Source organism: Typopeltis vanoorti, chromosome 9 (genome assembly GCF_054136105.1).
Source record: "Typopeltis vanoorti isolate ZY-2024b chromosome 9, IOZ_Tvanoo_1.0, whole genome shotgun sequence".
Taxonomy (NCBI): domain Eukaryota; kingdom Metazoa; phylum Arthropoda; class Arachnida; order Uropygi; family Thelyphonidae; genus Typopeltis; species Typopeltis vanoorti.
The window spans coordinates 115,215,900-115,287,988 of NC_143557.1; positions in this window are offsets into that span (position 1 = coordinate 115,215,900).

Here is a 72,089-nt window from a genome sequence, read left to right on the forward strand (position 1 = left end):
CTAAGGAACGTATCAGCCAGGTAACCTCGTCGAAAAACGACCAGATGAAGAAAACACGAGCCGTATAATTCCAATTGATGATCGCAAGTATTAACCAGTGAGATCCCGACACCTTGGTAAAGTAAGAACTTTTCAATTATTGTATACAAAGAAAGTTAGATTGTGACGGTAAAAGGGACTAATTAGAATTGTGATTATTTATGAAGTGTTGTAGGACTTTAGGAGTTGAACCATGAATAGTGAATGATTGATCTGTGTCAGAAAACTTGGAAAAGTGCAGTGTGGAAATATTTTAGTTTGTCATTGTCGGGTAGTCCTTGAACCATTAATTGATTGTGTGAAAATAATCTAGGAGTGTTGAGTAATTAGAAGGGCATTCCATTTTATTAGTATTAGATAATTTTTCATGTTGTAAAGGAACAAGAATGTCCATGTTACGTAGAGTTATCTTATTTACCTTTCACACCAACATTAGTTAAGTTAGTGTTTATAAAAATAATTGTAACTTGATTTATTTGTAATGAATAAATGTTTCTTGTCAACCAAATAACTATCCTGATCACTAATCTCAACAATTTCAATGCATCACTCGTAAAGAGAACCTATGCATAAAACTATTGGGGATAGTCACCACTGGGGCGCGGAATAAGAATATATAAGATTATTGTGTTTAGAAAGAGAGAAGGAAAAGATAGAGGATCTTGTGCCATACTAGGTGTTTGCTCTTAGATAAAGAAATTTCTCTTATCTATAGAATTTTGGAGGTGCAGCGTGAACAAATAAATTTTCAAAAATTTGAAACGGGATTGACACTAGTATTCTAACAAGGAAATTGACTCTGGTCAGAGGCATTTCCTTTGCCAACAGAGTTTTGCGTACGTGGGCAATACACTAATAGCTGCCAAGGATTAGAAGTAATAATAAGGGTAGAGTCTGTAAGAATTGTATAGGACAAAATTTTAGAATTGAAGAAATAACAAGTAAAAAATAAAAATAATACAACATAAGCCAAGATTTTAAGGAAAGGATATTAGATCATAGAGGACTAAACACAATCAACAAATAATTTATATATACTCATTATACATCATAAAATTTAAAACTATCATAAATTTTACATCATATGGTTTATTTCTAGATGTTTAAGAGGGATAATTATTTAGATGGTTATCTAAATAATTATCCCTCTTATTGTGTCCTTCAGTGTACTCTTTCCAGCAGAGCGATTAAAGAAAGGGAAAAAAATGAAAAGAAAAGTCTCATTTTCTGATAATGCAGTATCGTGTCAGTAGAATGAAAGATAATAAAATAAAATATGCTATGCATTGAATTTCAGTGAGAAAGCGAAAGACGCATCGGTGGCCAATACATTTCGCACTACAGAATTACCAAGTAGAAGCCGAGCTCTTTGATTACGTGTAATAAATAGCTCCTTCGAGATGCATAACTCACTAATTCCGATAAATCCCTTTTGCATAGTTAGGAATGAATTTTTGCTGCAATAGAAATTGAAGTTGACTTACAAAAATGTACCTTGCTACACTCGCTACAAAAAAGTAAGTAGGTATGCGAATTCAAGTGGATTCCTCAGGTGCTTGTATGATAAACCGATATGCTAAAATGACTTGAATAATAAAATCAAAAAAGTTCAACATTTTTCAGCATAAGGAATTTGAAAATATTTATTTCCCGACAACTCTTTTGCCATATACTGTGGATTTTTTTATTGACCTTGGTTGTTTAAATGTCACATAGAACTTCAGCTTAATTTCAAATAGCTTTAAAAATTCAACTAACAGAGAGGAAATACGCCATTACTGTGCGATTACCTCTAAAAATAATTCATGGAGTTATTTTAAACGAACATCTGAGTGTCATTATGAAGTTTTGAAAGAAAACATCATGCATGCAAGTGTCATTCTGAAGAGAAAGTAGTGAATTTAGATACTTACATCGATGATACTTCTATTCTTATAAGTTATGGGTGAGAGGGAATGATGGGGATGATGGGAAGTAGAGGACGTTGACAGACAAGTTTAAATTTTCGTCTGAGTAATAGAAACAGATAAGAAAATCACTTTAATTCTTAAAATTGCAGAACATAATATCCAAAATATAGATATTTTCCACAAATCATGCCATTTCATGAATGCCAAAATACGTTTGGCTACTGGATAACGTGATCCTGTAAGAGAGTTCAAGGATTCGAATGCTCTTTCTGATGTACTTTCTATCCGGGTGTCACTTTTCTCGATTCGTATGTAGCATCCAAAAATTAGGCGTGTGAAAACAAAGAGTCTTAAGACGTTTAAGACCAGAAATAAGCGATAATTTCGGAAACTTCATTCCATTCCATTGAGGAATCAACCTATATTGGGTAACTTATTCTTCAACTCTCACTGATCTAATTTTAAATATCTGCCCCTATCCGATTTTTGAAGAGGGAAATGTAAGAAAAACCTATTACATCAGGTACAGCTACCTGACAGACTAATCCTAGAGTCTTGGGTAGAATCTGAAATATCTTGTTTCATGGGGAGTTTGTTATAAACATATCTTTGATTTTATTGTGTTTCTACTGGGAGAATAATAATAATAATAATAATAATAATAATAATATCCCAGTGAAAATTAAAATTAATTTTAATACATGACTTTTACGTTAATTTCCTTGTTTTTGGAATAATTAAATTAAAGTTCATTTCTTTTAATTACAAAATGTCAGCGCTAAAAGGAATGTGATTACGATGTATATGTATATTTCGATGTGTTATTTGTTGACATGCAATAGTTTCTCCTTAAAATACTGCATTATAGAGGGCGCTGATCAAAAAATTGTGATTTAAATGGTTTAAACAGAAATATATATTGATTATTAATTAACCATTGATTTATAAACATGCAACGCCAACAAGTATGTTTATTTGTATGTTTATGACTCACTGGTCAATTAAAAATCAATATATATTTCAGTTTAAGTGTTTAATTGAGTGACCAAATATAGCTTGAAAATGAACTTAAATAGTTTCTTTATTTTTGAAAGCGCCCTCTATACAATACTTTAGTTGAGGTTTCCGGGATGTGGGATTTTTAAGCATTTGTATGACGTGAAATGTATTTAACGGTTATCGAGGTTGTTTTGCTATGTACTTTAGGACGAAGAAAGTAAAAGTTCCTTTCAAAGAAGAAAAACAGTCTGCTACCGAGAGGAGGTAAGTGACAGCTTTTTGTCTCATTAATTTCCTAATGAAATTTTACTCGCTGTATCAAAGCCGATTACGATAAGTACGTAATCAGCTTTAGCAAGCACATGTATACTTAATAATGTAAATATTGTGTCTTGATTAAAAATATTCTCATGGAAATAATATATAAGAAGCTTAAATCACAAAAAATAAAATGATGCATTTCAATAGTGTTTGCATATTTCACAAAATTTGAGTTTCGTGATACAGTGTGCCACTTTTGGATTTTGAAAGAAGCCATGTTTATCATTATTAAGTTCGGCCAAGTTTTGTTACACTTCGTGGGAAAGTTAGACACGTATGTCCTTCGTATGTTCATAACAGCACTAAATTTGAACATCGGGAATTCTCAACTTAATGAATGTAAACGATGCTTACGTAACCTAAAGTATATTTTTGAAGATAAATTATTATATGCGTTTTTTCATTTAACCCTTCAGGTATTTTGTGACATACAAGTTTTAATATATAGTGAGAGTAGCTCTGTACGATTTACATCCTGTTTCCATCTTTCTGAATCAGATATTCATATTTTAACATAAATCGAATATATTCCCTGCCTTCATTTAATAATAAATATTTAACTGTTTCTATTTTAGGTTTTAAATTTCATATTTTGTGGACAGTGTAACAAAAGTAATGAATTTTAATTGAATGCTGCATTTTTGCATAGCATGCGAGCAAGACATAGCTAGAAGTTTAATTATTTTCGATTCGTGATACTTTCTTATAAATTTTAATGGTTAATAAAGTCCTACAAATTTGACAGCATCAAATTACGCTGTGTTAATGATGTTCACATAAATTTTCATTTGTTGTATAATTATCACTTGAATTATTTTTGAAAATTTTATATTTTCATAATTGTTTTTCATTTGAATTGAGTCAGATAGCGACAGTCACAGTGTAGGTGGTCAATAGCCTGTGGAAAATATGAACAACATGGCCACATAACAGCGATTGTAGAATGTGGAATCTATGTAGCTAGTGATTAATATCATCCTCTCTGCTTTAGCCCTCGCTGTAAATTGCTGCAGTCATTTGATGACAGTTGTTGAATTTCTAATTCCATGGAATATTTAAATTACTAAACTACAGCTAGTTGTTCCGGTTGGCTCCTTGAACAGAGATCGCAAATTTTAATATGGAGTCGAAAGTAACTGTGCAGAATTTACTTCCTGTTTCCGTCATTCTAAACAGATATTTATATTTTAACATAAAGCGAATATATTTTCCGCCTGAACTTAATAATAAATATTTATCTGTTTTTATTTTGGGTTTTAAATTTCATATTTTAGAGATAGTGTACCAAAAATAATGAATGCTAATTTAACGTTCTATGGTTGCATAGCGTGACAGTGCATCTGGCTACAAAGGTGTTTTGGTAATGGGAAAATTAAGCGATCTGCACTATGAATTTTTGGAACATCCACCCTATTTCCTAGATTTAGCCCCTTCTGACTTCTATCTCTTCCCAAAACTAAAACTCTTTCTCGTTAAAGTTTTTCTTCGAATCAAGAGATGATTGCAGCTGTAGAGGGATATTTTGCAGATCTCACTGAGAACCACTACAGGGATGGCATAACGACACTGGTACATCGCTGGAATAAATGTATTAGGCTTAAGGGAGATTATCTTGAAAAATAAAAATAATTTTGCAATTATAAATTCGTTTTTTATAGGCGAGGCCTTTTCAGACCACCTTCGTATTTTTAGTACTAAATTGCAATATGTGTTTCATTTGTTTTTTGCGGTGTAACTGACATCCTGGAAGCTCTTATGAAAGCTTACCTGAGTGTCGTTTTGGAAAGCGATGGTTTCACGACTTTGCTTTAGTATTCACATCTATGGCATATATATCTCTTGAACTGCATTGATGTGTGTGTGTGTGTGTGTGTGTGTGTGTGTGTGTGTGTGTGTGTGTGTGTGTGTGTGTGTGTGTGTGAGAGAGAGAGAGAGAGAGAGATTCAAGCTTGTAGAAGTTTCGGGTTGCTTTGCCGTAGTGACTATTATATTTATATGTTACTCTGCACGTTGAACTGAAGTTATGTTTTAACATCATGACTGTGTAGTGTAGTTGTATAAGTGTTTCACCTTAAATATTTTGTGTTCTGTCCTTATGCCCGTATAAGTGTGGGTTGTTCTCTTGTACTCTGTTGAGTTTGTAGTCTGTGCAGAGAGCATATCATGCAATTGCGTATCTTAAAATGTTTCACATAATGCATTATAAATTAGTATTTTTGTGTGTGTGTGTGTGTCGGAGCAATGTCTTTAAATCGATATAGTTTACTTCTTTTTTTTTTTTAATGTTGGGCCCATATACAAGAGGTTGGCTGGTCAACCTATAGTACGTTAGTACCGTATATGGGTGGTGGCTTGTGGAAGGAGAAACTTGTTTACATTTGATTTGAAACCCTGTATTGTATTCCTTGGGAAATACGTCAGGGGGAAGACTGTTCTACAGTACTGCAGTAGCAGGGATGAATGAGAAGGAGAAGAAACTTGTTCTGTGGGTTTCGAGGTGTACTATAAAAGGATGTTGGGCGGCAGCTGTACGTGTTCTAATGGGCTTGGTACAGGGTGGGAGAATTATTGATGCTGTTTCAGATGAACCTTTTCTGTGAAAGTATTTATAGAATATACAGATTGCAGAGACCAAGCGTCTATGTGAAAGTGGGGGGAGCGAGTTGGTGAGGGATGGGTCATTTATTAGTGTAATTGCTCTCCTCTGTATTGAGTCAAGCAATTTGAGGGAGCTTTTTGAAGCCCCACTCCAGATGTGAGAGCAGTATTCGAGAGCTGGGCGGATTTGTGAAATGTATAGTGTTAACAGCTGTTTAGAGATGAAGTAGCGTCTTGAGCGAAAGAGAAAACCTAGTTTTTTTGGAAGCTGAGGATGCAATGGTTGTGATGTGTTCATGCCAGGAGAAGCTTGATGTCAAGGTAATTCCGAGAAGAGAAATTTCGTCTTGTCTGTGAATTTGAGTGCTATCGAAAACAATGCTGGGGGAAAATGGTTTTTTTTTTGTGAGAAATAAGACAGAACTGGGTTTTACTAGCGTTGAAGTTGACAAGGTTGTCTGAGCCCCATCGCAGGATGGCTTGGAGGCCGGAATTAAGGGCAGTGGTGGTTGATGTTCTGTGGGTTGAAGTGAGTTGTGTAGGGTAGTGTTTGTCAAATGAAAGGAGGGAATGTAGTGTGCTGTCATCTGCAAAACTGTGTATTGGGTTAGAGGTCAACTGAAGTAGGTCATTAATACATAGAAGGAAGAGGGTCGGTGAGAGAACTGAGCTTTGAGGGACCCCGGCATTAGTTGGATGGTGAGATGATAGGGAGCCATCTACCATCACATATAGTGTGCGTCCAGACAGGAAGCTTGCAATCCATTTGCAGAAGTCCTGAGGCAGTCCAAATGATGGGAGTTTTCTTAGTAAGCCTTTGTGCCAGACTCGGTCGAAGGTTTTGGAGATATCAAGTGCAACTACTTAGGATTCACCGAATTTCTCCATAGCGCTTGTCCAGTGATGGGTGATGTATGAGAGTAGATCTCCTGTTGAACGGCTTTGGCGGAATCCGTACTGGTGGTCGCTTAATAGCCGGGTACCTTCAAGGTAGATTAGGATTTGTGAGTTGATGATTTTCTCCATTACTTTAGATAGGACTGAAGTGAGCAAGATAGGACGGTAGTTAGATGGCAGTGATTTGTCACCCTTTTTAGGGATGGGTTAAATATAGACCAGTTTCCAGGTTTTGGAATATATACCAGTGGAGTAAGAGAGTGTGTACAGGTGACATAGGATAGGAGTTAGTTCAGATGCAGAGACCTTCAGAATAATTGGAGGAATTCCGTCTTGGCCAGGAGACGTTTTTGTGTCTAATTTTTTCAGCAGGTTTGTGATGTCTTTTTGGCAAAATGGTATAGGGGTATTGTATGTTGGGCAGTTGGAATGACTGGAGAGCATTTGCCATTGTCAGTTATGTGTGCATTGGAGGCAAAGTGTGATACCAGGAGGTTAGCTTTTTCTATTGGTGATGTTGCAAATGAACCATCTGGGTATGATAGAGGTGGGAATAGTGTAGGGCAAAAGTTACGCCCAATTGCCTTGGCAAGGGACCAAAAGGCACGGCTTCCGTTTCGACAGGCTGCAAGCTTCCTGCTTTTTGCCCGTTCAAAATCTGTTTTGGAAGTATTGATAGTTTTTTTGCATTTGTTTTTCGGCTTCAGTGTAGGCATTTAAATGAGGATGGGGTTCTTGATTTGAGCCAGTTGTGGTATGCCTGATTTTTCATTTGTACTGCCTTGGCACATTTTTTGGAGAACCAGGGTTTAGTTAGGGGACAGCAGGTCTGAGTAGTGTGGGGAATATATGCTTTCATGCCAGCGAGAATCACTTTGGTGATGCGTTCGGTGCATATGTCTGGACTGGAAGACCGGAAACAATAGTCTAACCATGGGAATGAAGCATAGTAGTCTCGGAGACTGTCCCATTTGGCACTATTATAATGCCAAACTACTCTTGTGTGGGAGTAACTGTGTAGGCGTTGTTGTATGGGGGAGGAGATAAGCACTACGTTGTGGTCAGAATTACACAGCGGACTTACTACATTCACTGCATATTTGGAGGGGTCATTAGTAAGGAAGAGATCTAGGGTATTTGTGGAGTGGTTTGGGTTTTCTGGTATTCTGGTCGGTTTTTGAACAATTTGTGTGAGGTCATTAGTGGCTGCAAATGTTTCAGCATCTCTCCCTGCAGGATCTGTGACTAGAAGACGAAAGTTAATTCAATTGGTGTTATGGACGTTGAAATCACCCAGGAGGATGATTTCGCTGTTTGGGGAGTGGGACTGGAGAAATTCAACTTTTAAGGAGAGGAAATGAAAGAGCTCTGAGTGATTTGTGGTGTTACGAGAGCGATAGAGATAGCAGATGAATTTGACTGAGTGGGGAGGGATATCTTCAGCCAAAGAAGGTCGAAGTCGAGCGATTCCAAGCTAGTTATTCTCTGGCAGGGTATGTCAGAGCGTATATATGCACAGACGCCACCCTTGGGTCGAAAGGAGTTAAATAGTGTATAGTTAGGAAGGTTGAGATGAATAGTGCTGGGGGGGGGGGGTGAGATTTGAGTTTCGGTTAAAAAGAGTAGGTGGGGTTTGGTGGACTGCAGGTGATAGCGGATGTTGTTGAAGTTAGAGTTGAGATCACGGATATTGGTGAAGTGGATATGCAAGGTTCTGTAAGGCATGAATTTGATCCCAAGGGTCCTGCGCGTTTGCTATGCAGTGCCAGCATGGTGGTGTTCTCGGTGGCTACTGACGGCACTTGGTTTTTGTAAAAGTTTGGATTGTTTGTAGTCTATTATCCAACTGTTGTCTCCATTTTGGCGTTTTTCTTCTAGTTGTTTTCGGAGTTGGCGTCTTTGTTCTCTCTGGGCAGGCTAAGTCAGGTCGAGCACGTATGAGCGACTGGGGTTGTTGTTTATCGCTGTTATAAATTTGGTTGTGTTTATTGGTGAGTCGCAGGTCACTTTCACGGAACGTGGATAGTTCGTTCCGTCCTTTCTTTGGTTTATGGGTCCGATACGATGGCATTTGACGATGTTTCTGGGATAGAAATTGCATTCTCCTGCAAGTTTTCCGATGTCTTTTTTTTTAGGGATTTACCGTTTTCTGTCGGAAAGTTCAGGATAACAGCGTTGAGTTTCCTATTTTCGGCCTCGAGCGACTCATGTACCGATGATGTGATTAGTTCACGAAGTTCGTTAGCAGGCACGGGCGCACTTGCGGTCGGGTGCTGATCGTTGAACGTCTCGAGCTTAGGTTCTAACTTTCCGATTTTGGAGGAAAAGGTATCGATCACAATATTAAGCTGTTGCTCGAGGTTTGTGACTCTTTTGCCTAGGTTTAGTATCTGTTTTACGGAAGGGGGGGCACATAGTACAGAAGTGGGGCTGGTTTAGGTCGGGGAAACGCTTGTGAGCCGATTCATTTAATTTCGCGCAAGAAATATGTATCTAGTTGCAGCAGAAATCGCACAATATAAATTTTTCCCTTCTTTGACTTCTGTTTCATAGCTGCGGCGCTTCTTAATGCCATGATCGGCGACGCTACGCTGACGGGACTCGAGGTTAGTCTTCTGTTGTTGGCTTTTGTTGCCGCCATCTTTATTTCGGACGGTAGGAATAGCGGTTTCACGTGGCTTGCTTGCTATTATCCGGAGTTTGTTGTGTAGGTACGTTATATGGCTATTCCAACTTTGATCAGTATCGAAGTGAAGTCCGAGATAGCGTGTTGTTTTCACCTGTGCGATGGTTGTGGTTTCAGGATCACCGCTTCGTGTAGAAGAATGGATGTCGGATTGTGAGATATTCAGTTTCCATGGGTAGGGTTTTGGGGGTTTTGAATATCATTACCGCTGCTGCGTAGTTGTTTGGAGGGGCCCGTATATTTATGTGGTCAATACAGAATGAGCTGATTGTATTTTCGGCTGTCTCTTCTCGTGTATACGACTGTATGGATGGGTTTATGTTATAAGCTGATAAGAGGTCTAGGTATTGTGCTGTGTTGTTATTTATATTCCTAATGTTTACATTCATATCACCTATTATTACCAAGTATTGAGAGGCGCCTTCATCCGTGGCTGAAAGCCATCTGTTTAGTTCATCTAGAAATTTTGTAGTGCTTAAATTGGGTGGTCTGTATATCGCGTGCGTTTATTATCAAGGAGTTCTGTTGTTTGATGTTTTTAACTTCCATGTATGTTTTCTGCAAATTCTAATTTATAGTTTATTTCTATTACTTCTAATTTATGTTCGGTACTTATACCAAATATTAGTATACATTATTTATATAAAATATATTATTATACCCGCCTAGTTTAGTTTGTCTGCAGTGTTTGTGTTGTTGAAAGTTTGGCATTTAGTAGATGGTTGCCTCTTCGTTGGTTGTAGGTACTTGTGGCAGTACTAAATTGTCTATATTGTCTATATCATCCTTCATATAAGCTTGCAGGTTCAGCCAGTATTTTTGAATGCTTCGATGTTGATGTGGATAATAGATAGTCCTTTTTTTTTGGAGGGGGGGGTAGTCACTTGTTTCCGTTCTGCTATCGATTTCAGAATGTGGCAGTTGTCATTCCGGGGTGAATACAACTGCTTGGTGGTCTGTATTAATGTAGGTTTGTATATTGTTCTGTTCTTTACGTCTGGCCAATGTTCCTTTTAATGTGGCAACTTGTTGAGGTGTTCTACGGATTTTATTTGGATTGGCCTTCCGTCTTGTGTCTTTTTAAGGAATATTTTTCTGTCTTTTATCCATATAAACTGGTAATATTTTTCCCGTTTTTACTTTCCTTGTATGGTAGAATAGTTTCTGAAAATATGACGTTAAATATTCAGACAAGTATATTGGAGTATTATCGTGTATTTCATTCAGATCCTTGACTGCTGATTTTTTAATCCTGCTAGCTTTTATGAGGTTAACTTTTTTTGGGGGTGTTAGTGAGTCGCACCACGATGGGGGGGGGGGGAACCTTCTCTTTTCCTATTTTTATTTTGGTAATCGATGTACCGACTGAATATCTTTTGATTCTGTGGGAACGCCAATTTTCTGGCTTAATTGAATTACTAAATTGCTACGTGTCTTTTAAATGTTCAGTAGCAATTTTCGTAGACAAGATCATTTTTTTATACTGTTGTTGGTTTAAGAGTTCGTAATGTTGTTTTAATGAATTTAGTTCTTGTCGTAGTTCCGTTGTCTCTTTAATTAAATTATGCTGTCTTTCCGTTAGCTCTTTAACGCAGTTTTTAATTTCTCTAACGGTCTGTAATATGTCTTCTACCGAATTGTTATTAAATTTAATAAATTCCTCATTTTGGTTGAATCTTTCGGAAATCTTTGCGGTATGTTTCCAAATAGTGATCCAACAAAATTGATTAAACAGTCTTTTAAGTTTTGTAATCAATTTTCTAGTAATTCATTCAAAGTTGGCTCACCTGAGATTCTGTTGTTGTACTCTTTCTTTTTCATTTCCTCTGCTGTTGATTGCCGCGTTAGCTGTTTACCGCCTGCAATTGTTTTCTGTGCTGGATGTTTCCCGCCTGTCATTGAAGGCAACATTGCTTTGTTTTCACTACTTCCACTCATCATGCTTCGCGTTCGATATTCGCTGCCAAGTGGCCTCGGACAATCCCTAACATAGAAAATGCATATTTCTCTGGCAGTTCCTGCATGTCATGTGATTTTCTTCCCCGTTAAGTCTTCGTGGCATTTGTAGCATTTCATATTTCTGGTTTCGATGATCTTGCTGTGACTGCTAAAATGGCGACTCCCTTTGTTCTCCTCTCGCATAGTTGGCCAAAGTATACGTCGAACTTTGAATACTTATAATTTACTTATTACTTGTTAGATACTTACAGATTTTACATCAATATGCTCAGCTTTAAGAAAGGAATTCAATGGTACTGATAATAATAATAATAAATGGTTGTCAGTTTGATTCTTTTAATGGTTTAATTAAATAGATATTAAATAAATCGTCTCTTACGGATAAAGGTGATCAACAAGTTAGTGAAACGACAGTTTTATAGTTACTAATATTATTATTATATGGGCATCTCCATGGCGTCCGAAGACTCATCGCATGAGACCCAATCTATCATATCATATCTCTCCTTAAATCCATTAACAGACAAAGCAGTCACAACCAACTGACTTCTTATGCTAGCCCAACATTCCTACTAACCACACCTTTATTCCACTTCCAGAGAAAACCCCTTGTTCTGATCCCCAAGAAACCCAAAGGGAGCAGACTTATAGGTAGTGTTTATAACCAAGGTGATCAGAATTAATGTTTAAGGCTCTATGGAGCACAATCCACTGATCCAAATGCAGCTAAACGTTGCAGGTTATGTTGTGTCATGCAGAAGAGATATCTGAGAAAAACAAAGTTGAAACTTTTGATACCAGGAAGCTCTTTAAGATGTACCACATGTACATGTGGTAATTGTTTTCTGTGTGTAAGAAGAAAAGCGACACAAGCATAAATAACAAATTTTTATTCAATTCCGTTATGCATTCACGGGCCGTACTGTTCAAAGGTGCTGCCCTTCCCGGTATGCCACAAACTGCATCCTTTGCACAGTGACTTCAATGTCCTTAAGTCATCAGGACTGCTGTTGTGCACGTGGGATGTTATGATTATATCAGATGAACAAGGCGTATTTCTGTGGGAAACTCACAGCTGTTGAATCTGGCTTCGGGGAAATGTTCTTGAAGAACCTCCTGTATGGATCGGCCAATGTGTGGAGGCGTCCAATCCTGCATGAAAATGTCTGAATCCATACACAGGCAATGGTGTAAGTGTGGCAGAACAAACGTTTTTTATCATATCGCGATACCTCTTGGCAGTAACTGAGCAAGTCAGAGGACCCGACTGGCGAATGTCCTCAAAGAAGAATGGTCCGATGATAAACAAACCTTAAACCCGTACCAGACAGCAAGTTTGGGTGAATGGAAAAGAATTTGTTGGATTACATGCGAGTTTTTGCGTAGCCCATATGCGACAATTTGGGTGTTCATAACTGCATCAAGTGAAAGTGAACCTCGTCTCCTCACAAAGTCATTCAAGGCCAGGCAGCGTCCAATCTATTCCGGCAAGGAACGTTAAAGCGAATGTTAGTCGCATTTTGAATTAAATCCTACGGGCGAAACTCCTGACTCAGCATAATCTTGAATGGGGAGAAATGCAGAACCTTACGTAGAATTTTCCGAACGATATTGTGAGGCTCATCGATGTGTCTTGATACAGCACGTGAACTGCGGGCCCCAGGCCTGGCCTTCTCCACAACGACAGCAGCAAATTCATTCAATTGTTTGTGCCCTGCTTGGATTGCGAACTCTGCCAGGTCTAAATACAAACTATCCCATTTCTTTGAGACGATTAATCATTCGTCGCAGAACACGTGAGATAGTGGACTTCGCGACATCGGTTCAGGTGACAAAATTCGCTGAGTGCAGCAACAGCATTGCATTTGTTTATGTAGTACAGTACATGAGCAAAGCACTTTGGGACAAGGTTATCGCCATCACAGAGGACGACTAACAACCCGAATGAAGGGGAACAACCCGTGTCCATCTTTTCAAACCGTCTTCACACCTGCTGAGTTGCGTGATATGCATTCGCATCTGATGAATTTTGGAACTACTTTTTGTTCTGAGATATCGTTCCTGCAAAGTTTTGCAGCATTTGGATCACTACATGGCGCTCCACTAGCACTTAAACAGGGCTACATTAATTTTGATCACCCTGTATTACTTACACTCCGAATAACTTTTGAATGTTTCATTATCATCACCGATGACGGATTTATTTTTCTGACGGAGAGAAGTACCTTTCTAAATTTACCATAGAACATAAGATCACAGTAAATTCTTCTTAAACCGTTTGGTCTAAAAGACTACTACCTACTCTATTTTGTGAAGGAATTGCATCAGAAATTATTATACTGTTGTGACGCCTTACTTCTTCATTGTGTGTTCTATTTTCGTCTGAATGCAGTCGGTCACAAGACAGTCTAGGCCTAATCTCTATATGGGTAATATTGTACAAGAGTTAAGACAAAAGGGGGGGGGAGGTTCGAAAGTCGGAAATTCCCTACTCCTTTCTTTGATTGATTCCTTTTTAGAACACAAAGAAAATTTATATTTAACTGCGTCAGTCTGTGTCCATGACTGTAAGAATAATGTCAAGGAATCAATCATCAGCAAGTACAATGTTACAGTAATCTAAATAAGACAGAACCTTCCTTAGACAAATTACTTTTGATCTATAGAGCAGTCGTGGTTCTCTAATCTTTTGTTCCTTTCACATTAAATAGAGTTCCCGCTTAGGTCGGAACTATTAAATGAGCGGTACAATGAATGAATTCAGGCAAGCACTAAATTCAAATCAAATAAAAACATTTAATATACTATCACATGAATTTACATTAATCCAAGAAGATCAGAACTAAAATGATCATGAAATAAAGAAGTTATTATTAAGACAATAGTAACTTCACAATAGAGTATAATCAGCACGGTTAAATTCTTAATATATAGGTTTCTACCCTTCTTAGAGTTGTAAGCTTCTAAGTACAGCTTTTAGACAAAGGGTATCTATTCAATATACTTCAAAGGTCGACTCTACTTAGCCGTTCAGGATATACAAAGCACATACCGCTAAATACACCCCCAAGGAATTCTAAAGGCCTATCAATCTATTACAGTAATCCTTTATAAGTCAGTTTCTAACTTATACCACGTTCCCTTGGAACAAGCTTCAAGATATCACGCGTTCAAACTTGAACTGTCATTTAGGCACTTATATTAATACACTTCCTCTTTATTGTAATTACATTCACAAAAGACAAAACACTGTCCTTACTGGGACAGTTGATATACTTTGCCTATTATCGCGTGTTCTGGAAAACACTTCCTGGCTTCTCAAAGCTTTCTCTCTTGGGTCACTTAAGTTCGATAGGATCCAGATTCCCCATAACGATTTTGTTGTCTCGGGAATGCATGCCTGCTTCGCTCTAAATTGTCTATCCTTCAGGTTTCCTTGGCAATCCCTGTCATACCTCTCGTCTTTCACAATTTCTGGACGAGGGAATAAGAATTAGGATACGAACAAGAGCCCGCGAAAGAGTAAGAGAAAAGCAGAAAGCTTTTCTCTTACCCCCTTTTTCTTTTCCCCTTGTCTCTTCAACCCGGTTATCCCGTTTTCGCTTTGTTCTCTTTCTCTCTATCAACCGCGCATGTCTCTCCTCTCTGCTTCGCGCCAAATCTGCCTCGTGGTTTCTCCGTTAACATAGCACAGTAACTAGCTCCAAAATGTGCGCTGGCGGATGACTTCGTAATTTCATACAGCACTTAATTTCTGTTATACTGGCTAAGTCCTTGGCAATGATTTACACAAACGGATTAAGTTCCGAGTTTCCGTGCACAGTTCACATAGGATATATATACTTTACAAAGAATTAATACAGGGTAAATAACTAACAACTATTAGAACATAATTAGTTTATAATTATGGAATATACATCGGTAAGTATATACTTTGATATTGTCTGATGAGCAAATTTGTCTCGGAGAATGGCAGACCATGTTAATCCTGAATGAAACACTATTATATTATAATTCCTTTCATTCAGAATTTCACAATACTGTATCGTATTTGCTTCATTTATACCACCACTCTCTCTCTCTCTCTCTCTCTCTCTCTCACACACACACACACACACACACACATGCGCGCGCGCACACACGCAATTGCTTTTGGTTCAGAAAGGAAAATAATACCGGTTTCATATAAAAACTACATTTGTGCCTGTTTTATTGCATGTAAAACTTTCTCCTTGATTATTATATTCCTAAGATCTGAGATTTTTTCCTAATGTGGAGGCATGTTTTGTCATATTCGATAAAAAAGAGAAATCCTCGCGTAAAAAGAGAAATCTTCAAATATTTTTTTTCTTTTTTTAATTTAACCCTTGAATTATTAAATGCCATAGCGCGTGCTAACGAGTCTTTTACGCTAATATCCAATAACGACAGACAATTAGTTCATTTTAGGATGAATTACTGCTTCCTATTGATATCATTTCGTAAACAAAAATATGGCTAAGCAACCTATTGAGTTTCATTGTTAGAATTAAACGATAGTCGCTGATAACAACTGCCATTGAAATGTTTTCTTTTTTGCCTGTAAATTTGATTCTCTATTTGGAATAGTTACAGGAGCCACTAAAAGATTTGATTTGGAGCTCCTCGATGTAAATTAGGAAACTCAGTAAAGCACTTTCGTAGATGGTGCTTTCGTCTTAATTTTATATCATACGAAAAAAGATTATAATGTTATTAAAACATATCTCTAAAGTGCAACAAATTTGTTCATGTTTGCCTGTTTATGCGGGATGGAAAACTCCTGTTTACATTTGGAAAAAACTAAGGCAATTGCAGGAGGAATACTGGTTTTCATACGGAACATGATAAATTTACAGCAGTAGAAATTTTCTTCATGTTGTTGTTCTTGGCGCATCTTGAGAGATATAAGATATCACCTCCTCACTTAATCTTGTGGTTGGCAGGATTATTATATCAGGGTAGTAGGAATTATATTATTACAAATATATAGTATATGCATATGAAAAATTACGATTATTTGTATTTGTTTTACAAATAACCGAATTGAAACGAGTATTGCAGATAGAAATCTTGAATAAGGCAATGCACTAAGCGTAACTTTGGGGAGGGGAAGGGGTCATTGAACGGGATCCAGATGTGGGATAAGTAAATAAATAGACAACCACTTAAATGTGGAAATTTTGACGTTGCAGAAAATCATTTGGATTATGAGAAATTGTAGATAGGTTATCTGGAGAACTGACAAATTCATTGGAAAATCATTCAGCAAAGGATGAAGTGTTCCGACATTGTAAACGAGAAAGTGATGATAGTAGATGGCTTTTGGTACAGAAGTCTGTAAATCAGTTCTAATAGTGATGCTCCCTTTTTCGAATGTGCGGCCCCGATCCGGTTTAATTGGTGTCATTCAAATCTGTAGTTAATCTTACGCAACCAGGTTGAAATTTTAAAATTTCACATCCGCGAATGATTATCGTCATTTCATCGGCCAAAGGACTGACTTTCGTTTCAGTAGTGAAAGGAAGTCTTGATAACGAGTCGCACTGTCTGCTGCGGAAACCTGATCCACAGCAAGAACTTTTCGGGAAGTCTCGTTTAACTTCTTTCGTTTGAATCTCAGTTACTCTTCTGTGTCGGAAATAATTTTCCGTAAGGTAAAGTAGGTTTGTTTGGGGTATTTGACATCTCTTAATTGGATAATTATGGCCGGCCATCATGCAGTATCGTAGAAGTCTTGCACATCGAGTAAGATCAATCGTACGCTATTTTTTCGCTGTTGATGACTGTTTTAAGTGAATTCTAACCTTTATAAAAGCGTTTACACTGCTTACCTGAGGTCAGAATGCATTGGGGTTACTGCTTAAGGTTTCTTGAATAGTCCGAGCGCACTATTCCGTTTATCAGAAGTTTTTCTGGTTCTTTATCAGCCACACTAATGAGACTAATTCGCTCGTATTTATTAGTTTCGTTGGATGATTTTTTTCCTGGCTTGATTATGGGTATAACTTTAGATGATTCCTATTATAAAGGAAATTATCCTTTTTCACGCATTCCATGTAAAGGATTGCTGTAAATTAGGTTATTCAAGAAACATTCTTAGGAGTATGTCGCTGGTTAAGCGGACTTATAATATAATATAGGAGTTGCTTTATTTTTGCTTGGTGCTAATACAATTCCATGGATTCGATGAGGCGACAGAGTACAAATTGTTTCCCATGATTCTGTTTTCGGGTTTGTAATTTTCGAATGAAAACTGTATTTACAGTTATGATAATTCTGTCTTATCGTCGCATTAAATCTTGAGTGTTGTAGACTCTTCGATATATTCGTCTGAGTGCATTAATACTTTTTAAAAACTGCTAGTTCGTCATTCCACCAAGGTACTGGTTTTTTGCCATCAAGCTTTAGCTTCTTGGTTATTCTGAATGTTTGGTCGCAGGAGTTTTTCTGACACGATGACATTTTAGGATCATGGAATTCTATATTTGTTTATACTGATGCCCAGATCGCTTATGTCTTGTCCACGTTAAGCTGTTATTCAGTGCTGAACAGCGAAGTGAATACTGCTCTGAGATTAGGCTAGCAAATTTTCCTTTCAGTGCTTTCGCAAATGCATCAAGATTGGTTTTCTTCGTGATGTGCTTGAAGTTATTACTGCATTGGTTTGAATCTTGTATTCCATTTAAAGCTTTGTTTGCGGATGATGAAACTTATTAAGCAATGAACAGAACAACTTTCTTCTTTCTCGTACTTTCATTCAGAAATGCGGGATAGAATAGCATCGTTTGCTATTATCAGGTAAATGAAGCTACTTCCTCTGGTAATTTGTGGGGGGGAGGAGTGCGTGCGTACGCACACACACACGCTTCAATCGCTTCAATCTATCCTGTATTTGAATCTGTATAATCAACTCGAAATCGAAATGCAGTTAAACCCATACTTCTATTGACTTGGATACAAAATAAAAATCTTGAAACATCGCTTTGCAAAATAGCCCTCAGATAAACTTCCAGGATCTCACTAATATGTTATAAAAACTAATGACAAATATGCAATGTAGCACTAAAATAGGGAATAATTAAATTTATTCAGATATTTTGCATTGACCCATACTAATGTAATATATTTAAATTATTGTTATTATTCACATCTTCTCTCCAACACAAAAACACACAGAACAGTAAAACTACTACAATCACTCAGGTTGAAACAATACGATACCTTGGAATTTACTTCAATGCATATATGAACTGGAATAGCCACATAAACCATCTACAGAACAAACTCCGAACAACAACTGGCAAAGTCTACCGGTTAAAAGACATAGTTCCCACACGCCTAAAAGCACTAATATACAAAGCACTATGCCAAAATATACTAAGATACGCTATAACAACGTATGATTTCTGTGCACCCTACAAATTAAATAGATTAATGTCGCTACAGTACAAAATGATAAAACTGATCTTTTGGGAACAAAGAGACAATAACGACTTTATATATCAAAACACAAAATACTGACAGTAAAACATTTATGTCACTATGCAGCTTTGCTAAAACATTTCAATACCAATTACAGGACAGTCAGAAATACATACCATATAACAAGACCTCAGACAACTAATTATATCATATATAAATACAATAATCACTTCGGAATGGCCAAATGAAACTTCTACATCCCAGACATGATAAACAAATTACTTTTGAATACAGAAACCGTACAAACTACAATAGCCTGAAAAAGAGCTCTAAGGACATACTTTGAACAATTAACACGCACCCAAAATACAATATAAACTTGATGAAACACAATATATTCCTTCACGCTTCCAGTTCAGCAATGCATCAAGCATTCCAGCTTATCGTATCTGTGTGTGTGTGTGTGTGTGTGTGTGTGTGTGTGTGTGTGCATGGCGTGCGCGAATTTCACAATCAACAGCTGCAGTGGAAATCAAACCTATTAAACATAGGTTTGATTTCGTAACTTCTCAACAAAGCAATCAGACCAATAAATAATAACTAACTGGTGTAATCCTCAGATAAGCTTACAAATACGCTTTGAGGATGATAACTGAGAAATTACATCTCACCCCAGATTTGTTTTAATATTATTATTATTGTCAAGACATCAAAATGAAATTTTGTTTGGATAAAAGTGTGCAATTTTATCCATTAAATGAGAAAAAATTAATAACGCTGTCAATAAGCTGAATACAAAAGAAAACGGAATCTCCTAAGAACACAGATAAGAAAGGCAAAAAGAAACTACTACAGCAACAAATTAACAACAGCTGAGAACGACATAGAAGAAACTTGGCATCCGATTAATGAAATGCTGGACAATATACACAGAACCACTGCCTCAGAAACAATAAAACACAAACACTTTGCTTGTGACCACAAATCCCTCAAACAGTTGGCAAACAACTTTAATCAGCACTTCGTGAACTCTGTTCAAAAACTACAAGAAATAACCTTTTGTCACACAAACGAATATTCTCCACTAGGTCCACGAGCAACCCAGTCGATATGGTTCCCCACAGTAACAAAAGAAGAACTATCACTTGCAATCCAACAAATTAACCCTAACAAAGGACCGGGGATAGACGGAATCAGACCAAAAGACATCAAGAAACACTCAACCAACCTATGTCCATTTATACAAAAACATGGAAAAAGAAACATAAGTAATTACATACCCATCGCCACTTTGTCTGTAATCAACCAAATCATGGAGCGCATCATGCACTGCAAACTCTTCACATACATTGAAAAGTTTCAAATCATCCCCAAAACACAATATGGCTTTCAAAAGAATAAAGGAACAGCAACACTCCTGGAAGATTTCACAGACCTAAAAATGCTGCATTGGATAAAAACAGAATTACATTAGTCGTATTCATTGACCTAACAAAAGAATTTGACACACTAACACACAACACTTTGTTAACGAAACTAAAGCATATCAGAATCGGAGGTCGTCTACTCCAGTGGTTTAAAGCACTGAAAAACGGGAAGTATATTACACGTATAGGATCAGCGTACAGCACAGAGGTACCGGTAACCTGTGGAGTACTACAAGGAGCTGTCCTATCTCCCATTCTATTTAACATATACACACATGACATAAGCCATCTTCCCTTAAAAAGTAAACCCTTCCAGTACGCAGACGACACGGCCAGAGTATCCATTCACAACAACGCAAATATCGCTTACACAAATATGCAACACGACATCAATCAAATCACTAACTGGTTAACCGAAAACGGCATATATACATAAACCCTGGAAAAACAAAGCTAATGATATTCAAAAACCTCCAAACTCTGCCCATAGAAACTAAATACCTCACTATCCGACATTCATCCTCCTATACACAAAGCGCTCAACCTAAAACCACAACCATCACCCAGGTGGAAACAACACGCCATCTCGGACTTCACTTCGATGCTGACCAAAGTTGGAATAGCCATATAAACTACCTACACACCAAGCTTAGGATAATAGCAATCACATCACATGCATTCAGCACAGACTACAGACTTAGTAGGTTACAATGGTAGCAAGATGAAATGGTAAAACTGATATTCTGGGCATAACACACACTTATACAGGCAGCACGGACAGAACACAAAATATTTAAGGTGAAACACTTATGCCACTGCACAGTCGTGTTAAAATATTACTACAGCCAGTGGTGAGCTATAAGGGAGTTGGATCTTGAATGGAGGACTTTTAGAAGAAACTATTCATTCAAAATTTCTTGGACGTTGGGACTCTCTCTCTCTCGCTTCCCGATGGATTCCGGATCACCCTTGGATGTTATGTGTCGGTACCCGTAGTTCCAGAGTTCTGGCTAGTTATCTCTTCAGAGCAGAATAGCTGACCACGACCAAAGATCCTGCAATAATGATGAGAACAAGCGGCAATGGTGCGAGATCAAAGTGGCATATCGCCATCCGTTCGGAAAGGCCAGATCGTGCGACCGCCATAAGTGACCACGTGGGCGAAAGCCAAAGGAAGGATTCGAACTGTATTAGACAAAGCTGTGAACAGAATGGACTAACCTGGTAACCTTTCCAAGAGATGGTAATGTGCAGAATTTTGTTATATCTTCCCTAGTTAGAGTAAACAAATGAAAACTGTTATGTAATTGTTGAGTGTGGACATTTTAATAGAGAACTTTTTGGTGGTTACCATAATTGGCTGTGGCCTATCTGAACTGGTTAATTTGTCTGAGAAGGGTTATAAGTGAGTTGTAATAATGTTTAATGTGAGCGATGAACATAACCTAGTGTCAAAGAACAAATTATTGCTCATATTCAAATGTGTTTAGTTGGTTTGTCTAATTTAACGCAGAATGATAATGATTTAACTGAGTGTATGATATATCTGATTGTATGTGATTTAAGACTTCAATAAACATGCTTTGTATTTTATACCTGGAACTTGCTTGAGATATGAATTCAAATTACCACTTATAAATCTGAACCTAAGCGGGGGGAAGGTGAAAGTATAATAAGGTATTTTAGGAGCCACGACTACAAACTAAATTAAACATAACCAAAGTAGAATGGATTGTTTATGAGAATAAGTGTTATATTTTCACCTCTGTACAATATTCCGAGAAGGTCTCCCTGGATAAGAATCCCTTCTATCCTAAGATATTGGCTGGAGCAGCGTATCAAATAAATTTGTCAATATCTGATCAGGAGACAGTCTCTGATTGTAATCTTAAAGGATTCGTTCCTAGCTAAGGAAAAACCTTTAACAGTTAAAGGATACAGGTGACTAATCTAGGAAGCGACCAAAAATATGGATTGTCTTTCTACACAGAGTATGATAGGTAAGAATCTATTTACAGCTTAAGATTAGTTGAGACTTAGAAAAGTTTTATTCTTAGTGTAGGAAGGCGAGTATAATAAAGAAAATATTAAGAACACAGCGACGTAACAAGGGGATCGCGCGAGCCCTTTGTTAATTTTTTTTTCAAATTTGCGAGCCCCTTGTTCTTCTTGTTTAATAATCTTGTAAAAATAGAAAATACCACCATGGAATGTATATATGCTACTATAATTGCTACTTTAAATTCATATGGATTTTGTGATAACTATATAAAAAATCATTTCATTGCATTTTGTTCTGATGGAGCTGGTGTAATGTTAGGAAACATATCAGGTGTTGCAATCGAACTTCTACAAAAATTTCCCAACGTTGTGATTTGGTATTACGCTCATCGTTTACACTTAGCTTTAGACGATTCGATAAAAAACATTAAAGAAATAAATCATTTTGAAATATTTATGGATAAATTATATGCTTTTTATCATCAATCACCAAAAAGTCAACGAAAATTAAATACAATTACAAAAGACCTTCGTATCGAAATTTTAAAGATCGGCCGTCTGTTTGGACCATGATGGGCAGCTTGCAGTTTATGAACTGTTCTTGCTTTGTGGAGAAATTACCCAGCTTTATGCAAGTATTTTGCATCGAACAATAAATATAAGGGCTTTTTAAACCGACTTCTCAATTTGGAATTTTTAAAAGAGTCAGCATTACTGATTGATATCCTACACTACAGGAATTATCATATCTGTCAGAAGCTCTACAAAGTCACAATGTAAGTATTATAAGGGCTAAGTTAGGCTTTTTTTTTGGCTCGGCGATGCGAGTTCTTTGTTTCTATAGCTCACCACTGAAGTCTACAGCCCAACCTATAGAGTAACCAGAACAACATATCAGATAGCAATACCACAGGCAACTAACTACATAACATGTCAGTACAACCATCACAATAGCAAAGCCACCTGAAACTTCTATGTACCTTACATGATAAATAAACTGCTGCTCGACGACAGAAACCTAGGGACATACAGAGAGCTGAAACAGAAAAGTTTCAGCTCTCTATAAAGAAATCAGAAAAGCCTCCCAAAGAAACAGAAGAAACAATTATTATTTTATTATTATTATTATTAATTGTTTATGTATATAGGCTGTAAAAAAATCACTGTACTCTACACTTTGCTACACTTTGTATGGAACAGAAATTGAAATAGTACGCATTATTGTATATATGTAAATACCCTGTATTACGATAAATAAAATGTTATTACAGTTAACAAAAAAAACAAATTATTGAAATTAAACATATTAATATATTATTCACATGAAAGATCATATTATGTATGTATACCATCATATTTTGTCAAACTTTGAAAACAAAAATTTAATTTTAACACGCAGTGTTAACGTTAACAATAGTACACTTAAATTATAGTGATATTATAATTGTAACTAATAACACAAGATTATCCTGTTATAGCATTGCACATTATGCATATTATAATTAGAAATTGCTCTTGAATCACATGAAGGAAAATGTAGTATCATTGCTTAAATTCCATATCATATGTATGCAATTTATCAGAGACAAAATATAGTATTATTATTTTGTAAAAAAATTATTATTATTATTATTATTATTATTATATGATTATTATTGTAATGTTATTATTGATTATCAGTAATCAAATTTCATTAATTATCTTGGCTGTAATTATGTTATCAATATATTCTGTAATTATGTTATGTAGTTTCATAATAAGCTTTGTGTTAATTACCAGTTTAATTAGTTGAAATAAAAATAAACCCGACGAAACTTTTGACCTGGTAAGTAAATGGGAAATATATGCAGCACTCTTCATTGTGGAATTTTAAAACGGAAAGCAGGAATGCAATTCAAATCGTTCTTTGTATATATGTAATTATTTGTGTTGTACATTAAAATATTGTGTTGAGTAATACAATATTAATTAATATATATAAATCAGAAAAAATAGTGTTAATCAGATTCTTCTCTTAATTTATCGGATTCATCGTAGAAATTTATCTTGTCTTATGAAATTCGTTTAGTCGGAATGAAATTTGCCCTTTGCACATTTCACTGAAAGTTTATAATGGGCAGTTTGAACTGAAAGTGAGTTAAGCAGTCGCAAGTAGGTGGTAGTTTTTTTCTTCAAAACCTCGAAGTTTTTACGCAAAAAGCAAACCTGGCAGAAGAACTCGTTCGAGGGACAAACCTAACACCCTCTCATCATAGCCTTAGTTACTTTGGCTGTAATCCCAGATCAACATCTTAGAAAATGTTAGCGATTGTATACTTCTCTTTCAGGTATTTCACACTACGCTAAGATTCCACTTATGATTAAGAAAATATCTCCTGCTCCTTTCCGTGCTATCTATTATCACTCACTTTCTGAAAATTCCTCTCTCTTTTCACCCACTTCTTTGTGTCGGTCTTAGAAAATCACTTCACTACTTAAGACTCTATTATAACTCCTCTTTTTCGTATTCAACGTTTCATCATCGTGCATTTCCAGTGACTAAAACGACATTCGTATTAACACAATATAACGACAAACAAGTACTCCCTTTTCTTATTACTCCTCAATTTGCCAGTATAACAGACACTCTGTCTTACCCCTATATTTGTGTCTGTCCTCAATATCAACTCCTTGTCCAATATCACACATCATTTCAAAATTTCTTAATCTCCAAGGCCATGTGTGCTCTCACTGTATATAAAATAACCAGTACCCTTCTGAAAACTGATCTTGCATCCGTTTATAATTTTAATTCGCCCGAAACGTCGTGAAATGATACTGTATCCAACTGAACTTCATTTTGCATCACTAGCAATTACCTCGTGTCGTACTAAAGGTAAAGTTAAAATAAACGTATTAAATATCATAATGATGTAAGCTAGTTCTTGTAAAATTATGCTAGTCAATATGCGGTATTTTCATACAAAAACGAAAGGTAATTATTTGTTATATTATAATACTTCTTGAAAGTACCTCGTTAACCATCCTGGATCATTGGATAACAGGCATGGCCGTATCGCTGAGAAGTTTTTTCCCTTTACAGAAAATCACTCGAATGACATGCAAATTATGTAGACATGATACTTTACCTGTTACAGTATCACGTGCCTCTGAAATCAAATTAATACTATAACAAACCATTAGTGATCCAACCACATTTAGGGGGATAAGAGCAGATGATATAAATGAATAATTTCGGGTCTAATTTATTAAATGCAAGCGAAGGGAAAATACGGATTTTCTAGTCAACTTTGTACGAGTAAAGTGGACTAGATTATTGTACTCAAATTACATATGATTTTTTTAAAAAAAAAAGTCTTATTTTGTAAGCTTTAGTCAGTCGTATTAAGTTTTATATGATTAAATTATTGTCCACGCAAATCATTTTCTCTATCTCTTGTATAATGTTTTGTATTACTGAAATTACGTAGGTTTTCTTCTCTGGTAAACTATTTTCATAGACGAAAAGCAACTTTTAAAAGGATAAATTATAATCGGCCATCTTACTGGCCTTCTAGACGAGATTCTATTCAAATCTTTCCAGCTGAACAGAGAAAACGTCTCGACACGATTGCACTACGGAAGAACTTTATTATAAGTCCATATGAGTGAACTGTGTAAGAATTCAGAAATTTTGTTTTCATTATGAATTATTTTTTATTTAATATTTTATATCAATGTAACCAGTTACTGTTCATTATATATATGTGTGTTTTATTCTTTATTGCAGATAACTGCTGGAAAAGAAAATTTATGAGAAGCTATAATTCATTTGACAGAAATATAAACATCACACTTGACGAGATATTCATGGAAGACTCTCCGAAAAACAATAATGCTGAGGGTAAAGAATAACTGTCGATGAATGTGATCAGCTTTAGATCACTAAACGAGTGTGTGGTGAAAACATAGAATAATACCAAATGAAGAGGATATTTATAAGCAGTTTTTGTTGTTACTAGAAATATAAAGAGAATAACTGCGCAATTCCACATAAGTCGGAACATTTCTTGTGTAAACTCCAAGAAGTAACTTCTTTAGAATACCGTCTTAGACTGAAGAACTGATTCCTAGAAAATTTTAAAAAAATCTGTTGAAAGCAATTGAATAAAGAGCTGAATCAGAGGCGACATTGGTTTGGCGTTCATAAGAAAGTTTTAAAGGTAAAACCTATATGAACATTTTAGTAGAAATTAATCACATGAGTTAATCAAATTCTGATTCAAGAAATGTCCTTCGTGTGTGAAATCTGTGAGAAAGTATTCTCATTTAAGCGATCGCTTACTATTCATATGAGAATTCATACACAAGAGAAACCGTACAGTTCTGAAGTATGTGAAAAGAAATCAGAAAGCTGCAATCTGAAACAGCACTTAAAAGTTCATGAGCGTGAGCAATCATTCAGTTGTGAAGTATGTGAAAAGAAATTTTCATATAGACGTAACCTCAAATCCCATTTAAGGGTTCATACCGGTGAGCAACCCTTCACTTGTGAAGTATGTGAAAAGAAATTTTCATATAGAAGTAGCCTCAAATCCCATTTTAAGGTTCATACACATGAGCAACCCTTCACTTGTGAAATATGTAAAAGGAAATTTTCACTTAGAGGTAATCTCAAAGTGCATTTAAAGGTTCATACTCGTGAGCAATCTTTTATTTGTGACGTCTGTCAAAAGAAATTTTTTTATAAAGGTAGTCTCAAAAAGCACTTAATGGTTCATACTCATGAGCATCCCTTCACTTGTGGCGTCTGTGAAAAGAAATTTTCAGAAAGCTGCCATCTGAAACAGCACTTAAAAGTTCATGAGCGTGAACAATCCTTCACTTGTGATGTATGCGAAAAGAAATTTTCATATAAACAGAGTCTCAAAAACCACTTAAAGGTTCACACTCATGAGCAACCCTTCACATGTAAAGTCTGTGAAAAGGAATTTTCAGCAAGCTGCAATCTGAAAGAGCACTTAAAAGTTCATACTCGTGAGCAACCATTCACTTGTGAATTATGTGAAAAGAAATTTTCACTTAGTGGCAATCTCAAGGAGCATTTAAAGGTTCACACTCGTGAGCAACCATTCACTTGTGAAGTATGTGAAAAGAAATTTTCATATAAATGTAGTCTCAAAAACCACTTAAAGGTTCACACTCATGAGCAACCCTTCACTTGTGAAGTATGTGAACAAAATTTTCATATAGAAGTAGCCTCAAATCCCATTTAAGGGTTCATACCCGTGAACAACCCTTCACTTGTGAGGTATGTGAAAAGAAATTTTCATATAAACAGAGTCTCAAAAACCACTTAAAGGTTCACACTCATGAGCAACCCTTCACATGTAAAGTCTGTGAAAAGGAATTTTCAGCAAGCTACAATCTGAAACAGCACTTAAAAATTCATACTCGTGAGCAACCATTCACTTGTGAATTATGTGAAAAGAAATTTTCACTTAGAGGCAATCTCAAGGAGCATTTAAAGGTTCACACTCATGAGCAACCCTTCACTTGTGACATCTGTGAAAAGAAATTTTCATTTAGAAGCAATCTCAAGGACCATTTAAAGGTTCACACTCGTGAGCAACCCTTCACTTGTGAAGTATGTGAAAAGAAATTTTCACAAATAAGTAGTCTCAAAAAACACTTAAGTGTTCACACTCATGAGCAACCCTTCCCTTGTGACATCTGTGAAAAGAAATTTTCACAAAAAAGCTATCTCAAAAAGCATTTGAATGTTCATGCTCATAAAAATCGGTACACACTGTGAGATCTCAGAAAACACTTTAGAAACCTAGTCTTAAGAGATCTGAAAGATTCTTAAGACTTCACGCCAGTGAAGATTCTTCACTTGTCACATCTTAAAAATATCATCTGACATCTTGTTAAATCTCCAAAACGAATTTTTCGGCGAATGAATTTCGATATTTTCCTGGAAATATACTCTCAGGATTCAGTTTTCGTGAAATTTAAGAAAAGAATTCAACTTATTCTTAGACAAGATTTAAGATAAATGTGAATGTTCTCAACTTTAATTTTTGTGCAAAGCAGTTTTGAAATTCCAGTAGCTTCCAAAATAACTTCATCCTTGAATATTGTCAATAGAATGAAACTGCAAAGAAACTCGTGATATTTGATTCCTTCACTTTTACGGATTCATGATTCACACAATATTTCTAGTTGTTAAATCTATGAAAAATCTTTCAGATCATTGCAACCTAGCTCATACTGAAGAAAATTTTTTTAGATGTCTGTCAGATAAATATTAGAAATCTACATCTGTACATTTTGATAATCTGTCAAATTTGTAACATTCTATAAATGTTTTGTTTATTAAAAAATGTTTTTTGTTTTGTTTTCTGATGTGCTATTTCTTGTATGAATATCCAAAATATACTATGATTAGTCAGTTTTGTCAAATGTCATTTTTCAATTTATGTCTGCCCTTTATATTTTAACTCTTCCTTTTAATATGTTATACGAATTAAAATTTTAGCACTTCCTTTTGATATGTTATACAAATTAAAACATCTCGTTGCATTAAATTAAGTGATAAATAACCCAGATATGTGGTCAGGTATACACACTTGCAAGAGTTTACTGAATACTGAATTTATCACATAAAACGATTTCAATAACATCGAAAGTTTTGATGCCATGAATTGTATTTATGCAATTCTTCTTCTGCAGCTTCTCCCACTTAAGTGGGGTCACTGTTGATGACGAGTCTCTTCCACATCCTCCTGTCTTGGGCTGTCACCATATCCAATTCTTCATCCTCAAGTCCTCTTCTACCAGCTAACTCCATCTCTTCTTTGGCTGCCCACGCTTCCTCCTTCATTGCACCTCCATCTGCATGACCCTTCTTCCCACATATTCGTCCTCCCTCCTCATCACATGACCAAACCATCTCAACCTTGACTCCTGTATCTTCGCTCCTAAGTTCATAACTTTCACTGTTCCCCTCACATAGTCATTTCTCAGACGATCCTCTCTGGTCACACCGCACATTCACCAAAGCATTCTCATCTCTGCTACTTCCATCCTGCTGATGTTATTTTTCCTCAGGGCCCACAATTTCCATAGCACACGTCATACCTGGCCTCACTACTATCCTATAGACAGTAGTGAGGCCTATCTGCACCCTCTTATCGCATAACACTCCAGCCATCTCCCTCCAGTTTCTCCAACCCGCTTGTATTCTACATCCCACTTCCTTCTCAGCTCCTCCATCTTCTTCCACTGTTGAACCGAAGTATCAACAGTGGAGGAAGATTGAGGCCTCACTACTGCCTATAGGACAGTACTGAGGCCTCCTTCCTGATGACATTTCCTTCCAGCTCCAGATCTGTCTCCTGGCCGCCGCCCACTGTGCAACACATATACTCTGTCTTACTTCTGCTCAGTCTCATACCTCTCTCTTCCAGCACTTTTCTCCATCTTTCCAGTTTAGTACCCGCTTCTTCACTTGAATCTGCACACAGCAAGATATCATCTGCATACAGTATTATCCAGGGCGCATCTTCTCTCACCTCCTCCGTCACCACCTCCATCACAATATTAAACAGAAATGGACTTAATGCTGACCCTTGATGCAAGCCAATTGTTACTTGAAAACTTTCTAACTGTCCCAGACAGGCCCGAACTCTTGTCTTCATATTTCTGTACATCTCCCGCACCAACCTGACATATTTCTCCAGAACCTTCTTCTCCCTCAGACACCTCCAGCCTTCTTGCCTTGGCACTCTGTCGTATGCTTTCTCCAGATCAATAAATGCCAGATGTAGCTCCCGTTGTATCTCTGGAAACTTTTCCATCATCTGCCGTAACTCAAAGATAGCGTCTGTTGTTGATCTACCAGGCATTAAGCCAAATTTTTCCTTTGCAATCTCCACCTCTTTCCTCAATCTTCCATCAAGAACCCTTTGTAGGATTTTCATTGTGTGGAACATCAACTTTATTCCTCTGTAATTCTTAGAGTACTCCCCTCCATTCTTCTGGTATATTTTCCTGTTGGCAAACTTTCATGAACAGGTCCCATAGCAGGTCAATTCCCTCTTACCCCAGTGCCTTCCATGCCTCCACTTACTTCCAACCCTCCTTCTGCTTTCTAATCTTTCCAGATGTCTCACCAAGCACCTCGATTGCACAGCTCAGGATTACTTTTGAATTATGTTTCCACCAATCTTGTACACTTTCCAGTCCATCCGAAATCCTCTCTAACAACCTCACCCTAAAACGATTCCTCACACTCTCCTCTTTTAAGCGAACCCACTTAATTGTCTTCATCTCATGGCTTCCAGAGGTTCTTATCTTCGATCTTATTTTAAAGTCTGCGCACAGCAGTCGGTGTTCTTGTGCCACTTGATCTGTTGGAATTACTTTACAATTTGTCACAACCTTAAGATGTTTTCTTCTAGTCAAAACGTATTTAATTCGTGAACTGTTGTTACCACTCCTAAATGTTACCAAATGTTCTTCCCTCTTGTAGAAAAACGAGTTTACATTGCCAAATCAAACACTACCGCAAAGTCCAGAACCCTCTCTCCTTCCTGGTTCACCATTCCCACTCCGTGGCCACCATGCACCCTTTCACAGTCTCTATTCTGTCTCCCTATGTGTCCGTTCAAGTCTCCTCCAACAATCACCATCTCGTTTTCTTCCAGTTCCCTCATTTCTTCATCTAACACGTTCCATAACTCATCTTTCTCCTCTGCTGTATAGCCAACTTGCGGAGCATATACACATAATACGACCACCCGCTCTTCTCCAAGACCCAATTTCATTCGCTTGATCCTGTCGTTCCTTCTACCCACTTCCAGTACTTCGCCCTTCATTCTGCCACATACCACAATTCCTACACCATTTCTTCCCACTTTATTCGCTCCAGAGTAGAACAATTTATATCCATCTCCCAGTTCCTTTGCCTTTCCCCCCTTCCACCTTGTCTCCTGCACACATAAAATGTCCAACTTCCTCTTCCTCATCATGTCTGCCACCTCTCTTCCCCTTCCAGTCATGCTTCCAACATTCAGTGTTCCCACTCGCAACATCCTCTCCACCTGCTGGGCTCGCTTCTTTAACCGCACCCACCATTGATGCGGTAACCCTCGTCCACTTCTCGCAGCTGTAGGGAGATGTGGCTGCGCGTCGCTTAAGGGGTAGGCCCTAGCCCTTATATCATTTTCTCTTTGACTCATATCATAGCTAGAGCTGGCAATGAAGTTTTACGACCGGATGACCTTCCTGACATCAACCCTCGCCATTTATCCGGGCTTGGGACCGGCACATATTGAGGCTAGCTGGCCTCCTTCAGTAGCTGCATAAGATGAAATGACTTAGCAAGATAGGAAAGATTCACCCCTAGCCTCGAATACTCTAATAGCATCAGGGGAAGGAGCAAGGAGAGGAGAAAGACGCAAAGAAAGGAGGGGAGGGACCAGTCTACAGAATAATATAACAGATGTATATTACATGAAGTAAGGCATGGTCCAGCATCTGGTACCTCGGGTTTACCATGCCCGTACTCACTAAAGTGAGGCCTTGAGGGTCAATTGTATTTATGCAATATACTTCATAATATAACAAATAATGAAATTACTGAAATGCGTTTTAGATAAATACACTTCTCGGTATCACAAATCTCAGTTACCTTTTTATGTAAAAAACATGTGATTTTACAAATTTTATTGCATTGCAAGCTTTCTTCTATTTACTATATGTTTCTATTCTGAGAGAACATTGTGGTGTACAAGTGGATCCTGCAATATCTTTGAAATGAAACTTGGACAGTATTATACTGTTAAGTGCTCCACCTTGACTGCTGAACTCATTTGGTCACCTGGAGTTCTTCTAGATTAGAAAGTGGTAAAATGGATCTTGAGAACAAGCGGCGAAGCTGTGACAGGTCTGTAGTCTCTCCCCTTTGAGGGATAAGCTTAAGATGAATTGCATAGTACGATGAACAGTGGGAAAAGCGGCGATATGAGAAAGATTTTTCTGGACAGAGAATTGTGATAGAGAACTCTTACCTCTGCGATAGACAATTGCGAGTGACATGACAGTGAATAATTCAAGGCAACATACGATAGGTATTAAGTGAATATTGGACAGTGTGGTATACCTGTAATGTGTCTTTTCTCCATGGAGCAATCCTTAATGGAATTGTTAACTAATTTTAATATGTGTAATGTATATTATTAACCTACTCACAACTTCCATTTCTGCAGTTATTCAAATAATCACAGTGGTTTATCCTTTCACCCGCATATTCAATTTTTAGAATAAAATATTCCGATAAGAATATTTTTACCATATCAATCTGGCCTATATTGCTATATATAGCTAACATATTTATACTTATAGTTAAATGTATATAGTGGGACATGAGATCTTAAGAATTTTCAAACAGGATGGATTTTTCATATCACAGCATGTCATATCCTACCCAATATTGACAAACGATCACATAAATCTAAATCAATAGCATTACCCTTTCAAAAATAGTTAAGGTGTTACTTCATTACATGCAATTCCGAATTAAGCCAGGGAAGATAGGACTTGTAGAACGGGCTACCTCTTTCAAACGTCGTATCATCTGAAAGAAGATTAAGATCATTCACAGAAGCAAATATACGAGCCGTAAATAATCCATGAATAAATTAGGACATCCATAATAGTTTGTGATCATAGACACGGCGTGGAAGAACGTTAAAATTCTCCTCACCCAACATCCGCCTAAAACACTTTAGAACACACGAACCAAACTAATAACACGATAGAACAGCAGAAGGACGACTACTTTCAGAAATTCGCGGAATTCAGTGTCAGTATGAAAAAAATGGTCTATTCTTAGGGAACTATTAAGCCGAAAAACGAAAACCTCACAACAAGATTTTATCACCAAGAACTAAAAGGAAGTCGAAGAATCATTTAACTGCTCCTTCACTAATAATATCACACATCTCAAAAAAGGCAGTTTTCTCATTAGTTCCGATATAAAACTATCAACTGAACAGAAATAGTAAGCCGTGTACATTCTTGCCTTATGGAAATTGGATCAGAAAGACCATTATATATTTTATACAACTAAATCATTTATGTCTGAAACTTGTGAACATTATAATCGACACAGGCGCTATTCCCAGACAACTAAAATCCAAGAGAGGAAAAAAGGAAACTGGAAAAAAGAAATGACGTTCAGATCTACAGACTTCTAGATAATTTGCTTGTTCATCTCTAGACATTTTGAAGAAGTAACACGCAAGACTACAAAATTACTAACAGAAATATAACATCATCTTACAAAAGCAGATTCTTTACTGAAATCGAAAAGCACAACCATGTTATCAGAGGCCATTACAAACGAACTCAATAAAGCTCGTGATAAAAACAAAATTGCTATCCTCATATGTTTTGACTTAACCAAAGCATTTCACACAGTTGACCCTCGCTACAGACACTGAACCAAATATATCCAGTCTGTTCATAAAGTAACCACAATAAAGGAAAAGAAAAGAAAATGTTTTACCCGATCTCTCCTCTTTGTCCTGCGACTCGTTAATAGCCCGACCAAAGGTAAACCAATAGCCAATGATTTGAATTGAACTCACGACCATACACCAATCTATCTGTCCGAGTACATAACAGGACATTTTTAAAACTATTCTACCATACAACGAAATTAAAAACAGAAAAAACGATCAGTTTATATGCGAAAGAACCAGCAAAATATATTCCTTAAAAATGACGCAAGTTGCAAAACCAATCCAAATAAAATCCTTCAAAGATCTGAACAGGCTGCCACTTTAAAAGGAACACTGGCGAATCTTAATGAAGGGAACAACATTTCAACCCACATGAGCCCACACCATCAAACAGATATAATTACCTGGGAATATGACAGCTACAACATGCTGAACTCAATAACGAGTACTATTTATTCTCCATATCCACATCAGTAACATGTGCAGAAATTCTGGCATATCCAAAGGAAGATATCGACAACATAGATATATTAGCATTAATAGAATTCTCCCCAACAAAGGAAGAAGCAACCCTTTAACAAATGCCAAAGCTTCAACGACACAAACGCTCTAGACAAACTAAACCATGGGTGGTATAATATTATTAGCAAGTATAAATTAGATGTAACAAATAAAAATTATAACTTCAAATATTTTAAAATATATGCATCGAAGTAAAAAAAAATATGAACCATGATAGTAAACACAATATACAAATCTCCTAATTTAAGTACCACAAAATTACTTGATGAAATAAACTGAAAGATTTCTACCCTAGAATTCGCCTCAGAATACCTGATTATAATATGCGACATAAAAACACAGTATAATATCTAGATGTCCTATAGCATATAACATAACTCCAGGCTCTACGGTCGTATACATGAGAAGAGATCGCCGAAAGCACAATCACCCCATCCTGTATTCGCTGCATGAATATACGGGCCCCTTCAAAGAGAAATATATAGCTATACAGCAGCCTTAATAACGTCTAAACTGGCAGACCGTTATGTCACTGCACTAACTACAGCTCCATACTAAACCAGAAGCATTAAATCTCACTGAGCCTACAAAACAACATAATAACATCATAAAAGAAACTATAGTAAATGACTGAATGGGAAAAAAAGACTGGATGTGCAGATAGCATCTGCATACTCCGCTTATGCTCTGTATACTCGTATTAACCTTAAACTTACATTTAATAAAATATTTATCAAAGCAATTCTCCGTTGTCAATTAATTATTCTGTTTACCAGTACAAGTCGCAAAAGTAGAACTGCCACTTGGAATAAACCGTATTGTGCAATTAAAAGAAATTCTTCTGGGGAGGATGTAACTAAAAAATTTATTCTTTATTTTTAAAGAAAAAAAAAGGTTTATAATGATAATAGATATTTTATATTAGATAAAAACTAAGAATTAGTTTTTAACTTCTGTTGAAAACATCTTTTTATGGGGTTAGAGTAATACAAATCAGTAACACCAAATATTATGGAACATATCCTCATATTTTATAGGTTTGGATCAAATAAATCAATCCGAAATACGTCAAATCACGAGTCGTGATTTGACGTATTTCGGATTGATTGAATAAATTTTTATATCTTGTCTGCATTCGACTATAAAGGATGTGTTATCATTATTAACAATATTTGGAATACATTTTTTTTTCTCTAGAGATTTTATGAAGAATGGTAATATAGAAATGTATTCTTGTTTCGTTGGAGTGTCATTTTTTCCATCAATTTGCCTGGAATTAAAGTCAGTGAAATTGGTCTACAACTTCCTGGTTGGTCTGTTGGTTAGTTATTCGATACTCCAACGTTTGAATTACTATCTAAACAAAAATAGCATACTACCACATTTTCAGGCTTCCTTTAGAAGTCACTCAACAAATGATCAACTTTTCTTCTTAACCCAGTCAATTCAGGATAACTTCCAGAACAAACCTACCAAATCCACCGCAGCATTTATAGATTTTAGCAATGCCTTTGACAAGGTGTGGGGGCAGAAACTATTTTCCAAACTTTGTCATATTGGAATATGACAAAGAAATATAACACTTTCTAAGAAATAGAACAATTCGAGTGATGATAAATAATACATTTACAAGAAAGAGAAAATAAGACAGGGAGTCTCTCAAGGCAGATTTTGAGCCAACTCCATTTTTCCATCTACTTAAGCGACTTAAATAAAAATATAAATAAAGAAACAAAGATAGCTATGTTTGCTGATGACTGGGTCCTATTCTCAGCTCACAACAACTTAGAAACAGCCAGCAGAAGGTCACTTAAAGAATGCTATTGAAAGTTTATCTACATAATGTGAAAACCAACAAAAATCAAAATTAAACTCACTAATCCAGAAATTTCTTTATTTCCATTAATAACCACCTTAGAAAGTGGAGAACAAAGATTAAGCTAAACAGTCAACTAATTACATTTAATGAAAACCCCAAATACCTTGGAGTTACACTTGATCCATCAGAAAGCTTCAATAAACATATCAACAATGGTGCAGTCAGAGCAAAAATAACTACTGTAAATATCGTGAAAAGTATCTCAGGTAAAAAGTGTGAAGCATGCTAAAATCTGAAAAGTCACATACACCTCTATTATCCGACCCATAATGGAATAGGTTCAATGAAAATTCATCGAAAAACAGTTAACCGAAAAAGCAATTCACCGAATAAACAATTCATCGAACGACAATTCTTCGAAAACGCAATTCATCGAAGAAACAATTCACCGAAACGTTTTCGATGAATTCTTACATAATTCATCGAAAAGTCATTTTTCTTGCAAACTATTGTTTAAAGTGTTCGGTAATAACAGCTAACGTTACTCAAGATACAAGCAATATATGGAAGTGGTCATTGAAACGTAATAATTAATTTTTTAATTTTAGAACGTTTTCTGTAAGTGTAGATGCTGCTTCATTGTGCAGATTGCGAATTATCTGTAGCGAACAAATTTCGTTCTCCCAGATTTTGTCATAGTAACACTAGTCAGACTGAAATTAAAGCTTTAATATATATCTTATATTTTTTTTATACATTCATGCCTAGGTCTTTGTAGTTTCCTATTTTTTCAGATGAGATGTTTCTTAAAGTTGATTATCCTGTTTTGAAGTTTTCGAGTTGACGAAGTGGTTTTATATTTTTATATCATGCGTATTTCTTGTTCTGGTGTGTATCATGCGTATCAGGTGTGTATCATGCGTATTTCTTGTTCTGTCCTTAATGCTCTTTTTCAGGTTATTTTAGTTTGAAAGACAGTTTATTTAGCATGAAAAATCATTTCTTTTCGAATTTCCTTGTCAATTTCACAGTTCGATTCCTTTAAATTATCCTAGAATATTTTTTCGAACTTCATTTAAATAAATTTTTCATTCATGCATTTAAACTGTTAATTGGAGCTCAGAAACTAATTTTATTGCAGAACCCCAAATTTTATCGACTGAACCCTAAGGTTCTGCGTAATACAAATTAGCAACCGCTGGTGTTGGTTAAATTATTATACCATTAGAATGTAAGAAACTTTGATCAGAAGAAGTAAAGCAGAATGCCTTGTGTTGATCATTGCATTTTATGTTTGTTATCATTATGCTTGTGACCACGCACTTCGTGGGAAATTTGGTCACTTGTTTTTGTTTTCGTCATCACTCTGTGTAAATTTCCCACCGTGACGTCACTGACATATGTGTCCCCCAGTGAAATTCCAAGCATTCCCATGATGCCACTGATCTTATCAAACAATGACGTCACGTTGTGTTTTGGTTGGCGTAGAATTCTTGGTAATCATTTGCGTATGGAATTGTGGGTGATGGTTAGAGATAAGATCGGGTATGGAATCCTTTGAATTTCCCAGGATGACACATCTGTCACTGACGTCACGTTGTGTATTTGGTTCAAGTGTGGAATTGTGGGTAAAGGCTCGAGTATGGAATTCTAGGTGATGATTAAAGTATGGAATACTGGGCAATGGTTAGAGTGTAGAATTCTGACAAGATTGAGATATAGATAAGATGTAGATAAGATAAGATTTAGATACGTGACGTCACGTTGCGTGTTTGGTTCGAGTGTGGACTTGTGGGTAATGGTCAGAGCATGGAATTCTGGGGTGTGTTTTTCATTGACATGCGATGAGTTTTTTTGTTCGTGTGTGGCATTATGGTAATGATTAGAGATTGGAATTCTGGGAGGATATTTGGTCAAGTGTTGGGGTCTTTGGGTCGATTGTGAAAGTGTGGGAAAATAATTGTCTATAGGTGGCAGCACGAATTTTCCAATATAAGTGTGTGGTATGTTGTCTCTGTTATTGATTATGGGAATTTTTAGTTTAGAGTAAAGAGATTGAGCCAGCAATGTTTTTTTCTTCTTTACACTTACGTTTCTTGGTAATGGTCAGAGTATGGAATTCTGGGAGGTGGGTGTATTTGTCACTGACGTGACATGAGCTTTTTGTTCGCTTTTGGCATTATCGATAATGATTAGAGCTTGGAATTCGTTAATCTGTTAATTCCATATTTTTCTACTTCAGTTGATGAAAAATCAGTTGATGAAATAGACAATCTCTTTGCTGAGGTTTCAGTTATAAAAATACTACTGCAAGATTTAAAATAAAATAGAGAAAAACAAGCAATCAGATAGGGAAAAAAATATAGAAGCATATCATAAGCCTGTAGTGAGTGATGCGAATTTTTGGGTTGTGGTATTCCAAATGATGAAAACAATATGGATGTGAATGTCAAACTTTGAAAAGTTGGTGAATTTCTTGCTTGCTGTGATCGTAAATATTTATTTGAAGGTAAACATTTTATTTTTCTTTATAATTTTTTATTGATGTCACATATTGTCAGTGCCGGTTCTAATAGGTGTGCAGGGCATGCGAGCACGCAGGCGGCCAAATCTCTAGGGCAGCCGATGGAATAAATTCGATATAGCCTATAGTTAATTTAAAAACATTGACGATAAAATAGTAACGTAACATTGTTAAAACTTATAGCGGTGCAATCTTCGAAATGTCTTCTTTGGGTTTCATTCTCTATCTCTTTAAAACCCCTCACTCAACAAGAAATGTTCATTCAAGCGAACCATAGTTTTGGCCTAGTTTTTTGCTACTAAAAATACATAATTGGGAAACAAATGGAATTACAATTTTTTGTTTTTTTTCTAGTACCTGTTATAAAATATATCACCATCTTTCAGATAGACCTGACAGACAGACGGACGGACAAATCGGAGTTTTTTCGTAATCTGTACAGAAAGGCTTAAGTCACTTTAGGTCATTACAACATTTATTTATTCATTCAAAAAGCGAAAAAATAATTTGTTCATATTATTATTATTATTACCATTATTATTAATGTTTTTTTATTATATGTTTAGATATGTCGGATAGGAAAACTAAATGTTAGGGAAATGATACACTCGTTTTTGTTTTCCGAACATATACAGCTGTGAATAGAACATATGCACAAGGATGGTGATGTTGTGTGCAAATTTTTTCCATCAACTTGACTATCACCATTCTAGCATATGTTCTATTCATTGCTGTACATGTTCGAAAAAAAACACTAGTATAGACTTACTCTCAAGGGCTGCGAATTATCTCTTAGCACCGAGGCGTCTAACGGCCTAAAACTGGCCCTACATATTGTTTTCAACAAATATGATAAAACTGCTTTCAATCACGTGTTACTTTAATTTTTTAATTTCTGTTTAGTTATGAATGCGAGAAAAAAAATTACGAGTGCAAATTACCAACTGTTAGTTCAATCTCTCCCAATTAACAGAAGATAGCCGTGACTTTACTTTACTTCCCATGTGTCAATAAGTAGAGAACAACCACTACTGGGGGAAAACATAGCCATGACCCACGGTGCGAATGATATTAAGGAGGAAACGGTCAGAAACCTATAAGGAACAAGAATCAACTGCATATTTAGGTTATTTACTGCAATTCTTTCTTTCAGGCCGCAGATCGTCTTCTGTGTGTGTTGTGCTGTACTGTACTGTTTTGTGTATCCCGTAAAGTAAAAAAAAAATTGAGCGAACCTAAAACCCTTTGAAATTTTTCTTTCTTCAGGAAAATAGCAAAAGAGACAAATCGTGTGAAATATTTCTAGGTTATTACATATTTGAATTTTTCGTTGTGAATATACTTGTAAATAATATTTCAATATTTGGTAAAGAGAACAATCCTCGCATAAAAAAGACAAATCTTCATATATCAGTCCGTGGACATAAATATGGCTTTCAAATTGATGTGTTTTATTGTTAGAATTAAAAGACAGTCGCTGATTGAATAAAATAATTACAATTGAAATATTTTCTTTTTTTGCATGTAAATTTGAATTGCTATTTGGTATAGTTACAAGTGCCGCTGAAGATTTTATTTGGATGTCTTCGATGCGATTTATACAACTCAGTCATTCATGTTTGTAGATGGTGCTTTCGTCTCAATTTTATATCATATCAAAAAGAAGTTTACATGCTAATTAAAACACGTCTCTAAAGTGCTACAAGGTTGTTCATATTTGCCTCTATGCGGGATGACAAACTCGTGTTTCTATACAATAGTTTATCATTCCGCGGGAAAGAAACTGTACGAACCAAACGGGATCTTAAAAGAGTGCAGAAAGAATTCTGGTTTTCATATGGTAAGTGATGAATTGCCAAAAGAATGTCAGTTTTTTTTTTTTTTTCATGTTGTTCTTGGCGCATTTTGCGAGATATAAGATGTCTCTTCCTCACTTAATCTTGTGGTTGGTCAGAAATTACTGCAAATCTCAAGTATGTCTATGTGAAAAATTACGTTTATGTACGTTTTGTTTACAAATAACCGAATTGAAACAAATATTGCAGACAATATTAGAAATATGGACTAATCCAATGTACTAAGCTTAAATTTGAAGGCGCGAAGTCGTTAAAGGAGATTCAGGTATAAGATTAGTTACAACACTCCAGTGGCGGCCGGTAAAAATTTTAAGTGGGCGTGCTGCATATACAAAAAAAAAAAAAAAAAAAAAAAAAAAAAAATTCTTAATCAGTAATAACGAATTTATTAATAAATAAATTTACATATTAAAAATTGCTTTATTAAAAATATTTCATCCTCACCACGAACAAACACCAATAATAAAAGTTTCGTATCAATAGCAATGACAAGCGCAAACGAATATCGGCGTTAGATCGCAGTGCATTTGTTTCGTGTAACGATAATTGAAAAAAAAAAGATTTCTTTTCAAATTTTCAACAGTGAATACTCGTCATAATTCAGCCTTGTATAAATAAATATATAAATATATGTTATTTTGACAAAATAAAATAAGATTTGCAAAAAATAGTTCACCACGCACACGCACCAATAATAATCACAGAAATAAGGCGCGTAAGCATACTAAAAATGCACTGCCGTATGAGCAGTTACAGTTGGGAATGACGTAGCAAACGAATATCGGCGTTAGATCGCCGTGATATTGCCATTTCACATATACAAAGATGTGAAATGTCAATATCACCCCAGTTTCTTTGCTGGATATTGATAACAGTCTCTACAATTTTCAAACAAGGTATTTTTTTTTTTTCATCAACTTCTACCGACATGTAACGTATAAAACCAATTTTGTATTTTTCACTGAAGATTAAATAACTCCGTTTATTAAATTTATATTAATTGCAATCATTTTAATATATTATTATATAAAAATGCTAACAATTCCGCTCCTTTTCTGTTCCTTCAGCTGGACCCAAAGAATTACTACAAATATCGACATTGTTTCATGATAACTTGGGGTAAGGTAGAATTACGGCTCGATACATATCCATCTCCTTACAAGGGTTTTACTGAAATGGTGACATTTCCTTCAGCAACTGAAGTACACTCCGTGATAAGAAAAATTCCCATCGAAGGAACATTCTGGAACTGACGCTCCTAACTTTGTTCCAAGACAAGTTAAAGGCTTCGTTTACCAATCATCGTCGAGGATAATCTTTGATTATTTTTTTCTTTCAAAGACAAATCAGAGGGAATGTAAAAATAAAATAGCGATCTCAAAGGAAGAAATAACATTAAAGTAAATCTTCAATTGTTTTTAACATAAAATAAACACGAAATGAATGATTGGATTCATTACTGAAATGCGCTTAAATATACAATTGTACTTACGATCCTCTCCTATTTCTGTACCTTTGGCTGGTGAAAGAAAATATTCTCCACTTGGAATTATATATATATATGCGTGTTTGTGTGTGTATTAAGATGACTTTTACGTTTTTCCCTCATTTGCTTTAATTACAAGAAATGTAAACGCCAAGTTGAAATTGATTACGATATTACATGTAGAATTTGATGTATTATTATTTATATATATATATTGTATTTTTCTCTTTAAAATACTGCATTATAGAGGGCGCTGTTATTAAAAACAATTGAGACTCGTATAATTGATTTATTTTTGGAAAGCGCCCTCTATACAATACTTTAGTTAATGTTCCTGCGATGTGGGATCTTTAAGTATTTGTATCAAGTGAAATTTATTTAACGGTTGTTGATGTTGTTCTCCTCTGTAGTTTAATACGAAGAAAAGAAAATTATCTTTCAAAGAAGAAAAACAGACTGTTACTGAAAAGAGGTATGTATAAGATTTTTATCTCATTAATTTCGTAATGAAATTTTACTCGCTGTACCAATGTTTACGATAAGTGCGTAATCAGATTTAGCAAGCATATGTATACTTAATAATGTAAATATTGTGTCGTAATTAAAATTATTCTCATGGAAGTAATAAATTTTCATGATAAGAAACTTAAATGACCAAAAATAAAATTATCCATTTTTCAAACAATTTCAGTTTCGTGTTAATGCGTGCGAAGTGTTGATTTTAAAAAGAGAAGCCATGCTTATCAGATTGTTATCATTATATAACAAATGCCAAGATTTGTTATATTTGTGTGATTACGCTTCGCGGGAAAGTTAGTTTATGTATTTCTTTTCGTGACAGCACTAAATTTGTACCTACGGGAGTTCTCAGCTCATGCCATATTATTATACATTGAAAACAAACGTGTTTCTGCAAAATAAACTACGATATTTAGTAACATAAATTATTATATGTCTTTTCTCATTTATTCTTTTCTCATATTTTGGAGATAGTGTACCAAAATAATGAATGTTAATTGAATGCTCTATTTTTGCACAGCGTGTGAGCCTAGCAGTTGAATCATTTTGGGTTTCGTGATGCGTTCTTATAAATTTTAATAGTCGTAATAGTTATGATTGTTAATAAAGTCCTGCAAAGTTATCAAAATCAAATTAAGGGTGTTCACATAAATTTTGATTTGTTATATAATTATCAGTTGAATTATTTATGAAAATGTTATATTTTCATAATTGTTTTTCATCCGAATGGAGTCCGTTGGCTGACAGTCATAGTGATCAGTTATCCCGTGGAACATGTTGAGAACGTGTTCACATAACAGTGATTCCAGAATGTTGTATCTATGTAAATACTCGTAGTGTCTTAATTTTCCATGTCCGTTACAGAGATGGCGTCTGTGTTCAACCGAAGTCAGCATATTGTATACTGAATTTTTGACGTGATGAGAAATGTAACAAAGATTTTTTAATATTATATATGTAGATACGCTGAGTGCTAACAAACAAACTTTGATATTTATATCGGTTTGCTATTGCTATCATAATTATTAAATTATGTGCTGTAAAATATCCGTTTTAAACACACAATACAGGGTGGTTCAGAATTCAACGTACAGACTTTGAGGGGAGGTACAGAACATCCAAATCAACCATATTCACATAGGAAAGCATGACCGAAACGCCACCGAAAGTTACTAACAGGGACATAAAGATACAGAAATAACACAAGGCAGCAAATAGTGTAGTGTAAAAAACTTTATTAGGCATAACTGAACAGTTCAATAGTAGTTGGATACATAATATGGTAAACGAGGCGCATGTCTGCCATCTCAGCGTTCGTAAAACGATGCATGCTCTTCGTACGACGTCGAAAGCGTGAATGAGGAAGCCTCAATTGCTCGCCTTGAGCACTGTCGAACAGCGCCACCTATCACTTTAGGGTGCCGTTTCCGGTCATGCTTTCCTATGTGAATATGGTTGATTTTGATGTTCTCTACCTGCCATCAAATTTTGTACGTGGAATTTTGAACCACCTGTATATAAAATTTATTAAATTATAAATACAAATGAAAAAACAAGTACAGTGGTATCTCTCTAATCCGAATTAATAAAAACCGTGCTCGTTCGGATTAGCTAAAAGTTCGGATTAGTGAATTTCCCCCCAAGATACAAAAATAACCAGATTCTACTGGTACATCAATTTAATTCTGTAAATAAAGGAAGCAATTGATAGAAAAAAAGCTACTTACTGTAATGTAAAACTTAATAAAATAATACAGTACACAAGTGTATTTTAGTAATAAATTTAGTTTGTCAATGTACCTGTATTGTTGAGGATTCTGATTTAATCAAATTGCATAGTTCAGTACATAACTTAATTTCCGTAAAAAATATCACTTTCTTGTACACAACACACAAAAAAGTTGTTTTTTTATTTCTTTGTAAAAAAATGTCAGTTATTTTCTTTTCAGCAAATCAATGCTACGTCTCGGAGCTGCATTGGCAATAAAATTTTGTGGAATGGCGTATTATCATTCTGCTTAGCTCATTCTGTACACATATTAAAACTGTCAACTGCCCCCTTCATGTTTTACTTTTTTTTCTTCAAGTTTTTTATCGTCGTCATCATCTTCTAATTCATTCTTTTGCGTCATATTTATAATTTCAGCATCTCATTTGATTTCGAATTCACTTTCGGTTCTACCTGTAATCCATTCCGTAACATCTGTTTGTGAAATTTCGACATGTGGATTTATATTTTTAAGCAAATTATGCACGTTTTGAATTTCCTCTTTTTGTGTATCACCGTAGTTATACTGTATTGTGATAATAATAAAACAAATAATAATAATAGTTAAAATAATAATTATTAAATAAAAATAATAGCACACAAAATAACAATACATAATAAATAAAACTTTTTTTTTTCTTTCAAACGACAGTTCGGATTACTGGAGGGTTCGGACTAAAGAGGTTCGGATTAGCGAGATACCACTGTATCTATATTTATATAAAATTTTTATTATTATTATTATTATTATTGAATTGTGTGTTTTATTTCTATATTGTATGCACATTTCTCTCATGCATATATAAATAATATGGACAAATATTTAGTTAGTTAAAATCATGTATATTCATATATATACCGTATATATAAATTAACTTAGTCCTCATTATCTACTGAATCTTTGTATTGGACAAAATAATTGTCCAATATTTACATAAGTACTAGATGTACATATGTAAATATTCTCTCTGATATAAACTATGTCATTGTCACTGTACAAAATTATCACACAAGTTTAATATTTATTGTTTAATTATGTTTCATATTTTTTGTGTTATTATCTTATGATAAGTGAATAAGGCTTTTTAATTGTTATTAAAATTATGTATTTAATTAAATAAATAAAAATAAATAAGAAAACAATTTAATTATGTGAAGAAAAATTGCAATCATTGTAGAAAATAGAAAATGTATGCAGAACTTCAGTACAGATTTTATATATATATATATATATATATATATATATATATATATATATATATATATATATATATATATATATATACAGGGTGTTCGGGATAAATTTGACATATTTATAATTAATTATATTTTTCCGTAAGTTACATGTATTAACACACACTTCTCTTCATTTAAAAGTTTGGACCCTTCTTCATTCATATACAAGATGTCAGAAAGGATGGATAGCTGGAACCCACCTGAATCATGGAAGAGAATAACTTGTATCATGATGATTCGTGCCCGCCATCAAAATAAGGATATTACGACTGCTGCCCAATGCTCCCTGAATACAGTAAAAACAATCAGGCATGAACTAGAGACTTGCAATGGTGACTACGAGGATGTAGCAAGAAGAAAGATCCCTAGCAGACGATCTGATTGCGTTCGTACAGCAGAATTCCTCGCAAATCTGCAGGAACAGGTGTTGAAGAACCCTGGCATTGGAATTCGGGCTTTGTTCGTGGAGTTGCTAACTGTAGTCAAGCCCTGGATAACAAGGGTAGCCAATGGTAGGCCGTATGTATGGCAGCAGGATTCGGCCCCTTGCCACACCTCTGGGAAAAGTCAAAAATGGTTGTCTGAAAATTTCTACGACTTCACCAGTCCAAATGTTTGGCCTCCAAACTCCCCAGACCTTAACCCCATGGATTATTTTGTATGCGGCGCAGTTGAAAAAGACACCAATCGCACTTCCAGTAATACAAAAGCCCAGTTAATGGATAAAATTAAAACAGTTTTTGCGGCCCTTCCCAGGGAGACTGTAGCATCAGCTTGTTCGAGGTTCCGAAGCAGAATTGAAGCTGTGATCAATGCTAATGGTGGTTATTTTGAGTAAATCTTGTTGATAGTATTGTAATTAACTCTGCCTGTAATGTTTTTTTGTCAATTCATTAAATTTAATAGATACAAAGAAGATTTTCTTTTTCCTTACGAAACTGTCAAATTTATCCCGAACACCCTGTATATATATAAAGATTAAAGATGTTGGAATTCAATTCAAGATGCTCATTGTACTAATCTAATTTGTGCTATAAATAGAAATATAAAGATATTAAAAAACATATTTTTATTATTATTTACTATATGCCTGTACTAAACAGAAAATACATGTTAATTGTACATACTATGTATGATATTGTTTCAAACTTTCAAAAAAAAAAGTAAACTTAAAACTTTAAATATTATATTATTATTATTATTATTATTATTATTATTATTATTATTATTATTATTATTATTATTATAGTAAAAACTCGATATAACGGACTAATTCGGGTGAGGGGGTGTCCGTTAAATCCGAAAGTCTGTTATATAATAAAGTAGATTTTCCGAATGCGTATGTTAAAAAATTGACAAATGCGTACGTGCATAAACCATTCACCGCTAGTAAACAAATGCACACTACTGGGCGTGGCTTAACGCACGTCGGAACATCAGCCAGCACGCTTAAAACTGCTGCAGAAAGTCACGACACGCGACAGAAAAACGAATTACAGTGCGATTGGTGTGATCACGTGCTAATAATTTGCCGAACATGTTTTATGAGCGGTGACTCATTTATGTCGGCTAAATTACTGCAGTGGTTTTCCAACATCCTAATCGCCAAGATTTGTTAAAAATAACAGCTAATTAATAACAAAAAATAACCTGTTAATTTAATTATAAGCAAATCTTGGTTAAAAGCATTTTAAAAGTAACAGGGTGTTAATTTTCACGTGACATACGGACCGGAAATTTTGTTCATTAAATCGAGGGTTTACTGTATTATTATTATTATTATCACGTGACAGCTTCAAGGAATAATTATGTGGTTAATTGTCTATATTAAGCTCGAGTAACTTACTGAGAAGAAATAAAGCTGAATGCCTTCTATTGATCATTGCATTTCAGGTAAGTTCTCACTGAGACCTACACTTCCTGGGAAAGTTGATCACGTGTTCGTCTTTTCGTCCACGATATTTACTAAGTTAGTATTGGTAGAAATTCCCAGCGAACGTAATCTTTATTATCGGCGCTTCATCTATGGGAATGAAGAGAGGATATATGGGAAGAAGGGAATGGAATTTACTAATGGACCTGAGGGAGCATGTGATGGAATGAACTATATGTTTGAAAGTACAAGATCTAGTAATTACATCAAAGAATTTGTCTATAATGAATATGATCATAAATTGGTTACAGTGATCATGTAATCTTGGACTGAGAGGGGGCTAAATGTATGGAATTTTTAGTAAAGAAGGATATATATATATATATATATATTTATTTATTTATTTATTTATTTATTTATTTATTTATTTATTTATTTAAAAATTATTAACTGACTTAAACACCGAGAAAAAATACAAGAGATTTAATAAGGTTTCACCAACATTCCAACCCAGGAAGTCCTTAGTCTTTTAAAAAACGAGTTATCTAAAAAAATTTCGCCTAAGGATAGATTTTTTTCAAATAAGGATACTTCTTATTTGAAGATCTTGTCTTCAGATAAGAAGTATCCTGAATCCAGAACAGCGGTTGCAATGGGTAACCCATTGTCTCCGGTGCTAGCCAACGTTTTCTGGAAGATTTTGAGGAAAAGACCATTTCAGGAAGTTAATGGTGTTTTAGATTATCTAGATATAAAACTTACTAGAACAACGGATGGTCTCACGATTTCTATCTTTAGAAAGCTAACACACACCGATAGATATCTAAATGCTTCGTCTCACCACTACTCCCCTCAGAAATTAGGAATTATTTCCACACTAGCTCATGGGACGAGATCCTTGTTGTCAGAAGAAGAGGGACATCAACAAGAACTTAGTTACCTCAAAAGGACTTTCTTAAATAACGGTTACTCTCCTAAAATTTCTGTAATCGTCTTAATGTACGTAATCAACATAATAATGAAGATAACTCAAGCCCAACAGCCTACATCTCCTTACCGTATATAAGTTCTCTTTCTCCTAAACTAGCGAAAATCGTCAAGAAATTTAATGTTAAAGCATATTTCTCCACCTTTCCAAAACCCCGATCTTACCTCAGTCAACCTAAAGTAAAACACAACCTTCTTCAGTTCCCAGGAGTATACAAAATCATTTGCAGATGCGGCAAGCCATATTACGGCCAGAGAGAAAATCCATCTCTCACCGACTAGAAGAACACCAACTTGACATTTCTTATAACAGAGTCTGTGCTAGTGCCCTATCTAGCCACGTTTTATTCTCGGCCAATACCAATGTCGAAGGACGTCAACATCAAATAAACTGAACTCAACATCAAACATTCATAAATGCTGCGATGAATTAGAAAGACGTATCTTGGAATCCCAAGAAATAGCTCTCGATCCTGCCCATCTAAACAGCAATCTCAGTTACAGCCTGCCCAATTCATATAGCGCTGCAATCCAGTTTTGGCGCACTCATGATATCATTCACACGCACAGTGCTTCACGCCAGAACTAACGCTCGGACTCACACTCGGATATATATATATATATACAGGAATTATAGCGCTGGTAGGTATGACAAGCTTAGGAGATTGCTTGGATCAGTGGCGTTGCATCTGACACTGAAACGGCTGGATAATTGAGGGAAGTAACAGCAGATTGCATACCTACAGTCAGTCTGGAGAATAAATCAAGGGGTAGTTAGGTGAATGAATACTGTCATTAAGCTGGAGCTAAAAAATGAGAAACATTTGTGCAGTTAAATCAAGGAGAAAGGTGACCTACAATGCACATGAGCGATACAAAGTACAGGCCAGAAGATTAACCAGTATGGTAAAAACTGCTAAAACAGAGTATGAAAGGAATTTAGGAGTGCCGGACAAAGATAATCCTAAACAGTTCTTTCGGTATGTTGCAAATAAAATGAAAAATGTTTTTGGAATCATTCAGTTACCTGCCAACCATGGCCATGAATGCTCATGGTTGGGAGGTAACTAAATCAATCGATATATTCGAATTACCAAGTTAACGCTTTTCAAGAGTATATTATCCAGTTGGATATATTGCAGTAACGGGACAGACAAAGACTTATATGGGAACTGAGGTAATTGAACTGGAGGTGCATATTGCATAAAAGGCTAAAGCAGTTCATCAGATTACTTGGTTACTGAAGAATACTTTGACAAGCAGGTTATTCTTCATCTTTCTCGAGCTTTGATAAGAACCCATTTTGACTACTGCGCGCAGATCACCTGGGTTTCTAGGCAATAAAGAAGAGGTGGAGAGGATCCAGAGACGAGTAACCAAGATGGTAGTTGGTCTATGGAATGAACCTCAGGATAACAGGTTTAAGTTTTGTGAGTTACAGAAATTGGTTGACAGGTGCGAAATGAGAGTGCGATGTGGTGTCATCTAGAAAAACGAATTCTTTATTTATTTGGCTTACCATCCCTTTTCCAAAACAAAAGAAAATTATTCAGTTCCCCCCCCCCTGGAAACTACTTTCTAAGACATGACCAGCTCTACCTGATACATATAAAAGAAAATCGAATCAGTAGATCTCGAGTTTTTAGCAAACAAACAGATAGATATAAAACAAATTTGCGTTTTATTATGAATCTAGTAGAGATTTTTGAAGTTTGGAAATAAGACACCTTGGAATGGCAATATTAAAACTATTTATTGAAATCAACAAAAGAAACATAAATTGCACGTAAACATAGGACAAGTCGGAACTGAAAATTTAAGAACACTATTCAAATTAAGAAAGCAAACAAAAATTGCACATATGTAATAATCGCATATAAAATAGTAAATAACGATCAGTAATATTAAAAACAATCATAATGAGAAGGATGAACCTGGTGTGCTGCTACCAATTTATTGATATTAGGCTCTATATTTGTCAGCAGCATTATTAATCACGGGTTCTTTCTTTTTAGTTAAAAGATTGGTGACCCTACTGAACCCACGTGCCACAAAATATGATGATGGAAATGCGATGGAAACCTTTTCTAGTACAGCGCACAATCCAAGATAAAATATGGGCATCTGCTTTTGCAACCCGAACTGTTGGTACCCGTTTTTTTTTTCTGAATTTTAATTTCAATTCTTCATTTGTTGTTACTTCTATTAGTTCTGCTTGTAAATGTAAAGACACTTCTGTGTTTGTACTTGAAAACAGGTCCAAAACCCAATCGGGTATTTTTCATTTCAAGAATATCTTTAAATCGTTGGTTGAAATCACAATGGAGAGTCTCCAAGTGTTAAAAAAAGCTGAGAACGTCTTCATTACATTTTTCCACTGTTGACAGATTTAGAAACTGGCTGTATTCTCCTTGTCCTGAGTTTCGTTAGTACAGAACACGTTTAGACACAAATGCAGAAATAACAGCTTTTGTTTTTATTAAATTCAGCTCATCTCCTTGTAGATGTAGATTTGCTTCGTTAAATTTGTTGAACAAGTCTGTCAAATAAGCTATGTCACGTTTAAAAAAAATCACGTTGACTCATAAAGAATCATCTCTGTTTTCTAAAAAACTGTAGCACTGAGTCAAACAGTTCATAAAATCGATTCAAACAGGTATCCTTTGATAGCTAACGAACTTCTGTGTGGTGCAGCAAGCGATTGAATTCTTCATCGTTTTCAATAGAAAGTTGTCCAAACAATCTGTCATTCAATGAATGCCTTTTGATTTTGTTGACTGCTGTATAAACTTTGGATAAAAGAATCAAACAGTTATGTAAAAGATTGAAAGATAACTGGATAAATAGGCAGTACACTGGGATAGAAGAATTACAAAATAGGAACAAAACCAGAGAAGCATTCCTGAAAGTGAAAGAACTTAATGGAAAAACAAAACGCACACAGTCTAACAACATCAAGGACAAAGATGGAAACATACTCATTGATAAGGAAAAGTTAAATGGAAGATAGGTGGAGTACTTATCAGATCTTTATGATGATGATAATGGTAACATGTTGGATGATTCACGACACCATAAGTTAAACGTAACAACAGATACCACTACCCACAAGAAAGGAGGTAGAACATATAATTAAGAATCTTGCTAATAATAAATCTCCTGGGCGTGATAATATTCCGGCTGAGCTTTGACTGTCAATAATAACTATTTAGTGGAATCCATTCAGGACATCTATAAAACAATACCATTACCTGAAGATTTTACAAGATCTATTTGTATACCAATTCCAAAGAAACATAATGTACAAAATTGTGAGGATTACGGAACTGTGAGCCTAATATCCCATGCATCTAAAATTATTTTAACCTTCGTTAACAAACAAATTGGAAGAGCCATAAGCAGTGAATTGAGTGAACAACAGAAAGGCTTCAGAAGAGGAATGAGAACAATTAATGCTATCCTGGAACTAAAACTACTAATAGAAAGATCACTTGAAAGAAATAGGAACATTTAAATATGCTTCATAGACTTTCAGAAGGCTTTTGACCGGCTAAAACATAATAAAATGTTTAATATTAAACGTTTTTAACATAAATGTTCAATATATTAGATAAATTAGACATAGAAGATCATGTACGTAAGATTATAAAAATAATTTACACCAAAAAGAAAATGCAGCTGTTTAACTCTGAGACTTCTGAAGTGAAAATAAAAAGAGGAGTTAGACAAGGTTGTATCCCTTCACCAAATCTGTTTAATATCTATAGTGAGACAGTGATGAAAAAGATTGAAATCAAAAAATAGGAATTAGTATCAATGGTATAAAATACAACAATCTTAGATATGCTGACGATACCAATCTAATAGCAGAAAACAGAAACAAATTAATCAAATTACTGCAGCTATTAATTGAAGAAGGTAAAGAATTTGGATTAGACATTAATGCCAAAAAGACCAAATTTATGAAAATCTCAAAAGAAAGCAGATCCAAGCCAGAAATATTCATAACCAATATGGAAATTGAACATACAACAGAATACAAATATTTAGTCACCTACTTTACTGCAGATGGAAAGCAAGATAAAGAAATAAAAATAAGAACAGCCATAGCTAAAGATGCATTCTGGAAAAATAAAGATCTTCTCAGAAGTTCTGTGAGTATCGAGACAAAGAAAAGAATGATAAGAAGTTTAGTGTGGCCAATTTTCACATATGGAAGTGAGACCTGGATATTGAAGAAGAGAGTAAGGCAACAGATAATGTGATGCCATAGGAGAGCTCTGAAAATCCCATGGACAGAACATGTGAAAAATACAGATGTCTTACAGAGAATGAGAACACAGAGATCTTTATTACAGGAAATGATCCAGAGAGAGATGAGATTGGCAGGACATGTACTGAGAGGTTCAGCACGACAGAGGATATTAACAGTTTTAGAAGGAAAAATTATGGGAAAAGGATCAAGAGGCAAAACACGAAGGATGGCTTCAAGATATAAGATCATGGACAGGATCACATAGCTATGCGGAAACAGAAAGGAAAGCCGCCAATAGAGAGAACTGGAAGGACATGGTGCTGCACCCTCTCACTGAGGAAGCTACATGAAGAAGAAGAAGACTGCTGTATAGGCGATCACTCAGGTATTTGGCAACTGCATATTTACGATGAATACAGTGTACAGTGAATACATTGGGCACCGCTCTTTGAAATATGCAATAAAACCGCAAAAGCCCTCTATCATCGCTGGAGCGCCATCAGTAGCAAATTCAGAGGGATTTGTGTTTCTTTAAAAAACTCTTCCAATACATGAAATATCGATTCTCCTTTAGTGTCAATTAGCAAATTTTTAAGAAATAATAATTCTTGGCAAATTTTTTTCTTCTTTTATGTATCGTACATATGCTAAACGTAAGGCTTCATTTCTTGGTAAAGGACTCATCAAGTTGTATAGAGAGCTGGGTTGTTTTTAAATACTTACATAATGAATCCTCAACATCCTAAGCCATTTCATCAATTTTTTGTTGCACTGTGTTATTGTTCAAAGGATTTTTCTTGATAATATCAGCGAATGGCTTGTGCAGTGCAGTGCGTATGACCTCACTAATACCTGGTATGATTAGTTCTTCACCAACGTTATGCGGTTTTCCCTATTTAGCAATCAGTAAGGACATGTTGTAAGAGGCGCAAGTCATCATCATCTAGTTTGGATGTGGCTGAAAACATACCTGACAATGTTGGTTGTTTCAAAAATTCTTCTTTAAAGTGCTTGAAAATACGATAAATCCTTATCTTTTTTTTTGCATGAACTTTGGTCAAATGTTCTTGTAGTCTTGAAGGCTTAGATTCATTTGAAGAAACGTTTTGGCAAATCAGGCACATTGATAATGTTTTGTTTGTATGCGACTGATTTCTTCTTGGGTTCATCGATGATGCTATCTGTAAAAAAAGTTAAGTTTACAAAATTGCAAGAATGCAATTTCTCGTACCTAAACCAAATTATTTTTACAAGAAAACGTATAAAATTACTCATGTTAAGCCTACTTTTTGATTGGAACAACAATAATTTGCTTTGTGTGTAATCCATGTAAGTAATGTACCGACTAGGTATCGAATATGCACTGAAATTTGTGTGCACTACATCAAATTGTTAACTGCTTATCACACAGTTGAGAAACAATCTAAAACTGATTTCATACGTCTCACGTATTTATGGTATTATACAGTGAACAAGTCAAAACATGCACATGTTCCCGCCGATGCGTACTGGACTTGTAAAATCCCGATCATTTGAAAGCGTACGCCCGACAAAACTTTGTTACGACCTGTCTTCGGACTCCAACGCCGATCGACTATGACTTGCATTTTGTATGTATCCTTAGAAAATAAAGTAAACATTACGACCTGTACTTACATTATAGAACAGGTATATCATCAAAATTTTGATGATCATTTTTTTACGAACCTATTTGTTGTCCTTTATGCTTTCACCGCCTCTTTTGCTCATGAAGCCACTAGTCCCTCTCTGGATCGTTCCAGGGTCCCAGGGGGTGGATGTACTGCCTACCTTGAGAACCACAGATCTAGATGATGTATTTGAGACATTACAAGACATCCAAGTTTGCAAGTTCATTCTTTTCCGAAAAGAGCTTCCTTCAAACACAGTTCGCTTACCTTAGCCGTTTTGCCTTTCATCCTGTTCAATCTTCTTGAAACTGTTTTCTTCGGCGTTACTAAGTGTATATCCTGTATTTTTCACTATCAAACCGAAGCATCTCCTTAATATATGTTTTGTTTAGTGAGTAAGACTTACTGAAACGAGATTCGTAGCGGTTTCGATGAACGTTGCACTTCCGTTATATCTTCAAAAGTTACTTAACATGTGACAGAATCATTCTATTTTTAGACAGATTGGTGTACGATTGTTGCCACAACGGGAGCTGCCTCTGAACATATTGTCATATAACCTTCAATTATTTCAATTATTCATATGGCTATTACACATTGAAGTATGTTGCACATTTGTTGATTTATCTTACATTTTATGCTGTTGTGTGTGTGTGTGTGTGTGTGTGTGTGTGTGTGTGTGTGTGTGTGTGTGTGTGTGTGTGTGTGTGTGTGTGTGTGTGTGTGTGTGTGTGTGTGTGTGTGTGTGTGTGTGTGCGCGCGCGCGCACGCATTGCACACAGTAAGCATATTGAAGGAACTTCTAAATAATTTATTAACATCTGCATTGATATGTTTGTATTAATATTTATATTTTACAGATATATGTACATATTCGCATGTTAACATTCATATTTACAAATATACTGTCTTTACATTTATTTACTTTTATATCTACATATTTTATATTATATAATCCAAACATTATGAATAGTATATTAATTCACAACGATTGAAAGTTGATGCTTTTGGCAAAATAAATAATTCTGAATACTGCTTTCCACTCGTCTCTTGAAGTTCTTAGGTGTTCTATTAAGGGGAATCATGATCCAGTCCAGTAGCTGATAGTTATAGAGTAAGTGATTGACAAACACTTGAAGGTGTGGACATTAGATGCAAAATCGCGATGTCAGAATATACAATCTATTTACATAATGTCTAATTTTCCATGTCTTGTTAGTAGCGTGGTTAAACCTGGAGAGATGGCTTGTATCTTCAACCATAGTCCACTTCTGATACTTGGCAAGAATTCGTTTGTTGTTGATCCGTTTTCGGATGTTTTCCATTCTTCTTCCTATAAACTTAGGTTATTTCTTATGCCAGTATTTGTATAGCTGATTTTGACTACTTTTTTTTTAACTGATTACTAACCGTTCGTTGTCCGCGCGGTTAGCCAAGTGGCTATACGCTTCGTAACCATATGCCTGGGAAAGGAATGTCCTGGGTTCGATACTCGTCGTCGACGTGAGGAGCTTAAGGATATCTCTCAGACATAGCCAAGTTAACCGGTCTTGGGTGGGGACAGCAGGGTTTATCTCTCCAGTTTATCTGAGGTTTTTCCTCCCGCAAGCAGGCAAACTGGTCCCGTCAACACACACGGATTTCAGTAAGGAATACTTAAGCCATAGGCCTGTGGATAAAATTGAGATGGTGCCGTACTTCCCCGTAAACGGGGCCTCGGTCGTTATATCATCATACACTATAATAACATAACCGTTCGTTCAGAGGTGTTTCTTTATTATTTCACCGGATCTTCGATTCGTGTTACCCCAGTATGCGCCCTCACCCAATAGAACTGAATTACCCATCCCTGTAGACTGAGATTCCTTACCAGATTTCATATTTGCTCTATTAACGCTATGATTGTTCTGGTATTCTTTTTATGTCGTCAGTAGTGCCTCTACAGTCATTTTATATTGTTCCTGTGTTTTGATGAGATGTTTTTCTGCTTGGTTGTTTGAAAAAACAGCGTTTTGTATAATTGCCTACCTCTAATATACTATGACGGAACAATCGAACGTTTCCTTATGTTTTACTGCCGTCAGTGTGTATGTGGTATTCGTCACTTTCAAAGCTTTCCTTCTCTTTAAGATATTTCCTTTGTTGGGTGAGGCTACTTATTACAATGAAGTGGAAGTTAGTGTGGTTTAAATCAATGTTGTCATTTCCGTTATATCTTCCGGAAGTGACTTCATATATTAGACAGAACTCTTGCACCTTCAGGCAGAACAGCGATAGTCCAGATAGAAAACAAACTGCGTAGAACGATATCGTCCTATCATTTAACTATTCGTAAGACTAGAAGGCGTTGAACTCTAACGCTTTTTTTTTTGAGATTTTATTACATCTTTCTAAGCGCTTCGGAGCACGATATTTAATGGCAGTATAGCTCCCCAGTTTATTCTTGCCGACTGATTTACAATTTTCAAGTTTTTTTTCTTCCAACAAATGCGATGCGTTTGATGTTAATATTTTTGTCTATTGTTACTTTTAGGTATTTGAAGTTACTGGCTACCTATAGAAATTCCACATTTAGGAAGACCGTTATATGTTGTTTGCATTGTTTAGGAGATATGTGGAGCACTTTAGACTTTGTGCTTTTGAGGGTAACTTTCTTCTCTCTCGCCCACGCTGAAATTTTAGAAATTCGCGTCCCCGAATCATTATGATAATTTCCATGTCCAGAGAACTGACTTTCGTTTCAGTAGTGAATGGATGTTTTGATAATGTGTTGTGCTGTCTGCTCGGGAAACCTGATCCACAAAAAGAACCTATAGGGAAGTCTTTTGACTTCTTTTGTTTTCAATGTCAGTTGCACTTCTGTGTGGGAAATAGTTTTCTGTAAGGTACAGTAGGTTTTTTTGATATTTGTCATCTCTTAATTGTGTAATTAAAACTCTCAAACATGCAGCATGGAAGACGTCTTCCACATCGAATGAGATCAATCGTAGGAGATGTTTTCACTGTAGACTGTTTTCAGTGCTTCATTGGGGTCTAAATACATAGTGGTTGTTGCTTAATAAATCTCTTGAAGAGATAAGTTCATTATTCGGTTAATAAGAAGTTTTTCTACTACTTTATCAGTGACATTTGAGATTTATTGGCTTGCATTTACTAATTTTGTCGGATGATTCTTTTCCTAGCTTGATTATGGGCATAACTTGCCTTATGAGTTTGGTGATCTAAATCAACTTTCAAGCGGCCTTGACCTGATTGCTGAAGGCCAATTGTCAGGTAAATGTATGCAATGTGTTGTCATTTAATTCTCACCCCCCCCCAATGAAAATCTTGGGTAGTGATGACAGCAGTCCTTTCATCAATTCAGGTGAATGTGTGCATACCAGGAATTGTCCCTTTCAGTTTCTGATGCTACAGTTAATTCTCACCTATCCATCAAAATCATGGTTAGTGATGACATCAATCCTTTATTTTCTAGTTTTGATATGTCATCGGAATCAACCATTTCTTCTGTAGTTACTAGGGATGTCAATCCAGATTACTTAACATCTTTATCATACTGTGTGTCTATTGTATCACTTCTTTAATCTGATGTCAAGGTAGAAATGAAAGACTATGCAGTCCATTTCACATCTTCTAATGTGTCATCTGTTTTGTCTGTTTTATTTGACTCGTACAAACACCGAAGATTTAGTGTAATATATATGATGATGCATATGGTTTGTCTAATGTCCCAAGTTTAAGTGATCTTCAAGACTTCACAGATAGGTGCCATCAATCTCATTGGAAACATGACTTTTTTATACAAACATACCCCAATGTACCTGACAGAAGCACGTGGAGTAAATTGTGTTCGGCAGGTTCTCCTGAAACAAAGGAACTGACATTATGTTGAATTTTTTCTTGACAATTATTCATAAGACTATTACACTTTTTTATAAATAAAAAATTATTCCCTGAGGATGCCAATAGAAACAGATTGGCGAAACATGTAGGAGGATAAAAATAAAGCTACTTGATAAAGATTTTATAAAAAAGTGTAATAGTCAAAGGAACTGACATTTTTAAATGACTCTAATATATTTTATAATTTTAATCTGAACAAATTGTATAGTCTATCTTGTGGTATTCCAATATATTCTAATATTTTTATGGGAGAGAAAGTAAGGGGGATTACGAATGACAAGGAATAAGAATGATAGATTATTTAGTAACGGATTAAGTGAGTTTGTGTATGGAATAAAAAGTGCAGAAACACATAAACACAGATTACTGAGCGATATACAAAAAGAATGAGAGAAAATCAGGGACAAAATCACGCATCAGTGGCTTAAAGGATGTCAAGTTTAAAAGGAGCAAACAAGATATTGTGCTGTATGGGAATTCTATAATTAAGGGTGGGAAGGATGGTAGAGTAATTAAAGCGTGTTATCCAGGGTCAAAGATTAAGGATATAACTGAGGCTGTGAAATTGCAGAAGGATGGAGTGAGTGAGATTATTGCAGTTGTGGGGATGAATGATCTAGGTAGCGAAAGATTTTATGGGAGACAGGATTTGACGGACTTAATGATAACAATGAATGCAAAGAGCGAGAGTGGTAAGATCATGAGTGTGTTACCAAGATTTGACTGTGATGAATTAAACAGAAGATCAGTTATAGAATGATGTCAAGATTGTGTAAAAGCTTTTGCATAGACATGATACTGAATATTCATTTCATGAATGTCTAGGTTGAGATTGATAAGACGAAAGAGTATTTAAGAGAGATGGTTTGCACTTAAATGGATTGGGCGCTTGGCATTTAGAACATTTATTCATAAAGGATAGAGATTCTTGGTTAACTAAGAAATATAGTTGTAGGGATTGAATGTAAGGGATACAGTATCTTCGGGCAGGACAAAGAGGACAGAATGAATTGAGTGAGGGGTTTTACTAATGATATACGAATCGGTAAAGTCAAAAATGGTAGACGTGCCTCATGGCGACAGGTATGTAGAGTTCAGTTCATTTGAGGCTGTTCAGTGAGAGATAGAAATCAACAGGGCGAAATATGTAATGGGTTGTTGCTATAATCCAAGGAATAAAGGGAGAATGTGGATAGTACGTATTGGCAAATTAGCAGAATGAGTGAAGATCTAGTGATTATTATGCGATATTTTAATTTTGGGGACATAGATTGGGAAAGGAATGGTCTCAACGAACAAAGGAAATGGATTTTATACAGTTGTTAAGAGATAATTACCTGAGTCTACTGGTAGTAGATTCTTCTGGATCCTCCTAGACAGTGCACCACAGAAATTAATAATATTTTAAAGGTAGCAGCTCCATCCCATACATTAGCACAGTCTGTAACAAATTGGCTAAGGTCCTTAAAAAATACAACATCAGGACGTTCTTCACCACACTTCCAAAAATCTGTTCTCTTATCAGCCATCCAAAGCCTCCTCATCACAACCTAAAATATCCAGGTGTATATAAATTATGGTGCGATTGCAATATCCCTTATTTTGGACAAACCAACAAATATATTGAACAACGTATAGAGGAGCATAAGAGAGATATCTCCTATAAAAGATCACGTGCTACTGCGTTATCCAGTCATGTTCGTTTTTCAAACAATCCTAATGATAATCTCCAAAGTCACTCCGTTTGCTGGGATAAATCAGAAAATATTTTTAGCTGTGGTGACAAGTTCGAAAGAAAAATTGTAGAATCAAGGGAAATCATCCTGAATCCGGAACATTTAAAGCAATTTAAATTATAACATCCCAGATAGCGATACTGCAGTTATTCAATATTGGCGTTCACGAGAGCCTGCACGCACACATGCACTAAACAATAGTGCGCCAGTTAGAACAACTCAAAAAAATACAACGTTTTTTGTTTCAATTATGTGTCGCAATTTTTACCTGTAATTCCAAATTTTTTAGATACTTCAATGCTTATTATTTTCCTTTCTTTTAATGAATACCTGTGAAGGCTGTTATAGGCCGAAACTAGTTGTATTATTCTCATTAAAACTTTATAAGTTACCTCGGTTTTAAGTCATTAAATATATATATTTAAAAAAAAAATATATATATATATATATATATATATACTGACTATAACCGAAACTAGAATAACAATTAAATTTATTCAAAACGCAACATGTTTCATCGGATTGTCCGACTTCTTCAGGCGTGGGAACATAGAAAGCAAATAATAACCACTATAAGAAACATCGTATCACTATAAAAACGACTATTATAAAATTCAGTTAGCTTTGAATTGTAGCTACAGTCCGTGTCCAAATCGTCGTGAAGTGTACTGTCACACTGCTCTTCCTTAAGGTGCATCTTTAGCAGTGAACGCGTCTTATCCTATCGTATAAAATGTAAAATTAAATCGAATGCGTTAAAAATCGTATTAAATATAAACTAGTTGTAGAAATTATGCTACTCAATATGCAGTATATTCATACATAACAGAAAGCGAATAAACTTTTGTATTATAACCCTTTTTAAAAGTGCCTACATTATTAATCATCCTATATCATTAGGTATTAGCCATGGAGGTTTCCCAGAGGAGGTTTTTTTCGTTAGAGAAAATCTCTCGAATAACATGCAAATTATGTAGACACGGTACTTCCTCTGATAGAGCATCACGCATTTCTGAAATCAAATTACTTCACTATGCGAGGGCATTAGTGACCCAAACATATTTAAAAAAAAGGCGATGATATAAAAATAAATAATTTCCTATCATATTTATTAAGTGTAAATTAATCGATAAATCAATATAGAAATTTAAATTTAAGTTCTGCATCGATATCTGAGCAACGATAGTTGACTGGATTGTACTCCAATTACTAAAAAATTCCATATCTATATAAACACATTCAAAATAAATATATAGATATTTTTAAAAAAAATTCTTATTATGTAAGCTTGCGTGAGCCGTATTAAGGTTTATATGATCGAATTATGGTCCAATGAAATAAACCTCTCGCTGGTAAAATATGTTCATATAAAATTCCATATGTGTATAAACACCATTCAAAATAAATACACACTCTTTTTTAAAAAAATTCTTATTGTGTAAGCTTGCGTGAGCCATATAAGTTTCATATAACCGAGTTGTGGTGTAAGCAAATAAACCTCTCGCTGGTAAACTACGTTCATAGAAACAAGCAGGTTTTAAGAGGATAAATTGTAATCTGCCATCTCACAGTTCTAGACGAGACTCCATTCCAAATCTTTACAGTTGAAGAGAGTAAATTTCTCGACACATCCACACGATTGCGATACGGAGGAACATTATTAGAAGTCGATACGAGTGAAGAGTGTAATAATTCAGAAATTTCGTTTTTATTATGAACGAAATTATGAATTAATTTTTATATAAAAATTTACATCAATGAAACCTTTTACTCTTCATTATATTTTCTGTTATATTCTTCTTTATTGCAGAAAATTACTGGAAAAGAAAATTGTGGAAATTAAACATCTTCATACTTCACAAGATTTACTTCGAAGACTTTCCGAAAAACGCCATTGGTGGTAAAAATTACTGTCGAGGAATATGAGCAGATTTAAGTAGTGAATGTAGTCACTATGAAATGTGTGTGGTGAAAATACCGTATATAAAAATGCTTCACAGATAAAGACAACATTCAGAAGTATTTTTGTCGTTATAAGAATATAAATAGGATATTTGCGCAATCGGCGAGAACATTAAAAATGGTATCTAATTCCGCATGCAGGGTACATTCAGAAATTTAAGTTCTAATATATTGCGCTAAAATAGGTCAATTATTTTCACTTACGTAGGAGCACTTCATTTGTAAACTCTGTAAAGTAATTTTTTTAGACTGAAAGAAATGATCCATGAATATTTCTTGCAAAAACTGTTGAAAGTGATTGAATAAAGAACTGACTCAGAAGCGACATTGAGTTTGAAGTTCAGGAGAAACTTTCAAAAGGCAAAAATCTGCATAAAAATATTTTAAATTAAATTAAGCATATGTGTTAATTAAAGGGTAACATTCAAGAAATATCTTTCGTGTGTGAAATATGTGCGAAAATATTTTCATTTAAGTGTTCCCTTACAATTCATATGAGAATTCCTACTGTTGTAAAATAGGTTAAAAGAAATTTTTACAAACAAGCCATCTAATAACTCACTTGAGGGTGCACACTCAAGAGATACCTTTCAGTTGCGAAACCTGTTTCAAGAAATTTTCACAAAAATATCATCTCATGAATCACATAAGGGTTCACACTCAAGAGAAATCCTACACTTGTGAATTCTGTGAAAAGAAATTTTCATATCCCAGTAGTTTCAAAGAGCACATAAAGGTTCATACTCGTGAGCAACCCTTCACTTGTGAAGTATGTGAAAAGAAATTTTCATATAGAGCTAATCTCAAAGTACATTCAAGGGTTCATACTCGGGAGCATCCCTTCACTTGCGAAGAATGTAAAAAGACATTTACACAAAGAATTAGCCTCAAAGACCACTTAAAGGTTCATACTCGTGAGAAACCCTTCACCTGTGAGGTTTGTGAAAAGAAATTTTCTTATAGAAGAAATTTCAAAGAGCACTTAAAGGTTCACTCTGGTGAGAAACCCTTCACTTGTGAAGTTTGTGAAAAGAAATTTTCTTATAGAAGTAATTTCAGAGACCATTTAAAGGTTCATACTCATGAGAAACCCTTCACTTGTGATATCTGTGAAAAGAAATTTTCAAGAAACTACATTCTGAAACAGCACTTAAAAGTTCATACTCGTGAGAAACCCTTTACTGGTGAAGTTTGTGAAAAGAAATTTTCTTATAGAAATAATTTCAAAGAGCACTTAAATGTTCATACTCGTGACCAACCCTTCAATTGTAATGCCTGTGAAAAGAAGTTTTCATATAGAGCTAATCTCAAAGCACATTCAAGGGTTCATACTCGTGAGCATCCCTTCACTTGTGAAGTATGTGAAAAGAAATTCACACAAAGAATTAGTCTCAAAGAGCACTTAAAGGTTCATACTCGTGAGAAGCCCTTCACCTGTGAAGTGTGTGAAAAGCAATTTTCTTTTAGAGGTAATTTCAAAGTGCATTTAAAGGTTCACTCTGGTGAAAAACCGTTCATTTGTGAAGTTTGTGAAAAGAAATTTTCTTATAGAAATAGTTTCAAAGAACATTTAAAGGTTCATACTCGTGAGCAACCCTTCACTTGTAATGTCTGTGAAAAGAAATTTTCACAAAGATCCAATCTCCAAAAGCACTTGAAAGTTCATACTCGTGATAATCGGTATACATTGTGAGTTCTGTGAAAGAAATTTAGAAACCTGCGGTCTTAATACACATAAAGGATTTACACTTGTGAAGATATTAGCATGTGACATCGTAAAAATAACATCTTTAAAATATCATCTGACAACTTGTTAAATCCCTAAAAAGAATTTTTGAACGAACTAATTCCGACACTTTCCTGGTAATGCACTCCCAGTATTCATTTCTCACTTCTCGTGAAATTTAAGAGAATTGAGCGTATTCTCAGATCATATATAAGAGAAAGGTTGTAGATTGACATCTTTACTTTGTGTGGAAAGTAGTTTTCAAATCAGAATAGCTTGCAAAACCACTTGTCAAAAACTGCAGAATCGTCAATAGAATGAAACTGCAAAGAAAATTTCATGCTTCCTCCCTCGCAGTTAAGGATATTCGAAATCATATTTTTAGTTGTAAAGTTGTGAAAAATCTTTCATATCTTTGGAGACCAAGATCTTAACTTCATAACTCATCCGAAAGAAAGATTTTTCTGTTAATATCTGTCAGAAATATCTTGGAAATGTACGTACGTATATTTTGATTTTCTGTGAAATAGTCTATGAAACTACTCAAATATTGTATGAAAATGTTTTAGATTGAAATAAAGTTTTTGGGTATTTCGTTTCCTTTGGCGCTATTTCCTGTATGAATGTCGTAAATATGCATTGATTTAATACGTTTCGTCAAGTCATTGTTCGGTGGATGTCTGCTTTTTTATATTACGGCAATTTCGTTAACATATTTTATACGAATCAGAACATCTCATTGCATTAAGCTCATTAATAAATTACCCACCTGTGTGGTCAGCTAATACACTTGGAAAAATTGGTAATACTAAATTTATCACAAAAACGAGTTGAATAATTTCGAAATTTGTAATGCCAAATTATATTGTATGTAATATACTTCACGATATTGCAAATAATGAAACTACTGAAAATATTTTTACATAAATACACTTCTCAGTATCACAAATATCAAGTTACCTTTCATGAGAAAACATATTTCATTTGATAAATTTTATTGCTTTGCAAGCTTTTTCTTCGTCTACTTTCTAGATGTGTCTTTCTATGCCAAGAGAACGTTGTAGTGTAGAAGTGAATCCTCCAATATCTATGGACTACATGGAAAATTACTAATATAATGAAACTTCGTATATGATTCAGCCGTACCTTGAATACTGAGCTCAGGTTTCATCACCTGGCGTTCTTCGAGCTTAGAAAGCGGTAAAGAGGACCCTGAGAACAAGTGACGAAGCTGGTTACAGTTCTGTCGTATGTCTCCTATGAAGATATGCTTAAGCTGAGTTGCATCGTATCGTTAACAGTAGAAAAAGAGGCGATATGATAAATATTTTTAGGAATAGAGAATTTCGATAGCGAACTAGGTTTTACCCCTGAGGCTGGATAAGATTTTTTGCTTCTAGAGAGAATTGATTGCGATAGACAATTGCGAGTGCCTTGACAGTGAATTAGTTCAAGGTAAAATATGATAAGGGATGTGTGTATATCCGATTGCCTGCAATGTGTCTGGTCCCACTCGTAATTAGAGTAAATGTTCATTACTGTTAATGTTTAATATCTATTATTAACCTAAGAAAAACCTCTATTTCTGCAGTTGTTCACAGTGAACACCTGCAGATAAATCAAAGTGATTTATCCTTTCCCCGCAAATTCAACATTTTAGAATGAAATATTCCGATAAGTATATTTTTTCATATCATCTCGCCTATACTGCTATATGAAGCTAATATATTTATACTTTCAGTTAAGTATATATCCTATTCTACTCATCCATCCATCCATCCTAGGGCGCGTTGAGTCCCCCCATAATGAGGAGGATTATGACTAAATGCAGCCGGGTCGTCAGTCATTGCTGTATCCCCTAAGGGCAGTATTTTTGACTCTAATCCCTCTGTGTTCAAGGGCCAGTTTGCCTATTCTGCGAACGAAAACCCCGAGTTTCCTGGAGAAAAAAAATACCGTATGAGACCGGCTGACTCACCTCGAAAGAGACCAGATAAAGGTTCCTGATGTCTTAGACCCCGGTCGTTTCGACCAAAGGGCTTCATCTATATTCACTGGGCTATGGATGTTCAAAGTGTATGCAGTGGGACATGATTTTCAAATAGGACGGGTTTTCCAAAAAATAACATATCACTGCATAGCATATCCTACCCAATATTGAAAAATGATCACATAAATATAATTCAATATTTTATCGTTTCAAAAAATAGTTAAGGTGCCACTTCATTACATGCAATTCCTTAAACCCGAAAAGAAACAAATTGCAGAACAGCTATCTCTTAAAAACATCGAATCATCTGAAAGAAGATTAATGTCCTTCACAAAAGAAAGTATTTGAGACCTAAATATAATCCACGAATAAATTAGGACATCCGTAACAGTTTGCAATATAAGACACGTTATGGAATAAAGTTAAAATTCAACTATATAACAATCACCTAATAATTTAAAACACAAGAAACCAATCAACATTTTACATGCTGAACGCAGAACGAATACTACTTTCAGAAACTCCTGGAATTTATTGCCAGTATGAAAACTGGCACTAAATTCACAAAGAAACACTGTCTGTTCTTAGAGAAATATTAAGCTGAAAAACGAAAATCACACGACACGGTTTTATCTCCAAGGACGTTAGCCAGGAGAAGAAGTAAAAGGAACTCGTAGAATCATTTAACTACTCCATCATCTATAATATTACACATCTCAAGAAGTTTACTTATTAGTCGTAATACAAAACTAAATGTGACCTCGTAACACATTTAATACAACTAAATCATGTACTTTTGAAAACTGTGAACACTATGATCAAAACGGACACTATTACCAAAACAAATAAAAGCCCAGAACTATTACATCCATTAGAAACAGAGAAAAAAGAAATGACGTTCAGAACTACAGACCTATAGCTAATTTGCTTGTCATCTCTAAACGTTTCGAAAAAGTAATACACATAAGACTACAAAACTACTTCCACAAATATAACATCATCTCACAAAACCTCTGCCGTTTCCAGAAAACGAAAAGCACAACCATGTTATTACAGACCATTACAAATGTACTAAATAAAGCTTTTGATAAGAACAAATTTGCTATCCTCATACGTCTTCACTTAACCAAAGCATCTGAATACAGTTGACCGTTGGCATTTCTATTAGACCAAATATATCCAATCAGTTGAAAAAAGCAACCACAAAAAAGGAAAGGAGGAGGTTTTCGCCAATCTCGCCCCGTCATCGTGCGACTCATTAACAGCTCGACAAAAGGTAACCTCATAAAACCTAGCAGGATAAAAAAAAAAAAAAACAGTAGCCAAAGGGTTGAATTGAACTCATGACCATACACTAGTCTACCTCTCCGAGTACATAACATCATATTATTAGAAACTATTCTACTATACAAGGAAATTAAAAACAGAAACAATCTGCCAGTTTATATGGGTAAGAGATAACATTATTCCTTAAAACAACACAATATGCAATTCCAATCTAAATAAAATCCTTCCAAGATCTCAACCAGCTGCCATACTCCGAGGTAATTATATCTGTTTGCTGGTCTGGAACAACATACCAAGCAACATGAGCAATTACCTCGGAATAACTACCTCATTCTAAACTCAATAAGGACTATCTATTCTCCATATCAACATCAGGAGCATTCAGAAATGCTAACTGATCCTGCAAGCGTATATGAGGGGAGATATAGCCAGCATAGATATTTTAGTGATAACAGAGATGTCCACAGTAAACCAAGAGGCAATAATCTACCAAATGCCAAACCTTCAACAACACAAACACTGTGTACAAAGTAAACGAAGCGGTGGTATAATATTATTTAGCAATAATAAATTAGATGTAATAGAAAAAAAACTTACAACGTTTCGTAATTACGAACAGACTCCCCATGAGGATAATTAATAATTAAATAATTAAATTAATAATTCGGGAACCAGTTTCTTTCGCGCATGCACTTCGCCGTATTATTGAAGCAGCTCTTCCCGTTATTTGGAAGTCAAATTCAAGGGCCTGGGTCACACTTGCCATGTTTGAAGATTAGTTCTTGAACTGTTTTGTTCCTGTTGTGGAACGTTATTGTTCATAAAAAAAATTCCCTTTCGAATTCTGCTTGTGCTGGACATCCAACATCTTAAGCTGACCTTCACCCTATCGTATTTTTACCACTCAATGACATCGTTACAACAACCAATGGACCAGGGAGTCATTTCTGCATTTAAGGCTTATTATTTACGGAGTACATTCCGCAAGCATTCAGGGCTACGTAAGATGATGTGATGACCTTCAGAGACTTCTGAAAGAATTATAACATCTACCATGCCATTAAAAATATTGCTCGTTCTTGGGAGGAAGCGAAACAATCAACAATTAGAGGAGTGTGGAAAAAACTGTGCCCTCATTTCTGTGATGATTATCGTGGCTTTCGAGAAGGAGATATCGCCGAAGCCAGAAAAGCTGTCGTGGATAGTGGCAATGGATTGCACTTGGACATCAATGAAAATGATGTCTTGACTTACTAGAGTCCCATTCACAAGAAATAACCAATGAAGACCTTATGGAGATAGAGAAGCAGCTGAACAGAAACACAAAAACATGTAGAATCAGAAGATCCAAAGACAAGAAAGCTTACGACAAAAGAATAAGCTGAAGCCTTTTGTCTCATTGAAGCAGAATTTGTTAAGACTGAGTAACCAGATCCTAACATTGAGCATTTACAACGGTTTACCATGAGAACACCAGCTGCTACAAGGCCATTTATCATGAAAATTAGAAAAAGGCTATGCAAACAACCCTAGATACATTTTTTTAAAGAAACTGACTAGAGTGGTAAGCTCCACTCCTCCAAAAACAGAATCAAATCCCGATTCTCCAGCACCAGGTCCATCCTCTCTAGCACCATCTCCATCATCATCTTCCGGTTAATGTTAGCCTACTTTCTTGCCTCAGAAATGCCCTTTCCAGTTAGCAAGACATTGATACAACCTTTAATGTTGTATCAATGTCTTGCTAACTGGAAAATTCTGAAATTTCTCCTATCTAAACTGTTTCGTATGAATTTGCTTTTATGTTCTGTTTGTTTAAATTAAAAGAAAGAGCAGTATTATTACAGTATTACACTGTATTATTATTATTGGAACATACGAGCCATTATATTATTATTATTATTATTATTATTATTATTATTATTATTAATTATTATATTTATTTTAATTATTATACTTTGTTATATTTTAATTATTATTATTATTATTATTACCCATATGCACTATTCATCAGGGAATCCGAGTTACGTACAAATCCGACTAAAGACGTTCTCAGCAACGTATGCGTTCGTAAAAACCTGGGACCGCCTGTATTTTAAAATATATGCATCGAAGTAAAAAAATATCAAACAACAGAACTCGCTGATAATAAATGCAAACTGCAGACCACCCAATTTAAGTACTACGAAATGTCTTTATGAATTAAACAGATGGCTTTCTGCCATGGAAGAAGGCGCCACGTATACCTTATAATAATAAATGACATGAATATAAACATTACGAATATAAATAACAACACTTCACAATACTTGGACCTCTTATCAACATATATAACAGTGGTATTCAACCTTTTTTACTACGCGAGCTACTTTTCTATAAAACGTTATTCGGAGATATACTCTCTTATATAGATCACGTTCCCGTGATATCTTATTACGCACAAATAAACAACTAAAAAAAATGCACAACTAAAAACTTTATTTGTGTATTGAAAAATTATTTAATTATTTTAATACAACAAAAAAAACAAATATATTGGAATAAAATATTTCTCTATTTTGGAAAACTAAAGTTAGAAAAAACAACAGATTGATTACAAACTCACAAGTTTGTAATCAATCTGTTACAGGAAATGCTGGTTGATTAAAAAAAAAAAAAGCATTGTTTGGACCTCGCAATATTTTCATAGTCAAGTTGATATGAAGAAGTGGCCAATCGCAGACAATCATCCAAATGATCATTTGTAATTTGGTTTCTTAATTGATTTTTTATGATGGTCATATTTGAAAAGCGGATTCTGACAAGTATGTCGATCCGAAACACGACAGAATTTTTCACGTAATATCAGTTAATATTGGGAATTTTTCATGTGCATACTTCCAAATGACTTCATTGTTGATTGATTTTAAACGTAAACTATTCTGAATGTTTATTATCTCAAGTTCTACTTCAGCTTGGTTTATATCAAACAGCCCACTAATTTTATTTGAAATTTCTGTGATGTTCAAGTTTTCTTGAAATGGATTATTGATAAATATACAATCATTTCAGTTTGATTAAAACCTTTAAATCTTGAAATTATTTCTTCCTCAACTAAGTCTATTTCACGAATAAATTCTTTTAAATCATAGACGTTTTTGAACAAAATCAAGAAATGCTTCGCTATGCAAGCATTTCTTGATTTTGTTCAAAAACGTTTAGTAAATATGGGAGATGTCTACATTCGCGGTCATTTATATTTTTCTTTAATAAAAGTAAGTATTGTTGGAAAGTTTTTATTGAACTTAACATGTCAATTAAGTTTAAATTCTAAGTTTAAACTCTAAATTTAAATTGCTTAATTTCGTACATAAATCTACTAAAAATGATAAGTGTAACAACCCTCTTTTATCACTCAATTGTGGATAAATATCTCCTTTTTCATCAAGAAAAATTTTATATCGTTAATTAATACAAGAAATCTTTCTAAAAATTGACTTCTGCTGAGCCCAGCGAACATGATTGTACAACAGAAGTTCCCTATCATCATCTGCCTGTAATTTAAATAACCGCCGTTGCAGGGCTTTTCCTCGAACATAATTTACAATTTTAATGTAATATCCAAAACATCTTTTGTGTTTAATCTTTTACTACACAGTACTTGTTGGTGAATAATACAGTGGTACGTTAAAAAAATCTGGATATTTGTCATCGTTTTTACATAATGAAATGAAGCCCAATTTATTACCTATCATGCAGGAGCACCATCAGTAGTAATAGACACAAGTTTAAAAAGCGGAAGTTTGTGTTGTTTCACAAATTCATCAAATGCAGAAAAAATCTCTTCTACCCTAATCCTTCCCAATAATGGTATAATTTTCAAAAGTTCTTTACTTGAATAATCTTGAAATACCATGCGAATAAATACCATTAACTGAGCAATATCAGTGAAGTCGTTTGATTCATCAAATTGTAATGAAAACGCAACTAACTTGTGAATGTCTGACATTAATCTGGCCTGGAAACTTTTCTCCGGCAATTGGAACTCTTCCTTTCGGCAATTTGAAACCTTGTCTGTGGCCTAGAAGTAGTCTCTCTAGCGACGTCTCGAACCGAGAATCTCCTTTCTGGAAGCGGGAAACTCCTCTCTCAAGCAACGTGGATTCGGGCAGTCTCTCTGACGGCGACTCTGGACCGGGCAGCCTCCTTTCTGACAGCAATTCTGGAACCAGTCCCTTTCTGCTTGCTCCAGTCCCTTTTTATTAGGCCTCCTCTGAGACCTCGCATGAAGTTTGGCAACCCCCAAAGAATCGGTATGGGTCTTTCATCTTAAGTTTCAATTTTTTTTTTACAATATTCACATTGGACTTAACCTTTTTACACTTTGCTTATAATCGTATTCACTCGGCTCGCTGTTTGACTTCCACTGATCCCAATTAATTCATTTACCCGGACTTATAAGAAAATTACTGATTTGACAATTTTAACGAAAAATAAATAAACAATAGTAATACACTTAAAGCGAATTAAAAATAATACAAAACAATGATAAATAAAATATTATGTTTTCAGTTTTAATTAAATTTCTAAGTAAGGAGGAATACACAAGAGATCGACCGGTCGATCGCGATCGACGGGTTGAACATCGCTGGCATATAACATAAGCCCATCTCTACGTTCGTATACACGAGAAGAGATAGCCGAAAACTTCATCCTGTACTGATCACATAAATATATGAACCCCACCAACAGCTATACAGCGACCGTCATACCTTGTAAACTAGCAGACCATCATCGCATGTCACTGCACTACAGCTTCATACTGAACCAAAAGCTTTAAAACTCACTGAAACTACAAAACAGCAGAATAGCATCATAAACGAAACTATAGTAAATAAAGGAATCCGAAAAATAGACTGGATACAGATAGCATCTTCAAAGTCTGCTTATGATGTACATACTTATCTTAAACTTACGTTTAATAAAATATTTAACAAAGCAATTCTCAGTTGCAATTAATTATTCTGTTTATCAATATTATTCACAAAAGTAGAACTGTCACTTCCAGAAAGGGAATTGAGTAGATGTAACGAGCTAATATATTCTTTTTTTTTTGTTATGAAAAACAGATTTGTTATGAAAATTGTATAATATAAGAATTAGTTTTCTCATTTTTCTGTTAAAAAGATATTGTTATGGAGTTGAGAGTAATTTTTATTTAT